This window comes from Elgaria multicarinata, chromosome 6, assembly GCF_023053635.1.
Source record: "Elgaria multicarinata webbii isolate HBS135686 ecotype San Diego chromosome 6, rElgMul1.1.pri, whole genome shotgun sequence".
NCBI lineage: Eukaryota > Metazoa > Chordata > Lepidosauria > Squamata > Anguidae > Elgaria > Elgaria multicarinata.
Genome location: NC_086176.1, coordinates 94508341 through 94580429, shown reverse-complemented (window position 1 = coordinate 94580429; position 72089 = coordinate 94508341).

The window sequence follows — 72089 nt, the reverse complement described above, 5'->3', positions numbered from 1 at the left end:
AGAGTGCACACCCCTAATAAATACAACATAAGTTAATGTAGTACTTAGTTCACTATTAAAAGCTTATGTGAACAGAATCAGACTTAGCACTTAAAAGATACTAATAGTGACGTCAGGAAAATCTCCTCAGGGAGAACTTTCAGAGCTGGAATGCCAGCCTACAGAAAGCTCTCACTTGGTCAAAGGTAGAGCACACAGAAGAGGGCCTCAGAATAATATCCTAATGTATAGGCAGAGTCATGTAGGAATAGGTGATTCTTAAGATACTCAGACCATTTGGGATTTACAGTATAGATCAGAATCTGCACTTTGGATTGAATCTGTCCACTAATTGGAAGACAGTATTAGAGAGATACGACCACTATAGCAGAGGCCAATTAACATCCTGTGCACCAAATTTTGAATCAGTTTTCAAGGATACCCCCATGTATAAAGCAAAACAGTAATCAAGTCAAAATCAACATGATCACACTTCCTCTGTCTTTCTCCTTTGAAATCCTAGAGTAACCAAAAAAAAAGTGTGAGTCTCAAAGGAAAGGAAAGGAACCTCTCATGCAAGCACTTGAGTCATTGCTGACTCCTAGAGGGCCGCCTGCTTTCGCTGACGTTTTCTTGGCAGGCCTTACAGCGGGGTGGTTTGCCATTGCCTTCCCCAGTCGCAGTTACCTTTCCCCCAGCTAGCTGGGTACTCATTTTACCGACCTCGGAAGGATGGAAAGCTGAGTCGTCCTGAGCCGGTTGCCTGAGAACCAGCTTCCGCTGGGATCGAATAAATCCCAGGCCTCAAAACCCTCAAAAGCAGGCCTAAAAACAGACTGAAAAGAATTTGGATTTCTAATGCCATTTTATTGTATTTATTTATTAGTAAGATTTATGTATCACGTAATGTCAAAAAATCTAAGCAGTTCATTTACAAATATTACAAACCGCATTTAAATACAATATTAAAAATATTAAAACTATTTCAGCTTCGCAACACAAATACATTATTAAAATGCAATATTAAAAAATCACTTTAGAAGCTACATTGACAAAAGAGCAACAATACAAAAAGCAGTACAATGGTGCAGGATGTGATCAGCATGTGATTGCCAGAAACAAAGCACATTTTCTCCCCCCCCCCCTAAACTGGGGAGGGTTTTCGAGTGGATGGATGCCCCCACCAAGAAGATGCCCAGCCTTCAAGATATTACAAGGCAACATTATGTTTGTCACAGAATGACCAGCAAGGCTTTCCCTGATTATCTTAAAGGTTGGCTGGGTATATATATATATATATATATATATATATATATATATATATATATAGGAAGGCAGTGTGCAACATATCCTGGTTCCAAGTTGTTTGTTTGTTTATTTTATTACATATTTATACTGCCCAACAGCCTAGGCTCTCTGGGCAGTTTACAACTAAAACCATAAAATACAATTTAAAACTTTAAAATCACATAAAACCAAACTAAGTTACAAATAAGGGAAGGCTTGTTTAAAAAGATAAGCTTTTAGGAGGCGTTTAAAAGATACTACATTTTCTGCCTTCCAAACTGCAAGAGGGAGGGTTTTCCAGAGGGTGGGTGCCACTACAGAAAAGGCCTGCTGTTGAGGTTCTTCACAACAATGTTCTCTTTGTCTCAGAATTACTATTATTATTATTATTATTATTATTATTATTTATTTATTTATTTATATAGCACCATCAATGTACATGGTGCTGTACAGAGTAAAACAGTAAATAGCAAGACTCTGCCGCATAGGCTTACATTCTAATAAAATCATAATGAAACAATAAGGAGGGGAAGAGAATGCAAACAGGCACAGGGTAGGGTAAGCAGTCACAGGGTAGGGTAAAACTAACAGTATAAAGTCAGAACAACATCAAGTTTTAAAAGCTATAGGAAAAAGAAAAGTTTTTAGTTGAGCTTTAAAAGCTGCGATTGAACTTGTAGTTCTCAAATGTTCTGGAAGAGCATTCCAGGCGTAAGGGGCAGCAGAGGAAAATGGACGGAGCCGAGCAAGGGAAGTAGAGGCCCTTGGGCAGGCGAGAAATGACAAGCAGGGCTTCCTCTGAAGATCAAAAATGTTGCCTGGGTGTATATAAGGGGAGGTGGTCTGCTTGGTATCCTGGGGGTCCTCTACACCAAGCAGGATATTCCACTATGAAAGTGGTATGAAAGCAGTATATAAAAGGCAGGAGCCACACTACTGCTTTATAGTGGTACTGAAGTGCACTGACAACTGTTGGGGCCCATTGACACATACCATATACTGCTTTCATACCACTTTCATAGTGGAATATCCTGCTTGGTGTGTAGATGGGCCCCAGGTCCCAAGTTCTGTAGGGTTTTGTAAGATAATAACATGACCTTGTACATGGCTCAGTAGCAAACAGGCAGCCAGTGCAGTTCTTTTAACACTGGTTTTATGTGGGCAGAACGAGGCATCCCAGTGGGCATCCTAGCTGCTGTGTTGTGCACAAGCTGCAGCTTCCAAACCACATACATGGGCAGCCCCACATAAAGTACATTACAGTAGTCTAGGGTTTTCTATGTCAACAACATAACCTTGAACATAGCTCAGTAGCTAATAGGCAGCCAGTGCAGTTCTTTTAATATGACTCTTATGTGAACATAGTTGGGTGTCCCAATGAGCACCCTAGCTGCTGCATGCTGCACTAGCTGCAACTTCCAAACCAGGTAGTGCTACATAGAGTAAATTACAGTAGCTTAATCATGAAGACACCAGTGCATGGATGACCATGGCTAGGCTGTCCCTATCCAGCAACTTCTTGAGCAGGGTTACCACCTCACCTCTAAAGTCCCCCTCCCTTTAAGAGCTATTGTCATGCCAAGTGTCATCTCTTTTGGTTGATTGCTATAGCCTATAATGAAGTGGTTATCCGAAAATGGGACGGAGCTCTGAACGTCGTTCACTCTGCACCACAGGTATCCAACAGTTTTAAAAACATCCCCTAGCCACACCAAAAGTTTGGAGCCCCGTCGGAGCACTGTTGGATTTTTGGTGTGGTGCACACACCCCTAGTACCTATAATAGTGAAGAGAAACAAAAAAACAAGAAATAAAGCTTTGAAATAGTGGTGATGGGATGTGGGTGTGATACAAATATATTGTATTCCTTGGTACAAAATAGTGATGTACAAACAGAAACATGGAAACTAAGAGCTACTTTGGTGTCAAGGTAGATGTCAAGACTCTAGCAAGTGGAGATGAATACGATGAACGGAGGGAAGGCTGCAACAAAAACACTTTTCATCAAGAGTTTTAGCTGATCATTGACAAATCCACTGCCTTGCAGAAGTCAACATGGGATGAAGCACCATTCAATGAGGCTCAAAGATGAGTATCATCAGGAATTGAGTGTAATCTTAGGATTAGTGTTAATAATATGATTAATTGGTCGAGAAGGACAAACAACGATCAACAAGCACTCTCATCCATCATATTCAGGAGTTTACTTCGAGACCTTCGTTTATATTTGAATCATTCCAGCAATGTTGTGCTGTTTCATTTCTGACCTCAAGAATTCATATTTCATTTGCTTGCATTTATGGCATCTTCTTTCAATTGCACTGTTGGGCACTTAAGTAAATATACATGTTATTGTCTATTGGGGTGCACATTTGTGATATGGAATAAGTGAATGTGAAACACTGGAATGAATTTCAGAATAGCTCTTGCTCTTCAAATAGAGTAAGAGTAGTTGGAGAAGGAGGAAGAGAAAGATGTGTATGTGTAATATGTAAAGTGCTTGAACGATTGCTGTTAATGGCTGTAATACAGTTTGGTCACATAGCCCATCTTTCATTAAACATTGGAAAATATTCCAATATATTCATATATTATAAGGTCCTCTTTTGAGTTTATGTTCCATGAATTATATTTTTAAAATGTGTTTTCCTGTTGCACATGTTAAGGAACTGCAAAAACACATAATTATTTTGAAAGGCCATTCAATTTTTTTGTTAAAGCTCTACTAATAACTCTAATTCCTTTCCCCAGTAACATTCTTAGAAACAGATGAGTGCTAGGTTGAAAAATTTGGCCCTACAATTTTGACAATTTGTGTGGTGGAAGACTGATCTTCAGGGGAGAGTAAATGCTAATAATTTTCAGGCAGTAGTCTTATCTTTAAATATGAAATATTTTCATTAAAAATTTCTCTCAAAATATGTAGCGAAATGGTATTATAATTCATATTTTATCTCAAAATACATATCTAAATGCATTTGTTGAGAACTGCACTTCAACAACTCAAGTGCAAAAGAATTGCAAATTGCTCATTCATCTGGAAGGTGTGGATCACAGGTATGGATTTCACAATCGAAGTGAATTCTGTTGGAGAGTTAAGTTCAAATCAGGACACCAGGTCAGTATCCAACTGTGTAATTCATTTAGTGCAAATGACATGGGGTGCTAGTAGAAACTAGGTTTTGAACTATGTGCAAGAGAAGAACCCAACAAAAATTAAGTCTGAACAAGCGTGGCTGCACAAACGGTTGTGCATCGCTCCTGTGCACCTTCCAGCTGCACAAGTGCTTGTGTAATCAGTTGCACAAGTGGAATGGGCAAATGCCTGCACAATGGGAAGAATCAGTGCAGCTCCACCACTGCTATTTTAGTTTGCATAATGACTCAGTTGATCTACAGTTAATTCAGAAGGTGCAGTTTAGATCATGTCATAAAGGAATTCACAATGATTGAATTTCTCAAGCATCCCTCCCTACATTTCAGGGGCATTCTCTATAAAGAAAAAGTTAGAGAAGAACCGTGAAACATAGTTAGGGGTGCCAGAGGAATTCAATATTTGCAAATTTCTCTACAAAAATGGTCTAAACCTACCCTTCCAGACTACTGTATTGATCAGAACTTACCTGTTTACTGGATTTCAATTAGATGGTTGCAATGCAGTCCTTGGCATTTTTAAAGACATCAGATATGCATTAAAAGCTGTATTTTCGGGGGGGGGGGTGCATTTAAATCTGATAATCTAAGGCCTCAGCTATACGACCACGGGATTGCATCTCATTATTTTTTTAACCTGCATTTTCCATGATTCGCTTCTGCTCAAAGAGCGTTAAACTGCAGCAACCCTCCCTCGTCTCAGCCCCTCCACCCACCGCCTCCCCTGCCTGTTCTAAGGCATTTGCTTAAGTTACTCTGACATGGGAAGGAATAGATGCAGGTAGGGAGATGTGTTTACTCAGAAGTAAGTTCCCCCTGTGCATGGAGGGTACATCTCCACTCCCTCCCACCCCCACTTCTGCAAGGCAGACATTTTTAGTGCCCCAACGATACATTACCATGATGCGATTTAAAAGTCACCAAAGGCATGGTAAATCACAAAAGTCGAGGCAAATCGGCACCTACAAATATGCGCATCTTAGGGCATTTAAACCAGTGGAGCAGCAAATCGACAGCTGCATCATGTGATGAGCAACGGGAAAAGGGGCAGCATAGGTGAGTTATAGAGCCTATATAGATGTAGCCCAGATCTAGGACTGATTTCATTTGTCCTGAAGTGATTTCATTTATCTAGAGCTGACTTGAAGTGAAAAAATCAGGAAGGCTCAATGACAGTGAAGTTCTAAAGTTTATTGCATCTTGATTCCACCTAGGACTGCATTTATTTACTTTTAGGTTAGCATGAAAATCTGTAATATTTTTGTAATTTTTTTTTTGTAATTTCCCTAAACATAAGCATTTTTTTTTTTGCAAAAATATACTAAAACATGCATTTTCTCAAACAATTTTGAAGCAGATACAACATACATTTTTATTTATTTATTTATTTATTGAAAGGCGCAGTGCAAACTTTAGAAATGTACAGATTTTAATTGGAAACTGTACGTGTTTAGGTTGAGGAACTACAGATTTGGTAGCCAAACAAAATTCTCAACCACCTGTAAAGGTCAAACATGCTCTACTGACCACAAGCAATATATAAAGCAAAAGTAGGTAATTTTTTGGGGGGTGTCTAGGGGCCAATTTCAACCTCTTCAGACCCCTCTTTGCTGAATTCAGCAAAGACTGCAGCATAAGAATAATAGAATCCTAGAATAGTAGAATTGAGAGGGACCTATAAGGCTACTGAGTCCAACCCCCTGCTCAATGCAGGAATCCACCTTAAGCATACCTAACAGGTGGCTGTCTAGCTGCCTCTTGAAGGCCTCTAGTGGGAGAGAGCCCACTTCCTCCCTAGGCAATTGGTTCCATTGTCGTACTGCTCTAACCATCAGGGAGTTTTTCCTGATGTCCACCTGAGATCTGGCTTCCTGTAACTTGAGCTCATTATTCCATGTCCTGCACTCTGGAATGATCGAGAAGAGATCCTGGCCCTCCTCTGTGTGGCAACCTTTCAAGTACTTGAAGAGTGCTATTATGAGTCCCCTCAGTTTTCTCTTCTCAAGTCTAAACATACCCAGTTCTTTCATGCACTCCTCATAGGGCTTTGTTTCTGGATCATGAGACAATTCAATTAATATTTCTCCCCTTGAGTACCATTTCTTTCCTCTTAATGCTTCTGCTATTAAATGTGATCCCTTAAATATCTTTTGCAAACAAAACAGTTATCCATCAAAATTTGCACTTGTCCAAATTTTGCAATTGTGTTCTCTAAACAAAAAAATTTCTAGAGAAAAGAAAATATGTATATTATGGAAAAGAGTACACAAATACATATTTTAGTGAACATTCAAGTGCATTCTGTTATGAAAAATTGCTTGAAAAAATGTATATTAGGGGAAATTGTATACAAAAATGAAAATTAATTTTGAAAAATCTAAAGTCATGGTCTTTGAAAATAGATTTTCTCAACGTCGGTGGTCCCTTGATGGGCATATCCTGGAACAGGTGAAAAATTTCTCTTACCTGGGGCTGTTATTCCATCATACCCTGTCCTGGAGTGCCCATAGATCGGCCACCCTTAATAAAGCTTCAGTCAGTTCAGCTGCAATAACACGCTTTTTCTTTACTAAAGGGGGAATGTTTATACCGTCTGCCATCAAAGTGTTTAATGCCAAGTCTACAGCCCAGCTTTTATATGCCTCCAACATCTGGATAGGGGGATTAACATCTGAGATAAATAGGCTACAGACAAGGTTTTTGAGGACCCTTCTTCAACTCCCAAAGTGTGTCCCTAATTCTGTACTTTTGTTGGAAAACAGGGAAAGCTCTCTTTCACTTAGGGCTTGGTGGTCTGCCTTAAAATTTTGGATGAAAGTTAGTCTTTTTGGAAGGGGCTCGGGTCTGCTTCCATGTCTGGCTCAGGACAACTATGTGAACAACTGGTCCAAGCTTCTTGCCAGGAAGGCAGCTTCAATCGGTCTCTCCTCTTCCCTCCTCCTTAATTTGGGCTTGAATTTTGCTTTTAAATCTGTTAAACAAAGACTGTGGGATATTAGGGGTGTGCATGGAGCCCCCGCTCCGCTTCACTTCCAGATCCGCGATTTTTGGATCGGGCCGCTTTGCCCCGCCCCCGCCCCGCCCATTTCCGCTCCACTCGGAGCTCCGGATCCGGATCGGAGCTCCGTTTCCCCCCCCCAGGGTTGCATTGAAAGCTAAAAAAGTAAACAACTTTTTTTCAGTTCAAGTTAGAAACCTCATGTTTGGCACCATGACACCTCATGGACGTATACACACGCACACCAAGTTTCAAGGCAATCCCATCATCCCCTGATTTTGGGGGAATTTATGAAAATCGGGCACCCCATTCAGACCCCTTGGGATAGCTCCGTCAATTTGCACGTTAGAAACCTCAAACTCGCCACCATGACAGCTTATCTATGTGTCCACATGGACGCCCAGACTCAAGGCAGTCCCATCATCCCCTGATTTTTGGCGGGGCTCTAACCTCTAACGCACCACCCATAACCCTAAGTCACACACCTTTCGATAGCTCCGTCAATTTGCACGTTAGAAACCTCAAACTTGGCACCATGATAGCTTATCCATGTGTCCACATGGGTGCCAAGTTTCAAGGCAATCCCATCATCCCCTGATTTTTGGGGAATTTTTGAAAATCGGGCACCCCATTCACACCCCTTTCCATAGCTCCGTCAATTTGCACGTTAGAAACCTCAAACTCGCCACCATGAAAGCTTATCCAGGGATACATTCACCTGCCCAGACTCAAGGCAGTCCCATCATCCCCTGATTTTTGGGGAATTTATGAAAATCCAACACCCATTCACACCCCTTTCCAATAGCTCTGTCAATTTGCACGTTAAAAAACCCCTCAAACTCACCACCATGACAGCTTATCCAGGGATACATACGCCGCACGCCGAGACTCAAGGCAGTCCCATCATCCCCTGTTTTTTGGCGGGGCTTAAACCTGCAGACAGCTCAATGGGGCCATTTCAAAGGAAATCCCAACATGCCATGAATTGGGGAGTAGAGATCAACCTATATGAATCTTCTTCCACACTTGAAAAATGGATTTGGAACTTCCAAAACTCCAAGTGAGCGCAGGAAGGACTTCTCCCCTGAGTCAAAGCCAGACACACACAACATCCCTGCAAGGTGGGCAGGGGAGGAGAGAGGGAAGGCAGGCAGGCAGGCAGCAGACATTTCTGGGGGCATAAGGAAGTGAGCCAAGGATAAGCCAGTAATGCATATAAAATGGAATAAATAAATAAATAAATAAATAAATAAATAAACGAAGGAGGGGTGGAATTAAAAGCAGCAGTGTTGCTGAATAAACAGCAAGAAGAACTTTTTTAAGAAGGCTATATCTGTCTTTTACCAGCAATAGGGGGATGTGCCCAGGGGAGGGGGAAGCAGCAGCTGCCAATTTGACTGGTGGTCAACCAGTCTTTTAAGAAGCAAGGCTGTCTGTTCAACTCATGAAAGCCATTGCTCCACCGCTAAGAAGTGGAACTGTCACTTCAACTCATGATAGGCATCACTCCACCACTAAGAGAAGTAGACCGCTCACTTCAACTCATGATAGGCACTGCTCCACCGGGTTACTCTCTTTGGAAGGCTCTGATGGCCTTCCAAGTACAGGAGAGAGTGGGGGCACGTCCACAATGAGATGCCCTAGGGGAGCTCATCCCCTTGCACCACATCTTTTCAGTTGTTCCCCAAAGTTAGGGTGGGTAGCAGTGCTGTGTTTCTATCTCTTATTATTGGCTTAGTATATGATTTCACAGGTTGTGTTTGTGCATTTGGTGGGGCTACTGTTTTAAAAAACACTGGGAAAAGTCCGTTCAGACTAAGAAAGAGAAGTTTCCCAGAATCCCAAGTTACCCGTTTTGCCTATCCCCTCCTCCAACTTTGGGATCATGTGATCATGACCGGGAGTTGACTCTGCCCCATAGCAATCGAAAAGGTAATCTTTTTCCCGCCTTTACCCTACTTTTTAAAAAATTCCGGCGCGCGACCCGCACCACGCAGAGAGGTGAGAGTAGTCTCAAAATGACCCCCATCCACGACTGTCTAAGCACAAGAATTTTCAGAACGATAGCTTCAAAAACAACCCTGTTATCTATGGGCAAAATGTTTCAAGATGGCGATCGGAGCGCTCCGCGGAAAGAGAAGCGCTCCGAAAATGGCCGCTTCTCTTCACCTTGCTTCTAGGGGTCTGGGGTCCGCTTCTACTCCGCCTCTGGGCAAGGCGGAGCAGGCCAATTCGCTCCTGCTTCTGCGCTTCTAATAGGAGCGGAGCACATGCCTATGGGATATAGCCTTCTGCAACTTATGCACTCGCTCTCATGTTTCTTGCTCTCCCAGTGCATTGCACATTCATTACGTTGGGCCTCTTCAGCTGGCTGACTATCTAAAGAACCTGTTGGTGGCTAAATATCGTATTGCTTTCTCCAAGGCCAGATGCAATGTTTATTCTATTTAATTACTTCAGGGCAGATATGCTGGTGTCCCTTATCAGGAACGATGGTGCCCCTGTAGGAACATGGAAGTGGAGATGATGGAGCATATCCTTCTGTCCTGTAGATTTTATAATCAGGCCCGCCATCTTATGATCACCCCATTGTTGAGTAAACTGTCCAGAAGTTCAGACAAATTTTATGTTAAGTTTCTGTTGGAAGATAAGTCCTCAAGAGTAATTTTGGCTGTTGCTAAATTTCTTACAGTGGCAGCCAGGATTAGAGCTCTCTGTGTATTAGACCAAAGTTGATAATAGCTCTAACTGAATGATTTCATGTTTGATTATTGTTTTTTCATGGATCTATGGATCGCAATAAAGAAGTATGGTATGGTATACAAAAATGCATGTATTGGGGAAAGTACACACAATAAATGTGTACATATTTTGTTGTGAACATTAAAAAAAAACCTCTAACTTTAAGACAAAAATGAATTAAGATCAGGGGATTTCTCAAAGTTCAGTACAAACATCCCAAGGCATGTATTCGGCATGAACACCTGAAGTAGGAAGACCTTCATGTCTACAGGTGTATTATTATTATTATTTATTTATTTATATAGCACCATCAGTGTACATGGTGCTGTACAGATTACACAGTAAATAGCAAGACCCTGCTGCATAGGCTTACAATACAGAGACTCTAAAGGAGCTGTCCAAGGTGCTGAATCTTAGCCCCAAAGTAGGTTCAGTACCTTGGATGGCTCTTTTATTGTCCTGGCTGGTTCTGACTGAAACCCAGAATGGATTCACAGCCCTACTGAAATCAAAACCACCAACCTCTGCTTTTTGGTACCCATTCATTTCCCTCAACCTGTTCCGTTCAACCCTTGATTTGCCACACTTAGGGCCTTGCTAGACCAGGGGTTAGCCTGGGCTAACACTCAGGCTTGCCCCTGTGCATCCAGATGATGCACAGGGGTTCCCGGGCTCAGGCAGGGGTCAACCCTGCCTGGGCCTGGGGTATCTGGCTACAGTTGTAGCCCAGTATTTCCTGCAGTCTTGGGCTGAGGCTGAGACTGCAAGCATGTAGCCCATTCTGGTGCTTTTCTCGGCTACTGCAATTACACGCAAGTAGCCAGGAAAAGCGGTGGATGGGGCCCAGCACTCTGCAGGAGTGCTGGGCCCATCAGAGCCGAGGGGAGATGGGTGGAAAAGATCGGAGCCGGGTGGAGGTGGGGGAGAAAGATCGGAGCCCGGGGGTGATGGGGGAAAAGATCGGAGCCAGGGGGGGGAATCAGAGCCAGGGGGGAATCGGAGCCAGGGGGAGCAGGGAAATCTTTTAAAAAAACTTACCTTAAGCGCTGGTGCACTCCTGTGCATCCGTCCCCTTTAAAACTACAAACAAAATGGCGGGCGCGATGGGGCTTTTGTGCAGCCTGTCGCGTATGACATGTGGAAAGGAGTGACAGCCCATGCTACTTCATAATCCACTGGTGAGGGCTGGCCGCTCCTCACCAGTGGATTATGCGGTAGGTCTAGCAAGGCCTCCAGTTTCATTATGAATTACACCTGTTCTAGTTCACTTGTGTTTAAGTATACTGTAATCGGCTGTGCAACATTCACCAATACTTTGCTGTGAGCAGTACACTTCTACCCTACCCATTTCATTGCATTACATCTGAGAGATGATCAGCATAGCTTGTTCTGGAGAGAAAACCTATTAGACACAGAAGATTGCTCTCAGAGGAGTTGCAATATCTCTCTTGCAATGCTTCTTCTCAATGAGGAAAACAGAGATGTGCTTCCTTAATTCATAATTAGCTTAAAAGCATATAAAGTGCAGTTTAGCTAGGTGTGCATCCTCATAATGGCTCCTGGAGTTAAAAACACACACACAACAGACATGAAAGTCACTGGAATATTAAAAACAAAAACAAATGAACAAACCCATACTTTATCTCTCATACACACATATTTTGGAAAACGTTGGCAGCACAAAAATATGAATCCTTGGAAATAGTATTAATTGAACTTACCTGTATTGAAAGAATTATGTGTGTAGTGTAGTCAGCTAACTGTCAATAGCATCTGGGCAGATGTAGATTAGTGTTGTGCTGAAAATTTTTCATTCAATTTGATAGAAAAGAAATTGCTTTCGAACAGAAATTCAAAAGAGAAGAAATTTCAGAGAAGTTCTCATGGTTTTTGGTTCAGGGTTCTTGTGCACTACCCCAGCAAGTGGCAACAGCATCAACTGTGTGGATGCCCTGGCCCTGTTTTGATTCCTTCACAATGCCCCAAATAGTTAGCATCACTTCAGGGCATTGAGGGGAGGGAATGCAGCCACCACAGAGAAGTAACTGTGGAGAAAATTCTGAACCATGTCCTTTTATTTCTAGGAGGTAAGAAAGAAAAATCTCAAGAATTCCATTTCTTTGCCTCATAGGGCAGTTTATCATTTATTTGGAATGTGTGTTGGTGGTGTTTTTGACCTTACCTAAACGCTGTGAGCTGTTTCTATTACACATTTGCAACATTGCTCTACAGTCTCCCTGCATTTCCTGATCTGAAAAGACCCTAAGGGAGGAATAAATTCATGATGTCTTTCCCAGTGCAGGAAGTGCAAGAAACCAAGGAGGATACCGGCTGTCAGAGAGATGATTGTACACTGAAAGACAAGACAATCACACACGCTCCTCAGCGATCTTATAAGTAAGGTAAGCACAAGAACTCTGAACCCAAACCATGAGAATTTCTCCAAAAATTCTTCTCCTTTGACTTTCTTTTTGAAAGCAATTTCTTTTCTATCAAACTGAATGAGAACAGTCAAACTTTTCATAGGAGAAATTTTCAGCATAGCGCCAGGTAGGACTAAACTGTTGTCCGTTCATCCAGTTCAAATGGTGTCTAAAACTTAAAATGCCGCCAGCACAAAATTAGCCCATAATATTTTACAAATCATCCCTTGTCATAGTTTTAAAAAGCGATGCAACTGAGCAGGGCTATAATAACTGATATTACACTGTGCCATTGGATCGTCACAGATAGTCCTATAATTGCAGGCTTGATTTACAAAAGTAAAGCTAACAAACCTGATGTTAAAGGCTAACTTGCTGTCTATTGATTTAAGATGACATGCTTCCATAGTACGCCATGGCTATGGGGGTCCCTGTAGAGCTACATAAAACAGCAAAGCTGTATGACTTCTCATTTTTCCCCTTCCCTAGAGACGAGCTGAATCATTAGCCAATAACAACATCAGAGAAGAGAATATATTAAACCTCTTATTGGTGTCAAACCAACACAATGACATAGAAGTAAAAATGAGCAGAGAAGGGGCCACTGGGGTAAAATAGTGCAGTTTTGTCTGCTGGATTCCAGTGTCTGAAGGAGATGTCTTTTAAGCATGTGTATTTCAGCAGCTACTTTCAAGAAGAGGAAACACTCCAGAGTTTGGATTTCATAACAACTTTGCTTCCTTTGTAACTGATCTTAGTCATTAGTATCTGAAAGCTAAAGAGTGGTGATCGCTGCCTACCAGAAGTAAGTCCACAAGGGGGGTGGGGAGGCTTTTAGGGAGGACACCTCTATATTCTAGATTGCTTGTCATTATTTAAGGACACCTGTTAAACACTCATGGTGAGAAGACACTTTTATTTTCTCACTCTCCTGAAACATTCCTCCACTATGCTACTGTTAAAAACTCAGGTTCGGTGTTGTCTGCCAGCCCCAGATGTGATGACTTCATTGTTATATAGCAGGTGGAGGTTTTGGGAGAGTGTAAAAAGATTTCTGGAGAGTGGCACCCCAATACCTGGACAAGCATCTGTCAGGTATGCTTTAGGGTGGATTCCTGCATCGAGCAGGGGGTTGGACTTGATGGCCTTACAGGCCCCTTCCAACTCTACTGTTGTATGATTCTATGGTTCTACCTGACCGAGCGCCTCTCCTGACATCAACCTACCCATGCACTACACTCAGCATCTAATGTCTTCCTCCAGCAGCCTTTGCTGTGGGAGATTCAGAAGATGGCAACAAGGGAATAATGTCCCCAATGAGGCCAACGTTGCTATCTTTTCAGTGCCAGGTCAAGACTTTTCTCTTTTCCCAGGCATTTGGCATCATATTTTTTGGTTTGGCTGATTGCTCAAGTTGGTTAGTTGTCTCTGTGTATATGGTCTGTTGTGTGTGTTTTATGTTCTATTTTTAAAAAATATTGTGTTTAATGTTTTAATCTTTGTAAACCTCCCAGAGAGCTTCGGCTATGAAGTGGTATAGAAGTGTAAACAACAGCAACAATAGCAACAACAACAAAGATCTTCCCTTTTCCTTTTTCTTCTCTCCTGAAACCTGCATGTATGGTAGGTATACATTCAGTTTGTATTTTGATGTGAACTTATCTAATTCTCATTCTACAACCCAAAACTCAGCTCGCCTTCAAAATTCACACTTCTCCAAATTTTGTGATATAATAATAATAATAATAATAATAATAATAATAATAATAATACCTACAGAAGTGTGTATTAGGTAGGAAACATGCAAGGAAGCAATATATTAAGAAAACTAGAAAAGTATTTATATTAGGCAAAAATGCATACCAAAATGCATGCATTAGGACAAATGTGCACAATTATTTTTTATGATCCCTGTTTGTGTTCTGTAAATAAGTGTTGATGGCATTTATGTCTTCACTTACTCCTCATGCGTACAACATGAGCATGGAGAAGGTGGAAGTGGGAGGCCATCACTGCCCCTGCCCCCTTGTCATAAGCACATTTAGTATGACAAGAAAAGAGTGCCTCCATCCATACAGCTGCACATGTGGAGATGCCCCTTTGCAGACATCATCCCTATTTGAAGAACTGCTCTGTCCAGTTCTAGTTTAAAGATAATGAGCCGTAAGACCTGTTGCCCAACAACAGTTAGCACATGAACACCAGGCTGAACAGCAATCCCCCCAGGTTTTGGAGGGCCAAGGGGCAAGAATGCCCCAAAAGGCCCTCTCCTTCAGTTAATCTACCTTCTCACCACCATTTTCAATGGCTGGTCCTGTCCTCCTCTTCCTTGTAATTACTAGCAAGATCTCTGCCTGCATGCTTGTCAGGCAGAGAACTAATGAGCATACCGACAAACATATATGCACTTTTCAATGATGCAGAAGAGGAGTACCCTTGCTAGGGTGTGGCTGCTCAGCAGATGCCTGTCCATATCTATCCTGGTCCTAACTCTGTCCTCCAACACCTTGCTGCTTCTTCTCCCTGCTTCAAGCACCTGTGGCTGCCTCACCCTGCCTAAGTGTAAGGCTGGCCCAGCATGTGCCAGTTAGGGATGCACAACTGGAAACTGACCTGTTTCCACATTATTCAAGGCTGTGTCCTCCTGTATTCCAAAATTAGAAAAGTATCATGCCTACATTGCAAATAGCTCCCTACACTGCATGAGCAAAGCTGACACAAGTCACTTACCAATGTTGAAAGAAATGAATGAAAAGAGAAAAGCAGGACAGCTGAGTTGCTGGGGAACACGGGTGGGAGGGTGATGTTCCACCATGTCCTGCTTTGTTGTTCCCTGATCGACAGCTGGTTGGCCACTGTGTGAACAGAGTGCTGGACTAGATGGACCCTTGGTCTGATCCAGCAGGGCCCTTCTTATGTTCTTATGAGCTGCAGCAGGGAGGGGGCAAGAAGAGTTGCCTTGGAGCTCAACAAAAGGTAAATAGAGACACTGGCCATAGCTAGACCTAAGGTTTATCCTGGGATCATCCAGGGTTCGCCCCTGCCTGAGCACTGGATCCCCTGTGTGTCACCTAGATGAACAGGTTTGACCCCTGGATGATCCAGGGATAAACCTTAGGTCTAGCTATGGCCCTAGTAATTAAGTTTATCCACTCTAGCCATATAATAGCAAGCAATGGGTGGGTGGGTTGGCAATGGCAATTTTGGGGTGGTTTCTTTTGTATTGGAGATCCAGCCTCCCTACCCCTTCTCTGCAGAGGAGTAAACAGAGTTTTCCCTTCCCTTCCATTGGTACCCTCCAAATGTTTCACACTACAACTCCCAGGATTCCTAATCATTGGCCATGTTGACTGGGGCTGGCAGGAGTTGAAGTCCAAAGTAAAAAAAATCATGTGTGTATTTTGTGTTAATTTTAATTCTAAGTTAATGCTGCTCTCGCATTGAATTTTTTGTTGCCGAGGTGGGTCCCACTTGTGGGACCATACAAAGTGGGTCCCCATAAAATGGAGGCCATAGAATGTCAGAGCTATATATATCTTGTGATGAAATGTAGATTACATCTATACACTACGAGGAGCTGTAGTAGGCTCTGGCACACTTAGACTCCAGCACAAGAAAGAAGGAACATAAGAAAGAAGGAACATAATCCTTTCCCATGTTATAAGGTATGATGCAGAAACAGGTTAATCTTGTAACACATGAAGTGGCTCTCCAATGAGCTATTAAAGAATACTTCACTAAAGAAAACCAGTCTTGGATACCTTATTCCCTTTGTTCCTTTAATAACATGTGCCAGGGTTTTTTGTTTTGTAGTTTAAATTAAGCGCTATATTTAGATAACTCTTTTTTTTCTTTTGTTATAAGTAGGTCTAGTGGGGTATTGGGAGAACTAAACCTACACAAAGTAGGGAACATTATTTAATGAGTCTGCTTTTCTCTCTGACTCGTGGTACCTGCAGGTAACTAGTGCTCCCATTTAGACTACATTGTTACTGAAGTGCCAGCGCGGCAGTTTCCTTCAGATTCAGATTTCAAAGTACGCACTTTAAGGTACTTCAGTGCAAGGCACCTAGTATATTATTGCAAGCCTGGGACAAATCCATCCGGCAGGTCCTTTACTAAATATGTTCTGACTTGGGCATGGATCAAAATACTTCCATTCCTATGAAGAAAAGTGAGAGATAACCTGCACATTTGTGTAATAACACTAAGTGTCCTTCCAGGTAACTTCTAGGAGAGTAGCCAGTACTTTGCGTGAGGTGTATTTATATGTGTGTAAAAGTGGTACTTGGCCTCTGCAGTTGAGCGGTACCCAATTTAGGGTTGTATGAGAAATTTGTTTCAGTTGGTTTTTCACCAGGATTTACACAGTTCATACCTTCTGGACTGAACATGGAATCGGACACAATCTGTGGTCGAGGTCCATACATTTCAAAGCATGCAGTGTGATTCACAGACACCCAACAACATCAACAAAAAACCCATATATTTGACAGCATGTGGGTGCTTGAAAAATGCACACACACACACACACACACACACACACACACACACACATATATATATATATATATATATATATATATATATATATATATATACACTTTTGAAAAATATCCACAAATATACTTCAATCAATGGGAGAAGAATACATACATTAAAAAGATGTGCAGAACTGATGGGTATGTTTGGAGGAAAGAATGGGAAAAGTTTTCATGCAAAAAGAAACAAGCAAAGGTCCAATCTGATCTAGACTCGAGTAAGAATGAGCTTGTGTGTGAAATTTGGAGAACTTTGCCAGGTTTAGGTTCTGCTGGTTTGCACATCCCTTAACCAACTTAACCAACTCCCTTAACCAACTCTGAGCCTCGTGTGGCACAGAGTGGTAAAGCAGCAGTTTCTTCAGCTGAAACTCTCCCCACGGCCTGAGTTCGATCCCAGCGGAAGCTGGTTTCAGGCAGCTGGCTCGGGTCAACTCAGCCTTCCCTCCTCCCATGGTCGGTAAAATGAGTACCCAGTTAGCTGGGGGAAAGGTAATAACAGCCAGGGAAGGCAACGCCAAACCACCCCGCTATAAGGCCTGCCAAGAAAACGTCAGCGAAAGCTGGCATCCCTCTAAGTGTCAGTAATGACTCAGTGCTTGCACAAGAGGTTCCTTTCCTTTCCTAACCAACTAGAGCAGGGATGTTGAAGCTCTTTCAGCCTGGGGCCGAATTCCATTTTAGAGAAGATGACAGCAGTGCCCACTCCAGTCCAGGCTCCTCCACCAAGCCCCCAAATGGTGGCATGGCCTTCTTTTTGTAAAGGGCCCTTTTGCATAAATGGTAGCCATAAAGAGGCCCATTTATGCAAAATTACAGTTGTGAATGGCCTAAATAGGTGGTTTATGCCTATAATTTTACATAAATGGCCCCTTTATGGCTGTCATTTACACAAAAGGGTCCTTTATGAAAAAGGCCAAGCTGCCATTTCTACACAAAATGGTGGGTTGGTGAAGGAGCTGGAGGCCACACGCTGCTCGGTGGGCGCATACGGCCCATATGGCGGCTTGGCATGTGCAATGAGCAGTGTCGGATGGCCAACGGGGGTCCAGTGAGGGGCATGCAACATGAACAGAAGTGAGTCCATTCACCCTCACACCTTCTCAGGCACAAAAACTGTACCTTTAAAAACAAAACAATGGGAGATTCACTTGCCAGTCTCCTTCTTCACTGGAAAGGACACATTTGCATCACTTTTGTAGTTCCCTCTACTTCCTGAACTGAATTAGAATGCAGAAGAAACTACAAATCCCATGCTCCACAGCGGTCATTTTAGAATGCTGGACAGCACCATCGTAAGGCCACACTGGTGGCAGTGTCCTAGAAACAAAGCAGAAGCATATCGAATTCTCTGGTTTGTTTATTCTGTTATGAGGCTGAGTTTCCTGTCCTTTTCTTGTCTTCCTGTCCTTTTTTTGTCTGATGCTAGCCAAGTGGACTAGCATCAACTAGTCCGCTTGGATAGTTAATGTTTCTGTGTGCTTATAATTAAAGCTAATTACTTCAACAAACAGATTACAGGCCTCTTCTGATGACTGGCTGCAGAGAGATCTAAAGCCCTGGGGTTTTTGGGGGGGATGGGTTGCCTTGCTTTACTTTTTACATGATGAAAGAAGTTTCACTGTCTGCTTCTCTTAGGGTCTGGAGAAACTGACATGTCAGTTTATGGAGATGATGATGATGATGATGATGATGATGATGATATTAGATGTTAGTCTTTTCCGGCAATTGTTTACTGCTGGGATCTATGGCATCTTTGCCTGATAACAAGGAATTTCCTTGCAGAAATGAACCCCAACAAAAGCCAGTCCTAAAGTGCAAATGACCTTCTCCTGGTAGAATTATACTGAGTCGGACGATCTAAATCAGAGGTGCTGAGCCTTTCCAGCCAAATTCTGAGGGCCACCCATGATTTTAGAGATGCTCATGAGGGGTGCATTCCGGTGGTGGTTGGGGACAAAGGCAAAAGGGGATGGAGCCAAAATCATCCTCATCATCCTAGCATATTTTAGCTTAAAGCTCTTATTGCCAGTAACTAAGCCTTACGATAGGCACTCCAACATTTTATAACAGGGAGAAGTTGCACAAAAATGGGATTGGGGCCCCAGGTAGGCCAGATTTAGCCCCCTCCCCCAGGACTAAGGTTCTGCACCCCTGATCTAGCCCACTACCATGTAAGTGGGCTAGTAAGTGGCAATTGTACTACAGGGTCCAAGACAGGGTCTGGGATCCCTCTAATGCAACACACCGAGGTCTCAACCTTGAATCTTCTGCACGCAAACCGTGTGCTCTACAATTATGCCATGTATCCTCCATAGAGCACAACACAGTTCTGTCAAACACAGTTCTGCTATATGGCCCTTGGTTCTTCCTATCCAGGCAGAACACAGGTTCTTGCAGAGATGTACACTGAGATAATCTGGAAAGCATATTCAAATGTATAGACAGGCCATGTGGTACAGTCCTCATGTGAATGCACCACTACAAAATGCCACAGGGCAGAAGGGCCACCACTTGTATCAATACATTGGCACAGGAAGCATTTTAGAATTTATGCGGATAATGACCTGGGCATTATTTCAGAATGGTGCAGCTTTTCTTCTTCTATCAAGCATGCATGAGCAATGGCACGTATGGCAATTTTTGTTTTATCTCATTTTTCAGGCATTGTGGAAGCCAAAACATTTCCAACACAGAAGGAGTTTTGCTTTGATTTAGAGATGAATATAATTAAACTTTTTACCTTCAATTTTGACAGAACATCCTGTACATTATGGAGTGGCACCAGACTTGCATGATTTGCACCAAAGATAATATTTGACATCTCTTTATCTTTCTGATGGAAGCTTGTTATCTTCCACACAACACAATCCACAGGAGCAGGCTAAGTTTATTGTGTCTTGATTGACAGATTACCAAAGTGATAGACTTTGACAAACAGAAGAGCAACGTCTTGATTCATTCAGAGAAAAGAGCATTCTCAAATGAAAGCAGCTACACAATGGGAAATTCTTTTCATCTTGCTGCCTAGATAATATTTATGTACAAACCCAAATATGACAGCTACTGCTTCGCACACAGTGTATAAGTAGGGATGTCATCTGGGGATCTCAAAGCACTTTAACGATGATAATAATGAGTGTGATCAGGATTAGCAAGTCAAGCATTTGGATCCTAACTTTGCAGTGGGCAGTGGGACAGCCTGTTACGACATGTGACCAGCTTCTGTAATCCTGCAGAGGTTGTAGGATGTGATCTGGAGATTCCCCACTGGTATACAATTCCTGTGATCTCAGATCCTCCAAACACTGTTGCCCTCGGCAGTCCTTCCAGCAGGCTGTATAGCAGGAGATGAGAGGGGAACTCCAGAGGGCCAGATGTAACCATCAGGTAGGCCAGATTTGGCACATGGGCCTAAGGTTCAACACCCTACTTTATGCCTACACAAGCTGATATACCCAGCATTGTTTGGGCCCCTAAGATATATGTCTGTGAAGTAATCATCTTAAAATAGTAGGCTGGTGCTAGGGCTGTGAGTTAACTTTTAAACTAATTAAATTCGTAACTTTTTTATCTCTCCCACCCTCTCTTTTTATCTCTCTCACAACAACCATGCAAGGTAGGCTGGTGCTAAACCAGTGATGTAACTTAAAACAGATTAAATTTGTTTCTTCTCTCTCTCTTTCTCTCTCTCTCTCTCCCACCCCCCAACACAGGGGGGTATTGGGTGTGCTGCCATGATTTTCCTTGACACCACAGAAAACAAAACTACAACTACCAGCATGCCTTTTGCTGCAGTGCCAACTTGCCCAATGGGAGTTCTGCTACTGAGGCTCATGGGAGTTCTATGAATTGTATCACAAACTTGTTCTGACTCAAGTTCATATCAAAGATCACCAGCTTTGTTTTTTTATTATTATTATTTTTCCTTGAAAATCCATGCGTATTTTTCTAAATGTACACCTCCATTGCGTGCATCTTTGAAATGTACACATTCTTCTGCCATTGATTAAAGCTTATTTGTGCACACTTTTACACTAATTTTTCAAATGTATGCATGCTCTCAAATGCCATTTTTGGGGTCCACAAATCATATTACAAGCCTCAAAATTTACAGACGTCTACCACTGATTGTGTCCTGAGTCCACGTTCAGTACAGATGGTGAGAACAGGTTAAATTCTGATAAAAACCAATTGAAACAAATTTCTCATACATCCCTATTTTCAGACTGGCTTTAGTAGGGGTTTTGTGTGTGTGTGTGTGTGTGTGCGCACGCGCGTGTTGCTGTTCTGTTATGGCCTGTTGATGAAACAAAGTAACCTTGAACTTGCTGGGATTTACATGAAATGAGATTGCAGACAAAGCAGCAACTACAATGGCATTATATAAATCTGTAGCATGGTGGCCAGATTTGTAATCCTATTTGCACACTCTTCTCAAAAAGTATATGGTATATCTGTCAAATGTCCAGAAGAAAATAATAACCAAGATGATCGAAGGGATAAAGCATCTTTACTATGGGGGAGGGGGAGAATGCATTTCAGATGCCCAGAATGAAGACAGTTAATGGCACAATCCTATTCATGTTCAGACAGGGGGGAAAAGGGTTTTACAATTCCCAGCATTCCCAAGAAAGCACTGGAAAAAGAATGTGCTTCAAAAGTGGCCTTCGTAAGAACAATAAAAACAGAAAAAATGAAATGATGAAGTGGGAAGAGGAAAATGAGCAAGCTCAGACACAAGTTTGTTTATTTATTTATTATAGCACTTTTATCCTGCCCTTTAGCCAAAAAAACCAAAAACAACCCCACCTCTCAAGGCGGCTTACAAAAATAATTCTTAAGATAGTCACTGCTGACAGGCATTCAATCTAAAAAAAATGACACAAAAGGAAAGGGGACTGGGAGGGAGGAGGGGGGGAAGCAAATTTAGGCACTAGATGCTTCATTGCAAAGTTCAGAAGGTTATGGACACAATGGAAGGGCTGCCGTTTCCTCCCCCTCTTTCTCTTGTAGCCTCATACAGATCCAGGCATGATGGAGCTTTCTGGCAGCCTGGCTGCTGCTTCCTTTCCCTCTGATGGCTTCAGCAGTGCCCCTTGGTAGCAAAAGGGAAGGGGGCTCTCAGCTGGACCTCGATCCAGGCATGATGGAGAACTTCTTAAGGTTATACAATAGTTTTTCTTATAATGTTACTGTGAAGTGCCCAGAGGACTTCAGCTATTCGGTGGTATAAAAATTTAATAAATAAATAAAGGCCAGCAGGATTAGAAGCAGTTCAGAGAGAGGAGGAGCCAAACGGAGCTGGTCTCTCAGCAAAGCCAGTGGAGTGAGCCTCCTTTTCAACCCTCCCTCTGTTGCAGCCTGATAAAATGGCTGCTGCTGAGTTACAGTAGATCGAGAGAGGGACATAAGGGAGCTGGTCTCTCATGAACGTGATGGCTTGACCTTGTTTCTGTTATCTCCCTCTTATGAATGTATGGGTTTATTTATTTGTTTGTTTAATACATTTATATAACTCATATTATTTCAAAATATCTCTAAGCAGTTTACAACGGAATTTAAATAGCCAAGAGCATCGGCTATTGGGCGGTATAGAAATGCAATAAATAAATAAATAAATAAATAACATTAAAGTACATTGTAATATCATTAAAATATAATTGAAATGTATAATAATTTCTAAAACATTTATATAATATAATGATAAAAAAAACCAAACCAATAGTATTTATTTATTTATTTATTTAAAACATTTGTATCCCGCCCTATATCATTAAGATCTCAGGGGGGCGTACAGATAAAAGCATACAGTATAAAACAATAAATATACACAGCTAAAACCAAATTAAAACATGAACCAAGTTAAAACAATATATAATTTAAAAGCAGTAAAAAACAATTAAAACAGTTAAAACATTTATTTATTTATTTATTTATTTATTTATTTAAAACATTTATATCCCGCCCTATATTATTAAGATCTCAGAGTGGCGTACAGATAAAAACATACAGTATAAAACAATAAATATGCACAGTTAAAAATAAATTAAACCATGAACCGCCCAGAGAGCTCCGGTATAGAAATGTAATAAATAAATAAATAAATAAATAAATAAATAAATATCCAAGTTAAAACAAAATATAATTTAAAAGCAGTTAAAGCAGTTAAAACAGTTAAAACAATGTGCCATCTTAATGAATTTAACAATTAAAGGCTTTGTTTTTAAAAAAGCCCATGTTTTCACTTGGCACTAGAATAAAATCAGCGTCGGTGCCAGTCGGGCCTCCAAGGGGAGGGCATTCCATAGTCAGGGTGCCCCAACAGAGAAAGCCCTCTCCCTTGTCCCATCACAGCGTATGTGTTGGGCTAGTGGGATGCGGAGAAGGGCTTTTCCAACAGATTTCAAGTCTCGGGCAGGCATATATAATATGGTGATGGCCACTAACTTAAATGGTTTTAGAAAGAGATTCAGCAACTTCATGATGTATAGGTCTATCCAGGACCTTTAGCCATGATGGTAAATGGAATTTCCATGTACTTCCTCTGAACACCAGATGCTGGGGACTAACAACAGAGGAAGACCACCACCATCATACCTTGCTTGTGAACGTCCACCAGTATCTGTCTGACCTTTGTTAAAATCAGAATCCTGGGCACAATGACTGATGGTCTGTCTGATCCAGCAAGGCAATTTTTATGTTCTTAGAAGCCACTTCCTTCCTGGGACCAGTCAAGTTGCCCAAATGTTTGCAGTGCAGCATTGTGTGGACTTCAAAAGTCCCCACCACTTGTGTGAGTGTTGATTCCAGGGTTGTTTTGTTGTTTGATGCCCTGGGTGGGCCCATCTCCTCCTTGCCACTATCACTGCTGCCCATTCACCTGCCTTCTCCCTCTGAGCCCAATCCACACAACTGCCTAGAGAAAGGTACCTGCAGCTGAAAACCCAATTAAACGTTGTTTGTATATCACAGTGAAAACATCAAGTCTCAAATAACTGGGTAAAAACACAGCTCCCTGGGAACAATACATTAGCGCTCTAAAGCCTTTATGTCATTAAAACTCAGTGTGTCTATTTGGGAAATATTTTAAATGATTTAAATCCTTTTCTACACACACACACACACACACACACACACACACACACTTTTTTCGGTTTTAATAAACTTGAATGTATGAATTCAGATCCAGTGTAGGAATTCAAGGCATTTGAAAGGAAAGGATTATAAATTTCCTACTCGGTGTACATGGAGCGAAATGGAACACATTCGCAGCACATCTAGTGTTGTGATTGTATTTTAGTTTCCTCCTAAAGAGGCCACCTTCCAGGACAGTGAACAATGCATACAACATTGCTTATTAAAACCTATGGACAACAAAATAACAGAGCAGTGAATTTGAAGACCTTCCTTGGCACATTAAGCCTTGGGGTTCTCTTTTGCAAAGTCGAGCAAGGTGCATTTTCCCCCAACAATGCCTACAGTCAGCAAACTGTAGACTTTAAAGGAATTTTCACAAACATCAAGCCATAATTGTTTTGATTCCCCCCTCCTCTGAAACAATGTTGTTTTTTTCTTACAGTAAGTGCTGAGAACTGAATGACCAAGATTCAAACTCTATATTTAAACACAGAATTAACAGGTATTCTTTGAAGGGAAATATACCTTTCAGCCCACATTTTGACATTTTGAATTTTTGGGGGTGGGGGTGGAGAGACACAACAGAAAACAACAATAAACACAAAGCATGAAAAATCATATGTAAGGCCATTTATTATACTGGCAAGCTGTTAGAAGGTTTAGATTTATTTCCTTTTTCTTTTCTGTAACAGTGTTAAAGAAAAGTTTGGTATGATTGCACATTCATGGCCTTTGTCATTTGATCCCAAAGAGACTAATCTGCAACAAGCTTAGGTCAAAAATAAATTCAAAAGTGATGGTTGCAACAGAGTCATTCTTTCCTTTTCCTTTTTACTGAGTGCTGCATTGGATTAACCATTATGCTGAGCAAACTACAAAATAGGGCCCTAGCCTTGTTGGGAGTACACCAGTATGGAAATTGTACTCAACCTCCTCTCTATTTCATTGACATTTCCTTACAGCTAGGAATCTACAATCTCCTCGCAAGACACCAAAGGCCGTGATTACAGCAGGGCAGGATATAGAATGTTATCCAGCATGAAGATCAGAGTACTGACTATTAGGGGTGTGCAAAGTGGGTCTTCTCTACCTCGAAATTTGATCTGGAGCTCTGTAGAGGTGGTTCTTTGCCTTGATTTCAGAGCTGCTCCCCTCTCTCCCCCTCTCTCTGCCTCATTGAATTACCCATCAAAGAACCATTCAGTATTTGGGTAACTGGTTTTATCAGAAAAGTTTACAGCGCCCTCATTTTTAAAGATAAAGAGATAAAACACAGCACAGTAATAGCTCTTAATGAGGGCTTCAGCCATGCCACATTTGAAACAGATCCATTCATGCACTATATTTTAGGATTTCTTTTTTTAAAAAAAAAACTTTTCCCACTCTAGCCTTCTCCAATCTGGTGCCCTCTGGGTCTATTGGACAGAGAACCCACCCCCACCATGGAACAGGAAGCCCAGCCATTGAAATAAAGAGCCTGCCTGTGCCTGACTTAGGTGTAGAAGCTTTCTTACTCACCATGCCAGCCACCCAGCCCAGCAGCACTTTCACACTGTGGAAATGCAGATAATTGACTTCTATGGGTCTGAACAGAACCATACTCCCTCTCCCCGCCCCCCATGGCCAGAATCAGAGGCCAGTTGGTGTTTCCCATTCCCTCAAACACTGTGATTGGAGGAGAACACAGTCAGGGACAGTGATGTGACTATTCGTAATTGGTTAGCCACAGATGTCAATATCAAAGTTACCCTCACCCCACTCAGCATCAGCCAAATATGGAGATATTCAATTTACACACACACACAAACACACACACTCACACACACACACACACACAGAGAGAGAGAGAGAGAGAGAGAGAAGGATAATTCTGAAGACTTTAGAAGCTCTGATTGGGCACACCTCCACTCTGATATTAATTGATGGGTTTGGAAGAGCCAATCTCTGCTCTGGAAGATTGAATGCTCCACGGATGTTCGCGGTTACCAGATAATTCCAGGGCAGAGTGCACACCCCTATTGACTATACGATGGGTACAGAATAGCCAGGTGCAAAATAGTCATGTTGGTATCATGTGAGCTACAACAATGAGGGCAGGATCTACACTACTGCTTTATAATGGTTTAAAACAGCTTTGACAACTGTTGGGCACCATGATACATTCCATATACCATTTTCAGACCACTTTCGAAGTGTTATATCCTGTTCCATGTAGATCTGGCCAGGTTTCCAATTGATGGCATATGATGGGCTTTCGAATGCAATGACTGAATTGTTTATGGTTATTACTGAAGTTTTCATTATTTTATAGAGTCTTTGTATATTAATAGATAATTGTTGTAGCTGTTTTAAATTCTGTATGTTTAATTCTATTGTAAGCTACTTTGAGCCTTTCTCTTTTTCAGAAAAGTGTCTAAAATTATTATTATTATCATTATTATTATTATTTTAATAAACAACTACAACCACAACCACAAAAACTACTGAAATACATCTGCATGATTCTTAAATCTATAAGAGCCCCCCTGTCCTCTTTTGAATTTTGCCACCCTAATTAGATATGATTTCCATCACAACAAAGTGTGTGCAGCAGGCAGACCGGCTTGTCCTTGTGCATCTCTGGTCATAATAGATTGTTTAGCAAATAGATTGTGACAAAATGACTCTTTCCCCCACATCCATCCACTAAATTATATTGCTTAAATGAAGAAAGCCTTGGAGTATCCTGGGGAAGGTTAATAACAACATAAGAACATAAGTAGAACCATGCTGGATCAGACCGAGGGTCCATCTAGCCCAGCACTCTGTTCACACAGTGTCCAACCAGCTGTTGACCAGGGACCAACAAAGTAGGACAGTGTGCAACAGCGCCCTCCCACCCGTGTTCCCCAGCAACTGGTGCACACAGGCTTACTGCCTCGAATACTGGAGGTAGCACAGGGCCAGTAGCCATAGATATTAGATAGCCTTCTCCTCCAGGAATTTATTCAACCCCCTTTTAAAGCCAGGTTGTTGTTGTTTGTAGGTGGAAGGATTATGGGCTGAATTCAGTTTAGGTACTCAAAACAAATTCCTAGGCTTAGAATTCTTTCATTCTAAGTGTATGTCTTTTGCACCATGCTCTTCTTGGTAAGTCTCAGGGTTCTAGTGGGGAAAGAAAAGAAAACCAAAGTAGATCCCACAAGTCTGAAGTTTGCCCTGCAATATAGGACTGTGCTCATGAGACTGAGCATTTCAGACCAAGCAAATGCAACCTCCAATTGGTAAGATACTCTCTGGTGGTCAGACCACAACATCAGTGGAAATTGAAGCAAAGCTCATCTGACAGAATTCATTAGGATGAGTTCTTCATGGGAGGGAAATGTGAACCAAGAAAGATCAACTAAAAAAAAAATCAGTTAAACCTTTTAAAAATTACAGCATTGTAAAAGGGGGGAAATGTGACGTGGTTCAGCTCTAGCAATTGAGAGACTGCCACTTCTACAGCTGCTGTTCTCATTCCTTTGTGCAAATTAATTTCAACATTTGTGCACAGCTAATGTTGGTGCATTTAAATAGTCCAGAATTCTTTCTCAGTCTAACATTCCCTGGGCCAACATAGCATAACAACAATTCAGATAGCATTGATTCTAAGCCGCTTTCATAATCTTACAATTGCAATATTTAATGTTCCTCTTTTAACATTCTTAAGCAAGTGAGATAACGTATGTTCACTGCTCCGAGAACAAACATACAAGGGGAGAAATATCAAAGGGTGCTGTAGGAGATTGGTTTATTTTTCAGAAAATCACACGATGTTATTCAAGCTTCCTGCTCTTTTAAAGAGTGAAATACATAAAGGCATTAAGACTAAATGATGGCTCCTATTTCCATAATAATGCATCCAATAAAATGCAAACCCCATGCATCTATATTATCTAAAGAAATTTCAAAAAAACATTTGTTTAAAAACAAAGTAATACAGAGTGTACATAAGCCTTCCCCCAATTGGGTGACATGAAATTGCCTCTTATTTAAAATTTCCATTAGAAGCGAGATACCTCTTCCTTTAGAGGTTAGGAAGGTGGTGATCAAGGTGGTGCCATGGCAATGGAATCTCCTCCCCAGGGTTATGTTTTTTCAGTAACCAAGGCCTTAGCTAGACCTACCTCTTATCATGCGACGGAGGAAGGAAGATCCCGCAATGTGATTATCACAAGATCCCTCCTCCATTTACACATGAGACGCAACATCCTCAGGAGGAGAAGCATTGCGCCCGCCATTATTTTATTTTTAAAGTGACTGGAGTACACGAATGCGTGTGCGCAAAAGGTAAGTCTTCTTTAAAAAAAACATTTAAATTCCCGCTCCCCCCACCCTACCCGCGACGGGTGCAACTCCCGGCTCCATGCGAGTAATTGCGTGGAGCTGGGTCAAACTGTGGCAATAGGCCACACGTTCCTTGGTCTCGGGCTCAGCCCAGGACTGCAAATAAACTGGGCCCAAAGTGTAGGGCTCTATCCCGGAGCAAGGGAGGGATCATCCCTCCCTGATCCTGGGATCCCCTCTGTGTCATGTGGACGCACAGGGACAATCCCGGGGTTCGCCCTGGGATAAAACCCTATCTATCTAAGGCCCAAGTCATGATTTTATGTTTCTCCTGGACTTTTAGTGGATAATGATTTTATGTTTCTTGTTGACTGCTGATTTTGTATATTGTCCTAGTTTTTTCAATTATATATTTGTCATTTCAAGTGTTATAAACCAATTGTTATACATGTGTGTCAGGGTTCCTTCTGTGTCCTAACCCCCTGAGCAGCTCCTTAAGGATCTCTGCCTCCTTAAGAGACCTTCTTCTTTTTACCTGCACTTCCCAGTAACATGGGGTTTAGGCTTTAGACACGGGGTGATTGGAACATAAGACACTTGAGGTTTACTACAACAGTTTACTAATACATTAAAATGAGCAAATTTAGGGTGACCATATTTGGGAAACCAAAAAAGAGGACACCTAGTGTGTGTGTGTGGGGAAGCAGCTTTCTGAGTCCTGCAGAAAGTACGTTATTCCCACCTTAAAGAACCCGATTGGAGTGGAGGAGGGGAAAGGATTTCATTCTGCACCATCACCATCCACTCCAATTGGGGCCTTTTCTATAATGTCCACGAATGACCCACTTTCCCCTTTAAGACCTCAATTGGAGCTCGGGGTGGGGGAATGATGTGCCTCAAGAAAGCATGTCATTCCCTCCTGCCATGCTAATGGCAGCCTTAAAGGGGAAGGTGTGTCATTCCAGGACATTATTGAAAATTATAGAAAATCCCCCCTGACACCATGGAAAGAACAAAAACCAGGACAAATCCGGGGAAATCCTGATGAGCAAATTACAATATAGCTGAGTGGTACAAAGAAAATAAAAACTGCAAAAATGATCATTCTTTTACCCTAAGCTGCACCTAGTCTTTTGCCCACTACTTCTTCCTCATGCTCTCATACTTTCCTGCCTCTTTTTTTGGCAGGCGCTCACTTTTATACCCTCTCCTCCAAAACATTAAGTAATTTTCCAACTTTGAAGAAAGGAAACTTAACTGGAGAAATGAAACTATTCTCATCAGGGCTACCCTCTCCCAACTGAAAAAAACTTCAGTCCTCTAAGCCTGACTCACCTTGCTTCTTTAGGCCTCAAACCTAGGGTGACCAACCCCACTGGGAAAATCCGGTTTGAATAAACCTCCAGAGAAATTCTATTGAGTAAACCTCCAGAGAAATCGGGCCAGCTGCTGTCTCTTGCTGTCTCCTGAACTGCCTCAAAAGATGGCCTGGGATGCAGTGTTGGAAAACTAGGAAGTGATCTAAACTCTTGTGAGACTTCCATTGAGATCCACCTATCCAGGATGTCTCATGATATTTGAGACTCCTGGGAAAGGCGGGGCATGCATATGTGCCAAACAGAAAAGACCCAGCTATTGGTAGCAGCTGGGCCAAGGAGCATTGATGATGAGGTGAGGCACAGCAGCAGCGAGTTGCGACAGAGTGGAGGAGGAGGAGGACAAAGAGAAGAATGAAGAAGCAAAGGAAAACTGGTGGTGGCAGAGAAGTGGAGGAGGAGGAGGCCAGAAGAGGAGGCAGCAGCAAAAGAGAAGGCAGCAAAAGAGAAGCTGTGGTGGAGAAGAGGAGATCCGAGGAGAAGCGGTGGCGGAGAGGAGGAGACAATGAGGTGGAAAACTGGCAGCAGGGGAGCAACAGAGGACGAGGACATGGAAATGGCAGGTGAGGAAGAGAGAAGCAGCGGCAGAGAAGCAGCGGTCCATGGGCAAAAAAGGTGAGGAGATGGAGGTGGTGCTCATGGCTCACCTTGCCCCTGCCTGGGCCAGTTAGTGTGCCCCCACTCCATTTTTTTGAGCATGTGGCAATTTGGTTGCCCGGGCCTGCTCTTTGTTCAGCCACGGCACCTGTAGCTGGTCTGGGCCTCCAGCCTTCCTCATTCTCCAGCAGCCACATCGTGCACGAGGCTTGATTCAGCTGTTGCCCAAGCTTGCGCCCAGCACCCGGGCCTCCAACCAGCCATCTTCAGCCACGTGGTGTATGTAGCATGCCCAGTGGACGGGGGAGGAGTCATTCTTTCTGGGAAGCTCCTGAGAAACTCACTGCCTCCCCTCTTTTTTTTAAAAAAAAGGCTCTCCTGCCCAGGAGAGAGCTTATTGTATATTCTGAATGGTCCGGTGCGTGGGGGAAAGCAACGTTATTTCTGGGCGACTCCCGAGAAACTCACTGCCTGACCTCCTCTTGCACTTTATTTAAAAAAGCCTTTTCTGCCCAAGAGAGAGCTTGATTTTTATCCCGATGGCCCTGGTGGGAAAGAACGTCACCTCCCCCCTCCACTGGCTGGATTACAAATAATGGAGATTCAGTGCAATCCACAACCTTTTGTTTCATTTCTTCACACTTTTATTTTAAAATATGTGCTTGGAGGTGGTAGCACTGAGCTTTGCATTCATGGGTTTGTGTGAGGGATTCCCCCATTTTTTTCTTTTCTTTTCTTTTCCTTTAGTATTGAATCATTTTGCTGCAGCAGTTCCTTTAATCTCTGTAGCAGGGCATATTCATAATTTCATTTCCCTTCACCACTGTTATAGAATCATAGAATCACAGAATAGTAGAGTTGGAAGGGGCCTATGAGGCCATCGAGTCCAACCCCCTGCTCATTGCAGGAATCCGTCTTGAAGCATCCCTGGCAGATGATGTCCAGCTGCCTCTTCAATGCCTCCAGTGTAGGAGAGCCCACAACCTCCTTAGGCAATTGGTTCCATTGTTGTACTACTCTAACAGTCAGGACGTTTTTCCTGATGTCCAGCCAGAATCTGGCTTCCTGTACCTTGAGCCCATTATTCCAGGTCCTGCACTCTGGGGGATCGAGAAGAGATCCTGGCCCACCTCTGTGCAACAACCTTTCAAGTTTTTGAAGAGTGCTATCATGTCTCCCCTCAATCTTCTCTTCTCCAGGCTAAACATGCCCAGTTCTTTTAGATCTTAAGGCATTATATTTTATCTCTTTGTGTTATATTTTATCACCTTAATTTCTCTTGAAGCTTTTCTTTTTACTTTAATAGCAACAACTTATCTATCACTTGCACTTTTATGGGTCTTTGCAATATCCTTAATATTATATCTATTAGATTATAAAATTACCAAGTTCCAGAGGGGTAGCCATGTCAGTCTGTTGCAGGAAAAATAACAAAGAGTCTTGTGGCATCTTAAAGACTAATAAATTGATTCTGGCATGCTCTTGCATGGAAATCATAAGACTCTTTGTTAAAGTTACCAAGGATCCATGCGGTAGTATACATGTTCTTGATTTTAATTCGTAATTTATTTAGGATCAGCAATGCCCTTGACTTTATTAGCAAACACAGTTTACATCTCTATGAGCAGAGAAAAAGCTTTGGTCATGTCTTGGGAGGGGAAACGGAGTGCGACAAGTTTTTTTCGCTGGACATTATTTTCTATCCCTCCAAAACCTTGCCTATAGATGGTAGCAGCTGCATGTTCTCCATGAGCAAAATAAAACTTAGAAAAGCTCTATTAATAATGTATCAAGGGTATAAACAACTTGCACAAAATAAAATATAAATCTTCCAGGTGCTATAAAAGATTAAAGGATTGAAATACCAAATCATTTATTATGTTATTTTATGGATAATTAAGTTTGTTTTCATCTACATTTACATACAGTACAATCCTAACTGAAACTTTTGTTGGCTGGAGGGGGTTAAGATGGCAGAGTGCTCCCCACACCCTGCTAGCAGTAAGTGCCCTCCTCTAGTCTGTGCCAGGCTTCCCAATGGATCTTCTGTTAGCTGACCTAGCACTCAGCTGGGAGATCTGGTCCACTGGGGACAATGTGCTGTGAGAGGAGTTTGGCTTGGTGTGGGCAGGGCATGGGCAAAGAACACTAATAACTCATCCACCCCTTCTGTATTCCAAGATCATGCCCATGTTGAAGTCATAGAGTGACACCAAATCAAGGGATGATATAACTCAAGTCCCTGCACCCGTTGTTTGACTGAGCTTCCCTTCCTCAGCAATGGCTTGGGGAATGTATCTGATGGGGCTTTTGATGTGAAACAGGGTGGATGGGTGGGTGGGTTATGTTACTGCCAAGTTGTCATCCCTGGACTTGTTTGTGTATAAACCTAGCATCAGAAGCCAAATTTGGTAGGGTGAAATATTAAATTCTGCCTTGGAGGCCCTGTAAACCTACCGGCACTGCAGTCCATCCTGGCTGAAAAGGATATGGACACAGATAGTAAGTTCGGTGAGATATGATAGGGAGGTCAGAAGCCACCAATATTTATTTCTGATACTTTGAAAGTCTCACTTGTTCTTTATTTCAGTGATTTTTAACATTAACATATTATGTAGAACAGGTTTGTCTTAATTGTGAGGTGTAGAATTAGACATGTGACCAAGGCCGTGCCCCTTGGGGGCTGGCCTTGTCAAAATGGGCCCGCCTTGGGTGCTGGGCATATTGTGGTGAGCAGCACACCTCCTTGAGGGCAGCCATATTGTCCTCCTTTTTGGTTTCTAAAATATGGTGAGCCTACTCAAACTTTCACAATGGGTTAAGGGAAGGGTGCAGACCAAAGAGTCAAATTCAGCCCCCCAGGGGTTCTAATCCTGCCCTCAGGGGTTTCATATAAGGCCCCACCTCCTTTCCCACATCTACTGGTTATTAGATGGTTTTATTGCTTTTGGCAGTTATTTATTTCCCTATTATAAAAGGTTGAAAGGCTTTGTTACCAATAGTAGGAGGTTTAAGCTAACATATGCTGGTATTTTGGCCTTGTCCCCTTTTGTCTTCAGCCGCATCCACCACTGAACTCCCCCACACACACACCCCGGAAAAAAATATATTCCTGAAATGGAATTCAGCCCTTAGGCTGAAAGAGGTCCTGCACCCCTGACTTAAGTAGAGGTTGCTGAACTCGGTGAGTGCTCATCCCACCACTTCAGCCTCCCCCATGAAAAGGGTTTGCCCCTTCTGTATTAATGGTGTGACAGGGGAAATGCATCCTTTCCAAAGATCTTACCCTTGCATTAAGAGAGCCTTTAAGCTCCCCACTGGAGCAGGGGATAGTCAAAATCACGCTCTTTGGAGCTACCAGAAAGTGTGCATTTCCCCTTGCTCTGTTAATGGCAGCCACCATTAACACAGCAGGGGAGGGAGTGCAATCCCAGAAGCCAGGGCAGTCCCATGCCTGAGCACTTGAGAGCACTTGGGCACAGGTTCGCACTCGCTCCCAAATGTATCCAACTGGGACTGTGAGGGGTGGATACAGGAGATGGCTCATGGACCCAGTTGGATGCTCACAGCATCCCTAGACTTAAGAAACAAAATGATCAAAACCTTTCAGTACCGCTTTGTCAGAAAACCTCATCTGAAATGTATCTCATGTTATCACACTTGGTTATACCCAGTCGTTTTACCATATCTTGAAATTTCAAAACAGTGGTTTGTTTTTGAGCTCCTTTGGGGCTGTCCTGCACAATTTGTGACTCACCAAGCTGAATACAACCCACAGCTATGTATGACAGTCCACTAGGAGCTCAAATGTCCTGTCTCCGGGGCTTGAAAGGATGAGTTACATTCAGTTTGGTGGTAGTTCAGCAGTTCTGTAAGGCCCCTTGTAGGGTGTTAACAGAGATATAACTTTCTTTTTATTATCCATTTACACTCCAGGCAAAGATTCCAGGTATCAGGTCCTGATTATCAATGCAAACTCAATAATCAGTAAATGCTAGTGGAAAACAAACTTTCACCAGCTTCACCTGTGCAATCAGGGGGCAGCTTACCAGCCACAAAAAACCAACCCTAGTGACGATGAAAAACAAACAAACCAACTCTGTTGATTGTTCACGCAGGTACCGCTTTAAAGTTTACAGATAACACATAATCGCTTTCATTCATCACAAAATGTTGACTTCTGCTGACTTGTTCTGGAATCTTATCTTGCAAATGTGTAATTTTTAAATAAAGTAATCGCACCCACTTCAAAAGTTTCCTATCTTTCTCTTCCACCCTTTTTTTTAAAAAGTTCCAATAGGCAGAAATCATAACACCATCAATATCTATTGAGAAGTTAACTAAACAAATGTCCTGGGGTGATAAAATGTGCCCATTGTAAGAATCCGTTGTATTGTGTACACTGAGTGACATTCAGATAAGTTGTACATAGAGACAATATGCAAAATACCCCACAAGCAGGATGTATCGAGATATTTAACCTGCTGTTCTTTGCCTGATAAAGGGTCGCTCCTTATCCTTTACACACACCTACTTATCCTTTACACACACCTAATCCAGCTAAATTTAGTTCTGACTATGACCCATTGACAGCAATCAGACTAAAATGAGTTGCCGATTTAAATCGTCTGGTCCCTGCTCTCAGCCAGACACTACCCCTCCCCCAAGGAAAAATACCTTCGTCTCAGTAAGAGGACTTAGTACAAAGATGAGCACCTTTTTAGCTGTCAAGGGAAGCATTGCAGCATGGCGAAAATGTCAGGGGCTGAACAGGGTCAGTGGTGTATAGGGCCACAGCCAAAAACGGGTGGGCCCTCCTTTTCTCTTTTTTGCTCTGGTAGCCCTTTTTTCTCTCTCCACACATGAAACTTGCTGACTTTGATGGAATTAAGTGGTGGAGTGCAGCCATTGTTTAGCACAGTTCAACACACGACCCCCTCCTCAGTTTTATTAGAAAGACCTTTTGTTGCATTGATTTGAGGCCAATTGTGATAGTTGATTAGCGATGGGGTGAAAATCTGCCTGAGCCTGTGAGGGCAGGGGATTATTAGTTCCTGGTGTTTTTTCTATGACCTCTATGGCTGTGTATCCAAGATTTTTTGCCCCAACACTACCAAAGGACAAGGGGGGGACCCTTTGTTCTTTTCCCATACTATGTTAATGGTGGCCACCATTAATGCAGCAGAGGAAAATATACAATTTCCCTGGCCTTTCTGATGGGGGCATTAAAGGCCCTTTTCACAGGGTCTTTATGCTCTCATTGGCGGGGGTGGGGGGTGGGGAAACAGGATTTCCCCAAGGCCACCTTTTGAGTGGAGGGGGGAAATACGTGATTTCCCCTGCCTTGGGAAATTGCATTTCCTCCCTCCATACTCATGCCAATCATGGCCTTAAAGGCCCTCTTACAACCTTGGATTAAGCCTTTAAGGCCATGATTGGCGACGGGGAGCAGGGAGGAGGGAGCAAAGCATGATTTCCAGAGGGCAATGGGTACTTCCTCAGTCAGGCCAGCTCTTTCCCTTATTGTTCATGACTCTTCTGTTTCTACCTCCCCATTCATGAAAATTGCATTGACACTGAACTTTTTTTAAAATAAAAAATTATGGAACATTCCAGGAAAAAATAAATAAAAAGAGGGAAAACATAAGTAGGAATATCAACTTCAGTGCATTACATTAGATGTCAATTTAAACTAAATTAACAAGAACTACAAATATATAATGTAGGGAGAGAGAGAGAGAATCCACCCACACAATTGTCTTTGCAGGCGAAATGGGGGGGGGGATAAAGAGACCATTTCGGAATGACCAAGTGTGTGTGTGTGTGTGTGTATCTTTTATGGTTTTTTATGCTAGATTTTGGGATGGTCATTTTTGTAAACTACCTGGAGAGATTTGGCTATTGGGTGGTATAGAAATGAAATAAATGAAATGAAATGAAAACATTCCAGAGCTGGGGAGCCACCACCGAAAAAGCCCTTCATTAAAATGAGCTTAACATTTTAACGAAGGGCTTTAAACATTTTAACGAACTGGTAGGGTTTTTTTTATTATCAGAAAGACATAGGTTGAAACCCCTAACCAACCACAGATTCACTTTTCATGTGTTGGCTACTCATTCCCTATAACTTCAGTTTCACATTAAAATAGGAAAAACAATGGCAATCTTAAAAGGGAAAACAAAAGAAAAATTGCCACCTTGCCAATATGCTGCCTAGGATGTATGCCTCATTAAATGCAGTGGAATTTATCTCCAAGTAAGCTTTTTTAGGTATGGGTGAGCCGCAAAGGACTTGGATTTTTGGTTACTCGTACTACAAGCTTATTGAACTTATTGGGAAAAATCTTAGACTGAGGCCTTAGCTAGAACAGCGGTTATCCTGGGCTGATACCCGGGATCACCCCTGTGCGTCCAGAAGATGCACATGGGATCTCAGGATCAGGGAGGGATCATCCCTCCCTGGCCCCGGGATGCAGCCCTACACTTTGGGCCTGGTTTTTCCTGCAGTTTCGGGCTGAGCCTGAGGCGGTGAGCATGTGGCCTGTTTCCACAGCTTTTCCTGGTTTTGTGCGATTACTCCTCAGGAGCGCTGCACCCATCAGGGCTAGGGTGGGGGGAGTGGAGAAATTAATTTTAAAAAAACAAAAAAACACCTACCTTTAGTCACTCCAGCGCTCGTGCGCAGCCAGCCCCTTAAAAAAATTGGCAGGTGCAACGCCTCTCTTCTTGAGGCCATCACACCTTACGTGTAAACGAGGGCGAGATCTTACATTATTCACAGCGCTAGGTCTCCCCTCCTCTCCCTCGGATTTTCAGTTAGGTCTAGCAAAGGCCTGAGCTTTTGTAGAGCTTGACACTATATAAAGCATGGCAACCTCAGATCTTCAAATGTATAGGGAGGGCAACAAGGGTAGGCATAGTTGGATATCTGCTAAGGGCCCACACCTCAGCTGGGGCCCATTGCTGGATTTGCTCCTCTTCTTCACTGTGGCAACCTGCTTGTTCACCTGCTTCTCCTTCCTGCCTCTGTAAGATGGTGAGAAGGAGAAGCCATAGATGTCACTGTCTACTTGTGCACTGGTTCTCCACCTGTCAAGCAAGCAAGTGGCAGCAAAGATAAGAAAGAGGATGAGGAGCAATAGCAGCTGGTGACAGTGGTGGTGAGAAGGTAGACTCACTGAGGGAAAGGGCCCATTAGGGTGCCTTTCCCAAGAGCCCTCCAAAACCTGGCTCTGGCATTGCATATGTAGATACCTAATTATGAGAAGGGTATTTTTCTGTGAGTGGGAGAATCCATTACCTTTAGAGCGCATATATGACAGATAAGCTACTTACACCAGTCTTGAGTGAGGACATTGCTTCCTCTTAAAAATAAACTTGCATTTATAGTTTTCTCTGTTTCTCTAAGTTCTTCCATTTGATTATTAGCTACTAAGTGTATTAGTTATAGGACAGGAGGAACTACCTTTGCTTCAGGTCCAGGTGCATGATATGTCTCCTTTGAAGTCCTGTTATTTCAGGACAACATCTAGACTTCAAAGAATGCTACTGCAGGAGGAAGTCATAGATAGGGTTGCAGGGTTGTTAGGAAGGGAATTCTAATAAATGAATGTCCAATAAACTAACAGAGTAGTTAAATACAAGTCTTTTGTGAAAGTGATAACACTCAATTGCTATCAGACGGGTGCAATGAATAAACTTTAACAAGAGATGTGGACGCCCATGTATGTACCCGTTTTGTCAATACCAGTGGCAGAACAATGGCAGCTATCAGAAATGCATTCCTACTGTGACAGGGGATTAAAATAATCAGACATATTTGTCATTCAGCCTAATTGATGTATTTATGAAAATTATGATTGCCTTATGTATATATGTGGGGTACAAATAGACTTTAACACTCCAAACCTAGACACACTTACTAGGGAATAAGTCCTTTGAACACAGTGGGACTTCTGAGTCAGCATGCATTAGATTGCGATATTTTAAAAATAAAAAAGTATGTGTATCTGTGGTGAAACTTCAACAAGAATTGCAGAAATATACAATTTGCTTGTACTTATTTATTTGATGTAAATTTTATTGACAAAGTGAGAGGCGTTTTGCATTATGGGAAAGACTCTTCAGCCACTCCTAAACATCAGCCAAAATGGGCATCCGAAACAGGTAGACTTGAGAACTTATCTTTACACTCCATTTTCATGATCTTCTTCATCTTTTTAGATGAGTTGAAACAATATCTTGCACACATTGCAGTGAGGCTTGTCCTTTTTCATTGGTTTGATGAATTGGGCAAAGCAGACTGCATGGACATGAACTGAAAGATTCAGTTCAGTCCCAAGAACTAACTTTCCTAGTTGTTTAAACAACCTGAATACCAAGTCCCTAGATTTTGTTCCTGACTTCTACAAACCACTACAGAAGATCTTTTAAAGGCCCTGGATCTCTTCGACAACCCAAACCTGAAGTCTGTCCATCAGAGGACTATTTCAATGAATGTATGAAATATGGCAGACATATTTCTGCAATTGTAGAAGTAAATAGAGCCAAGAATGTGTATGTTGATTGACTCTATAAATGGATAAATAATGGTTATTTTATACCAAATAGAGAAACCTTAGAAACTCTAAAAAGAGAGGGAGGAGAAAGAGAATGTGGTACAAGTCCCTTTCTAGCTAAATGTGAACGATGTATATTCATTTCTTCATCTTCTATCCACATTTCCCCTTTAATCTATTCCCTTCATTCCTTACCCTTCATGTACCATTTGAAGCTCTGTGAATTATTCCCTCTTCTGGTTCACATAACATCTTGTGAACATTCCTGATGGTTCAGTTGATGCACAAATCACAAGCAATAAATATGTAAATCGTTCATTTTCATGCTAACACAAAGTCTGTATTAGAATTCTGAAGCCAATGTGACCATAGGTCCTGATGTATGTAAATTCTGTCACCAGCAGACATGGGGGTACTGAGATGTACGTGTTCTCCCTGGAGATGTGACTTTGCCCCCCCCCCCGCCAAAATGGGGGTGAACTCTAGTCCATGAAAGCTTAGGCCATAATAAATTTGTTAGTCTATAACATTTCACAAGACTCTTTGCCATTTTCACATGGGAAAAGTCACCAAAACAATGACAATATGGCTTTCTTCAGACACTGGAAAAGCAGGTGAGGTCTGTGCGTGAGAAGGATGAGTGAGGATGAGTGTGCTCTGACTGTCACATCGTTGTTGCCCTTCAGGTATGGAGGACAGCTCTCGGCTGTGGGGAGGCTCCTCTATCTGTGGGAAATCAGGGTTCTAAAATGTGTGGAAAGTCCCAACAAATTAAGGAGGCTCTCCTTGGAGACAGTCTCTCTCTAAGCATGGAGGGCAATGAGACAGTTGGCAAATGGAGGTGTACTCTCCTTCTTCATGTGTGAGAAAGTATCCAATGGGGCGCTCATGCCCACATCTATTCTTTTCTTCACACAACACTTCAGGAAGTGATGGAGATTACAACTATCGGTGTTGTCTAGAGATGGGGCGGAATTAATTCAGTTCGTATTTTACACTTTCAAACCACTATGTGAACCAAAACTAAGTTATCCTTCAAAATGTGCACTTCTTTGAATTTTGCAATGTGTATGTTAGGGGAATAACATTTTTTTAAAAAATGCATTATATTAGGAAACGTGCTTGCAGGGGGGAAAGTATATTGGGCAAAATGCATACAAAAGACTTGGATAAGAAGAAATGTATGCAAAAATGCTTCCATGCAAATGATTATGAATGCTTATGAATTTTCATGCAAATTGGGTTTTTTTAAAAAAATAATAATCCAAAAGTTTGAGATGATCTGAAGACTGCAACAAAGGGAAACAGAAATTGACAGATTTTTCCATCCCTAGTATTGGCCAATTGCTTAAATGGATTTGAAAAAGAATTCAATAAATTTATAGAGGTTAAGTTAATCGATGAGTATTAGCCATGATTTTCAAGCCTATGCTAGATTGTTGTATAAAGAAATTGTAGATAAGTAGAATTTCAACATTTACAAGCAGCATACTTCTGAATACCAGATTGGGGAATAAATTGGAGCTGTTCATCACCATCATCATTATCGAGTTCTGCTTATAAGCTTCCAAAAACAACTCGCTTGTGAGTATTGGAAAGCCAGACTAGATGGACCTTGGTCTGATCCAGCAAGACAATTCTTATGTTCAAGTCTTGTCCTATTCAGTACCTTACTGTCACCTGCAAGTGCTGTTATTTCTGCCCAATGCACGCTGGCTGGTTCAATGTCACACTCGGCTGGTACTTCCATTTCCGTGCTACTTGTCCTCTTCTATTCTATGCCACAATATTCATAATTATTGTACAGGCCTGTTCCTGCCACACTGCCATGTTCATGCTTCAATTATTACTGCTTTCACAGTTTTTGCTAATAAACCAGGGCTCAATTCAGAGGAAGCCATGTGAGTGCAATGCTCTAATATCAGCTGCCAGTTACAAGTGCTATTTGGCACCATCTACATTCAGAACAAGACTTGGAACATAAGGGAAACAGCATAGGACCAGAAAAGCACAAGGCCAGATGGAACTCTCACAGCATGGTCCATCTTATACAATACTAGAAGCGTCAGCCAAAAAAAATGAGGGAGAGGGAGGAAAGGAATCCCCATAACTGATCCCTTCCAAACTCTTTTCTAAGAGGGATTTTCTGAGTGATCCAATAGAAAACACTGCAGCATGCTAGCCAGTACCTAAAACAGGAAGTTGGCATTTTTTCTGCTTAACTATCCAGTTTTCCCTTTCCAATCCAGGATTCCAGCAGGGAATTTTGAGGTGGGGAAAGGGTATCATAGAATCATAGAAGAGTAGAGTTGGAAGGGGCCTATAAGGCCATTGAGTACAACCCCCTGCTCAATGAAGAAATCCACCTCAAAGCATCCCTGACAGATGGTTGTCCAGCTGCCTCTTGAATGCCTCTAGTGTGGGAGAGCCCACGACCTCCCTAGGTAACTGGTTCCATTGTCGTACTGCTCTAACAGTCAGGAAGTTTTTCCTGATATCCAGGCGGAATCTGGCTTCCTGTAACTTGAGCCCATTATTCTGTGTCCTGCACTCTGTGATGACAGAGAAGATCCTGGTCCTCCTCTGTGTGACAACCTGAGAAGGGCCAGGATCTCTTCTCGATCATCGCAGGGTAGGAGAGCTGCTTTCGACTCCACTGCAATTCTAATGTCCGCATTTGCTGGGATGAAATCATGGCTCCAACCTTGTTGATGATTTTAAGGCATCAGTTTTCAAAATTCAAAATTCAATCCCTTTCAACAATTACATTTCTCGTTAGGGATATTGCAAAAGGCTTCTCCGCTAATTCCAATGTGCAAGCAGAACAGAGATTTAATGCTTCCCAAAGGAAGCCTTGATACAAGCAGAAACACTTGTTTCTGGATCAGGACAGGTTGGCAGAGCTCCCTTACATGACCTTCACTGACCTCCTCACCTGACCCTTTCAATTTGTTTCCAGTTGCTCCTGGAAGCACTAAATCTCCATTGTGGGAATGGTGGGGGCCTCTCACAGAGTGGAATCAGCAGGGGCATAGCACCTCTTTGGAACCTGCCCACTATCCTTGCTTGTATATTTAACAAAGCTGAACATTTCACCCCATACTGCTATGTTTCTCTTGGTTTTATTATATTTTTATAGAGTCAAGTAGGAAAGGATCTAAGAGATCATCTAGTCTCACCCCCTGCTCAATGCAGGTTCTGGTTGTTGTTTTAAATTTACATGGACACCATTCACAAATCTCTTTTTATTAGGTAGTGAAAAAAAGCAATAAATAAATAAATAAATAAATCCCATCCACCCCTAAAAGACTAATCTCAGTAAATATTCACATTGCATTATTGCTATTCAGGGTGTCTTTTATTCCTCTAGCTGTCCCTGCATTTCAGCACCATTTTACGTCTTCATTGTTTTCTACCCTTGATCTCATTCACCTTCATTGCTGTTTAATTGGACGGGTTATGGTGACCCATGCAATTTCGTTCACAGGGATCCATGGCATGTTCACATCACATCTAGCAGTGACTCCTATGACATTATGTTTCCACAGCCAACCAGATTAAATGAAAATGAGTGCAAATAAGGCCAGTGAAAGATGGGAGGAGGAGGAAAATGGCACCAAGAGGCAGCAGTAGCAGCTAAGGAAACAAAGGGGCACTGGATTAGGGAAGAGTAAATCTGTCAGTTTTGTTTTATCCAATATTTGATTATTAATATATATTTTTTTAAAAAAAAATTCTCTTCCAAATATGAAGAATTCTCCCGAATATACAGTTTGGCAATTTTTTTATCAAAAGAACTGAAACAAAATTATCAGCCATCTGCACCAGCCAAATTTATTAGGCTCAGCTATTGCCAACATAAAGAGAACCATGATGTACCTGACCTAAAAAAGAAGTGGGAACCCTCATACAGCAATATCATGGTTGAACAGAAAGGGGTTTAAATTGTGCATAAACAATCAAGGTCCTGGACTTGGATGGACAAATCTCTCAAATTCACTTTTTCCCCGCATTGCAATTTATCTTTTTTTAAAATGTTGAGTTCTTTTTGTCCCAAAGATCGATCATTTTTGTCTGTCTCTTCTGCCAAGACGCTTGTTCATGCACTGGTTATTTCACGGTTGGACTACTGCAACCTTCTTCTCTCTGGCCTTCCTTCTTCTCACATCAGTCCGTTGGTTTCTGTTCACCACTCTGCCGCAAAGATCATCTTCTTGGCTCGCCGCTCTGACCATGTTATTCTACTTCTGAAATCTCTTCATTGGCTTCCAATTCACTTCAGAATCCAATATAAACTTCTCCTGTTGACCTTCAAAGCTTTTCACGGTCTAGCTCCTTCCTATCTCTCCTCTCTCATCTCACACTATTCCCCCGCTCGTGCTCTTCGCTCCTCTGATGCCATGTTTCTCGCCTGCCCAAGGGCCTCTACTTCCCTTGCTCGGCTTCGTCCATTCTCTTCTGCTGCCCCTTACGCCTGGAACGCTCTTCCAGAACATTTGAGAACTACAAGTTCAATCGCAGCTTTTAAAGCTCAGCTAAAAACTTTTCTTTTTCCTAAAGCTTTTAAAACTTGATGTTGTGCGGACTTTATACTGTTACTTTCTACTGTTAGTTTTTCCCTACCCTGTGCCTGCTTACCCTACCCTGTACCTGTTGGCATTCTCTTCCCCTCCTTATTGTTTTACTATGATTTTATTAGATTGTAAGCCTATGCGGCAGGGTCTTGCTATTTACTGTTTTACTCTGTACAGCACCATGTACATTGATGGTGCTATATAAATAAATAAATAAATAATAATAATAATAATAATAATAATAATAATAATAATTTCAAATCTGGCCAATCAAAACCACACTGAAACAAAACTCTCATCCATTCCTACAATGAATAACATCACAACAATGTGAGTATATTTGTAACAACTGGTTGATAAATTATTCCAAGCAAAAGAAGGTTGTTGCAGCTGTCCTGGTGCTATGTAACAGGGGTGATGATGCTCTAAGCCTTAGGAGAGACATTTCAACTTTTTAGAATGGAGGATAAAGCTGCACTAAAGTCAGGGGAAACACCCAAGGAGCCAGTGTGGTATAGTGGTTAGAGTGTTGAACTGGGACTTGGGTGACCTGGTTTCTAGTCCCCAATCAGACATGAAGCTCACTGGGTGACTTAAGGCCAGTCACTGACTCTCAGCCTAACCTACCTCACAGGGTTGTTGTGACGATATAAAGGAGAGGTGGAGTACTCTGTCCTGGACTCCATGGAGGGAAGGTGGGTTAGGAATGTCACAAATAAATAAACTTAACTGATAAAATTAGGATTGGTGGTTGTGGAAAAGGAGGTGGAGCCATTGAAAATTTTTGTGGGTTGGAGACCCCATAAGGGCCAGATTTCAGGAACGTGTAGAAGCATTCAAGTGCCGGTATTCCTGAACATTGCCCATGTTGGCAGGTATCTGGGGATTTGAAGTCCTAAACACCTGGAGATTAACTTCAGCCCACCCTGGTATAGAGAGTAAGACACCTGGACCTTGCTAGCAGAATCCCAAATTTAAAAACCTTGGAGTCCTATAAACTTTTATTTATTTATTTATTTATTTATTTATTTATTTCATTTCTCTACCACCCCATAGTCAAGGCTCCCTGGGCAGTATACAAAGATTAAAACTTTAAAATACAGTATAAACATTTGATCAAGAATTATAACTTCTGCTACCAAATAACACTAGATGAGCAGCCAAAATGGAGGGTGATCTATTGCCTTCATGCCCTTCTTGTGAACTTTGTGGGAAATAGATCTGTTCCATTTGCAGAACTCTTTATGACCCTCACTAAATTCAAAACTAAGTATTTAGGCTCATCCCTAACGTTAACTGAGTTTTGGCATTCTGGCCAATGCCAGTAGCTCTTATATTTACACTTGTTGGGAATGTAGGAAACTGCCTTATACTGAGTCAGATCATTGGTCCATCAAGCCTGTATTGTTGTCACTGACTGACTAGTAACGGTTCTTCAAGGTTTCAGGAAGGAATATTTTCAGCCCCACCTGGAAATGTAGGGGACTGAACCTTGGACATTCTACATACAAAAAATGTGCTCTTCTACTGAGCCACAGTCCCTCTCGTAAGCCATGCTGTTTGGGGTTCTTTTGCAGTTCTGAGATTCAACCATATTTACATGGCTGGGCAAGAAAGATCCTGATGATATGGGTCCCAAAGTGACATTGGCCATGACCTGAGGTAGAAGCTAGCTGGCAGGGCTTGGAAGAGCAGGAAGATAACTGGCAAGTACTGGAGAACCCCAACTGCTGACTTGGCTATCTTTCCCTACTTTCTATCCAGAATCTGCATCACAACCCAATTCAATACTGATCCAACTAGCAGACAAGGAGAAGCACCCCTCCAGGAAACTCAAAGCCATCAGGCAACCCATGGCCAGCCTGTAATGAGGTTAGCACTCCTTCTCCTATTTCCATCCTTGTGAGATAGAGGAAACTCAGGATTATGACTGCATCCTCTGAGATGAAACACAATTCTGAAGCTCCATAGAGAGAAACGGGCCATGTTGAAGAGAGGTTCTTAATAAATTATGCCCGAACTTTGGAAAGTTTTGCTGTTCTTTTGTTGCTGTCATGTATGGTTCCTAATAATTGACTTGACACATAACGTTAATGACAATGTAATGTAGCCAATTCATAATTCATGAAATTTCAAGTCGTTTTTGAAACCCCCTGCCTGAAAATTCTCTTAAATTTGTATCCATCACTGGGGATGGAGGTGTTGGGGGAGAAAGATCTTTTACAGCACCTGGGGTCAGAAATTGATAGTTGGCATCCTAGAAGGAAGGAGGTGGCAAAGCCACTGGTAAGTGTCTCATCAACAGTAGCACACAAGCAAAAAACAAAACAAACAAACAAAACCCCACATGAAGCTGGTGAGTACTAGTACTGGTAGTGAACTAATGCTTGAAGCTCTGGGACACATCAGCTCTGATGCACAGGAGAATAAAGTGAGCACTTGGGAGGTTCTTTGAGCTATTTGCTCAATTCGTTCAGCCTTAGACTAATTAGTCTTTGGGTCTGGTTAAACTTGTCTGGGGCTGCTTTCCAATGGGAATTTACTCAAAGAAGATTTTCAGCATGAATGGTGATGGCAAGCACATTCCACCATCAAGGCTAGATCCTTTAAGACATATGGTGTTAACATTTCTGAGACGACTTCTGCCACAATTCATCTTCAAATGAGAGAATCATGCAGAGACTAAAAGGAATATAAACATTGTCTTACTCTTCTCTCTCTCTCTCTCTCTCTCTCTCTCTCTCTCTCTCTCTCTCTCTCTCTCTCTCTCAATATACCTCATATTGCATTTATGAATAACTGTCGGGATTCCAAGCCCTACCACCAAAATGTGAGGCAACAGACATTCCCTGTGCAATCCACAAAGTCTTTATTCAGTAAAACAATCAAACAAAACACTTCTTTACACCTGTAGCACCTATGAAGGCTGGGAGCTGTCCTCTAAGCCTAATTAGCCAAACAAAGCAAGTCAGTTGCCTATCAAGTAAATGGATGGTTTCCTACTGTGCCTGACAGGCTTTAACTAGACTCTTCCTTCAGGGAGGGTCATCTTGACCCAACTTTTAATGTGCAGCCAGTCTGGCAGACTGTCTTCCACCTCCTCCGCCTACTTAACCCTGCGGCGGGGTGTGGGATCTGTCAATTCTGGTGCTCCCTCTCCTTCCAATAGGCTCCTAAACAGATGCCTTCTTTACTCCTAGAGAGTCTTGGGGAATTTCCTTCCCTGCTCTCTGCCTTGACTGAGCTGTTTCTGTGGGCTTATCTACACCAAGCAGTATATTCCACTATGAAAGTGGTATATAAAAGGTAGGAGCCACACTACTGCTTTATAGTGGTACTGAAGGGCACTGACAACTGTTGGGGCCCATTGACACATACCACGTACCACTTTTATACTGCTTTCATAGTGCTATATCCTGATTGGTGAAGATGTGTCATGGGCCCCAACAGTTGTCAGTTGCTTGGTGTAGATGAGCCCTAGCCCTCCCTCCAAGTCTGACTCAAAATCTGAAACCAAACCAGGGAGCCTGCACCCCATCTTTACAAAAACTAGTTTTATTCAAGCATTTAAAACAAACAAAAAGTATTTCTACAAATGTCACTGAGGTAGTGTAAAACTGTTCAAATAAAAATAATACATGCAAACATAAAAGCAATGAACCCTGTTAAAACAACATTCAAATAGGGACGCATGAGAAAATCAATTTCAAATTCAGCTACGATGTCAAACAAAACTTGTACAGAAGTATGAATTGTGTGTAGAAAGTAAATAGGGATATATATTTTTCACCCTCTCTCATAATACTAGAATTGGGGCCATCCCATGAAGCTTATTGATGGGAAATTCAGGACTGATAAAAGGATGTACTTCTTCACACATTCTATAGTTAAGCAATGGAATTCACTACCACAAGATGTATGATGGCTGCCACTTTGTTATTTATTATTATTATTTATTTATATAGCACCATCAATGTACATGGTGCTGTACAGATAACACAGTAAATAGCAAGACCCTGCCGCATAGGCTTACAATCTAATAAGTTGTAGTAAACAATAAAGAGGGAAGGAGAATGCAAACAGGCACAGGGAAGTGTAAACAGGCACCGGGTAGGGTGAAGGTAACAGTATAGAGTCAGAACAAACTCAATATTTGAAGGCTATAGGGAAAAGAAAAGTTTTTAGCTGAGTTTTAAAAGCAGTGATTGAGTTTGTAGTTCTCAAGTGTTCTGGAAGAGCGTTCCAGGCGTAAGGGGCAGCAGAAGAAAAAGGACGAAGCCGAGTAAGGGAAGTGGAGGTCCTTGGGCAGGCGAGAAGCATGGCATCAGAGGAGCGGAGAGCACGAGCGGGGCGATAGTGTGAGATGAGAGAGGAGAGATAGGCAGGAGCTAGACCGTGAAGAGCTTTGAAGGTCAGCAGGAGAAGTTTATATTGGATTCTGGAGTGAATTGGAAGCCAATGAAGAGATTTCAGAAGTGGAGTGACATGGTCAGAGCGGCGGGCCAAGAAGATGGAGATGGACAAATTCATGGAGAATAAGGCTAATACTAGCCCTGATGGGTAATTGAGAGACAGTATGTGTATGTACACCAATTGCTGAGGAGTATGGGTGAAAGGTGTTGTTGCACTCATGTCCTGTTTGTTGTTTTCCTGTGGGCAGATCGTTGGCCACTGTGTGCAGAGAATGAAGGACTAGATGGAGCCTCAGTTGAATTCAGCATGGATCTTCTTATGTTCTCATGATCACGATTTAACCAATACACACTTCAAACACAGACTCAAATGTAATCTGCAATTGAAGTCCATACATTTATGAGCTTGAAATGTGTCATCCGCGGATGAAAAACCTGTGTCCGACAGCATGTATACTACATTTGAAAGATGTGCGTGGAAGAATGTGTACGTTTGAAAAAAAATGGTCACAAATACACTTTAATGAATTGTGAGAAAAAAAGTATAAATTTCAAAGATGTACACATTTTTTTCATTTATTTTGAATAAATTTTATTTATTTTTAAATTGTAACCAAAAAGTGTTCAGTCCCCTAACAATTGATGCCTGAACAGTTGTTAAATAGAAATAAGAAAAGTTAATTAATACAATTTTAGGGGGGAAATAATACAAGAAGGAGGGGGAGAGAGAAAAAGAAAAAAAGACAGAGAAAGAAATAATAGAAATAACGAACTAATTAAACAATTATACTAATTAATAAATGTGGTGTATGATCTTCATTTGCTGTTACAATGTCCAAATCCTCAAAGCTGAAGCGGGCATATATTGTTCTAAATCCAGTTGAGACCTATGTTGAAAAAATCTCCACCATATAGCATGAAAAGATAACAGTCCTGTTTTTCCTTGGATTAGAAAAAATGGTGAGTTGTTTTTTCTGATATTGCCACAGACCATATATTTCAGTACCATGCTGATAAGTTCAAATTGTCCAATTTTTTCCACTACTGTGTAATTGTCTGACAAGCAGCAGTTAGTAAGAATAATAATAAATCTTTACATTTCAAACTTACATTAGATCCTTTCTATATTGATAATGTGTACAATTTATGTGTACATTTGAAAAAAAAATCTGCATGAAAATACATTTTAAAGAAGAGATCACAATCTCATATGGACATAAAACAGAATGAACTTCGAGGTGGAATCTGTAGAACTTCAATAAGTTTTGATTGTATACTGACCCCCCATAAACAAATCACTATTCACTATTTAAAAGGCTAAATTAAAAAGATGTGGCTTAACTCCTTGCCAAAAAGTCCAGGACAATGGACAATAATGACACAAAATGACTGGAAAAAATGTTATATAAAAAAATATGCTTACAAAAAATCTGATCCAAATTTACCTGTTTCAAATTGTTCCCAAAGTATTTCTGAGTTTTATGCGGTGTAATGTACATGTTCAGTTTGCACAACGTCCAGTGCTTTCACTTTATTCATGTCTTTATCCCTCTCTGCTAGAACTGTGCAGTGACCTCAATATTTGACTTGGACTGAGATTCAGTTGCTTAAGCAAATGGCCAACGTCAGCTTGGTCTGATTTGGAGTCTGTCAACTCCTACTCCTGTATGGAAACTAAATCAAGATTTGGAAAACTGAGCTTCCTGTCTTCCATAATCTATCATGGGATTTATTTATTTATTTATTTATTTTTAAAAGGCTATAACTTTTCTTTTTCCTGGTCAGAATGGTATTATACTTTCAGGGTTAGAAGCCCCATTGCATGTAATTACACCTGCCAAATATCAGGAAAGTATAGGTTTGGGGGATGGAGTTATGCTATGTGACTTTATATGTTGTTGTTGTTGTTGTTTTAAAGGAAACTGTCAATAACTTTCCTATGTCTTGAAAAAATTGAATAAAAATTGCAGATACACATGCTCCTTTGGAGGGAATTAATCCTGCCAAACGTCATAATGATAGCTGCAGGGGTTTTGTGCAACAGCAGACTTGACCTGTTGATGGTCTTCATAAGAGGATGTGCTTATCTCCTTATGTACCTTGTGGACCATTCTTCTGAAATTGGCAGACAACTTAGAGGTGTCCTTAAATTTCATAAGGATAGGTCCAGTGGTTCATGCAGAAGGGACTTGCCCTTTCTCTGCCCAGGGGGATCATGCTCATTTTAGGCCAAGGGAGGGAGAGAGAGGGAGGGAGGGGGAGGGAGGGAGGGAGGCCCTGTTCAGAAGACACCTTAAACCATGGCTTTAACCACAGTGATTAAGCCAGAAAGCTGGGCTGTGTTCAGAAGATACCTTAAACCACAGCTTTTAACCATGGTGGATAAAGCAAAAAGCCTTATTCACTGTGGTTAAAGCCATGGTTTAAGGTGTTTTCTGAATGGGTCCTCTGAGAGAGAGAGGTCCACTGCTTGCTCGGAGTTCACATCCAGATCTATACTAATCAGTGTTGCCCTTTCTGTGAATCTCAGACATTGTTTTTATTCATAATTTAACCCCTCTACATAGTCGTCTGACACTTCTCAAGTTTCATCCCATCAGAAGCAGCTACTAGCCCTGCAAGATGCATCAAATTCTGAAATAAATGAATACGTTATAGGTGTTCATTGATTTTTGGATTAAAGAAAAATCCGTGTAACTTTAAAGGCACTTAACACAACAAACCCTCACCTAATTGTCCTAAGGGATCATTTCTCTGGACTTCCTTTCTTGCTGCTTGGTGATATTACAGTATACAGTATACTACTACTACTACTACTACTGCACACAGTAAGGAAAATTTACAGAGAAAAAAGGGCGAAAAGGACCAAAGATATAAAGACAAGACTACAATTCTAACAGAACTGCGCACATACTGTTCTGAATGTGCCTTTCTATGTTAAACAAAGTCCCCCTAATGGTTACTTATAATATTCTATCTCCCCCACCCCCACTGACCCCTCTTCTTTGCTGAACAATTTTTCGTTTGGATTTTCAATCAGAAAATTGAAAAGACAGAAATCTGACAGCTGTATCCAATTTTTCATTCAGACAGATGTCCATTTCACTACTATTTAGCAACAGAGTATATACTTCCTGAAAAAGCAGGTTGCACTGGGATTAGCTCGATCTGAATGCATTTTGTTCGATGTTTCTTTGAGTGCTGATGGAAAGGTGCTAAATATACCCAGCTGAGGTATGAAAAGAAGCAAAGTAAGCTCAGATCGTGTACTGTAATAAGACCAAGAAAGGCAACTTGTATTATATATTTGTTATTTAATGGCATAGGCATACACAGCACATTTCATTAGGGTGTGCATCCAGGGATTTATTTATTTTTTAAAGGTGAACATTTACTGAATACTCCATGATAAAGGACATTATTCACCAAACAAACTAAATAAACAAAAAAATAGCTACACTTAATTTTTTTTAAAAAAAATAACAACTAAACTTTTCTTTAAAACAGCAAACTTAAAAAATGAGACACAACATACCAATATTATTATTTTTTTGCTGTAGTAATAACCAGGCATATACAAAGATACACACAGTTTTCATGAACTTTATTTTTAACCAGATAATGAGCTAACCTAAATCGACCAAAACAGGTTAAGGTTTCTTCATCTTCCTGCCCTAGAGAATGAAACGTTGCTCCCTAGGTGTTATAGACTTAAATTCCTCAATCACATCATACCTAAGTATGATGGAGTCAAGAGGTGGTCAGCAGGATGGGAGTCGTGCAAGAGTGACGTGTCCCTGGCCCTCTCCTCCCCACCAGTGCCCAGCAATGCCACTGCAACTCCTGGGCCCTCATGAAGTGTGTTTCCAAGCAAGCTTGCTGATGCTTGTCTCAGGTTATGTGGGACAGAAAGGGGAGAAAGAGCAGGAAGGGAAATCTCTTAGTAGCTCCTCTTCTGACATAGCTGGAAAGTCGGCCCATATTTTATACTTACTGTTGTTCCTCGCCTCGATCAAAATGGAGAGGTGGGTAAGAGAATAATAATAATAATAATAATAATAATAATAATAATAATAATAATAATAATAATAATTATTATTATTATTATTATCCTCACCTATCCTCCCGGGGCTTGGTCCCCTCTCCACCACTGTGGCAGGGAAGCCGGAACTGGAGCAACACAGCAGCAACTACTGCTGTGACATTGCTTGCAGCTCAGCTAGGGTCAAGCTTACCACTGCAATAATGGACCTGAACGTGGCACATCTCCCAGCACTTGTTTCTGTCCCCTCGTACCAAAGCAGGAAGGAACCCAAGCCAAACAGGGAGCATCTAAGGACAGTCATAAATGTGTTTCTGTCATAGAATATGCATCTTTCAGATCTATGCATAGAGTGCATGACCAACCATGACCACTTTAGGGATGCCTGAGAAGTTTGTTTTTATTTTTTTAAAATCAGGATTTACCCAGACCATACTTCCCAGCCTTCACACAGGCTCAAATGCAACCTGTGGTCACAGTCCATACATTTCTGATACTGCAATGTGATTCACAGACACCCCTCCTCCAATGTGCTCGACAGCATGCATACCTTTTTTAAAAAAATGCAGGTAAAAATGGATATTTTTGAAAAACTGTGCAAAAGCACCCTTTAATCAATGCGAGAAGAATGTGGACATTTCAAAGATCTGTTCAATTCAGGCATACGTTTGAGAAAATAAGCACAGAAATACTCATGAATTTTCAGATTAAAAAAAAGAAAGGTCACAATCTGATATGGATACAGGATAGAATGAGTTTTGATGTGGAATTCTGAGCACTTTGAGAAGCTGGGGTTTTGCTTGTATGCAAATTCCTAGACCAATTCAAGTATCAATGCCCAATAGACAGCAGTTGTTGTCCAGGTATGGAGAGATAAAGAAATTGCTCCATGAGTCAAAGGATTATGTGATAACAGGTATGTGCAATGGGATTTCAGAGAGGGGGAAACTGATGTTTTCTTTGCACCTGTAGATGATGATATGAATGTTCTCTCCGTTTCTTTCCTTATCCTGAGATGATCTGTGCCAGGATACAACCATGGAAGGGTGATGGTAATGATCAACAGAGATTGAACCACAGTTCAGACTCTGATGGTACTGGTTTCCAACACTCAGAGACGCATCTGCTCATCAGAGGTCTATATGGAAAGATATCCCTCTCCCAGATGTCCATGCTAGCACATAGTTGGTGGGGCCTTTGCTAGGGCTGGAGAAGCTCTGTATCAACTGAGGGGGGAGACGGGGGGAGCAGAAATGAAGGAGTTTCTACTTTTAAGCTTTCAAAGTGATAATGAATATCGAGTGAAATAAGTTTAAATCTCTCTCTCTCTCTTTTTCAAAAAGTGGGGCTTGTGCTGACAAGGAGGTGTATATTTGTCTGGGTTTCTCACCCCACCCCTCTCTAAAAGGCAGCTAAAACAATTTTGATTAACATAGGCTGTGAAGTGTCACAGAGTTAATGGCATCCTGAAAGGCAGGGCATATCAGTTAGATTTAACTCGTCTGTAGAAAGTAGTTCATAAATAAATTCACAGACTCTCCTGACAAAACATTTTCTAGGAACGTGAAATTATAGGTATACACTTGACAGTCAAATTTATACGCAGAGCAGTCAGAAGAATTTTATTAACATAAACAAGTCAAAAGTATCTTAATCCTTGCTCAGAGGACATACGCTCCCTCAGAAGATGAATTCTTGACAAGAAAGTTATCTCACATATAATTTAGGCTTTTGGGGTGTGTGGGGATGTGTCAAATCCTTTTCCCTCCTTTTTTTTTCTTTTTTGAACAATAGCAGCTCTGAGAGAAGTACCACAAAAACACATGGGCTGGCAAAATAAAGTCTCACAATTTAATGGATTCCCCCCGTAAAGGTCAAAAGTGGCCATAATTTTGGATAGACGGCAGACTAAAGGCCTATTGTGAGGAAATGGTTAACACTGCAGACAACACAGGGTCTTCAATTATTTATCACGTTTCATGAAATTTGAAGGACATTAAACGAGGCCAGCTGTACTTGGCTCCCAGGTCAGGTTACTGTCTCACACCCAACTAACACAGAAAGACCATTTTGGTGTGTCTCTGCCAGTAGGCCCTCCACCATGCCTTGTATGCCTGGTGAGAGCTGTCTATAATTGTTTTTCCTGCTTGAATGCTCCAAGGCGACATCAAACAGTCCTGGTGGTACAGAATCAATACCTTAGTGCCAGCAGTAGCAAAGCTATTTCCATGACTATGTTTACTGTTGATCAAGTTACAGGGATTTTTTTTTTCACCACATTCAAAGCCACTAAAAATACCAGAGGTTCACACAGCACTTCTTCACCACTTCCATTACCACCACTGCTATGACTTCCTCTCCTCCTCCTCCACACACCCTGGAGTTGTCAGTATTGTGTGTATATATCATTTATAGTAGAGTACTGTAAGTGAACAAAACTGTGAGCAAGATGAATAGCAGGAAAGGTCAAAGATATAATAATATTACTACAACCTAAAAGTGGTTAATACAATAAGCTATAAATTAGGGTGACTATATTTGGAAAACCAAAAAACAGGACACCCAGTGGAAGGGCAGGAAAGCAGCTTTCTGGGGACTCTGGAAAGTACATCACACACAACCTGCCACACTGCTCTGATAGGAGTATTTTCTTTAATTTTCGGGAATGACATGCTTTCCCCTTTAAGACCCTGATTGGAGCAATGTGGGGGAGAAATGAGGCACCTCCAGAAAAAGTGGTATTCCCCACTCCCCACCATGCTAATGGAGGCCTTAAAGGGGAAAGCATGTCATTTCAGGACATTATAGAAAATTATAGAAAATCCCCCCTGACACCCAGGATAAATTAAAAAAACAAAAAAACAACCAGGACAAATCTGGGGAAATCCTGACAGTTGGGTGTAGTCCCCAATTATTTCAACTGTGGGTGTAGTCCCTAATTATTTATAAGACAATAAAGAAACAACAACAAACAGTTCTGTGCAGTACAGTGTTGTCTATGACAAATTCTCATAGAGCCCAACACTGGCTTCATAGGAATGAAAATTGTCAATATATAGTCCATAACGTGGAGATGATGGAATAGTAGTTCAAATCACTCTTTGTTGGATGCTCAAGGAATCAATAAAGAAGCAAAAATGCACGATGATCTCAAAATGAAGCCAAATGTGTTTCGGCCTGTATGACCTTCCTCAATAGCAGATTAGATCCAGGTGCAATGGATGCAAGTGTTAATATGCAGCCCAGCTATCCAATTTGTACTGGTGCAGCAAATATCAGCAGTGTTCACTGCATGTTCCACATTCAGTATATCCAAGTCTGTGATAGTGAGTGAGCAAGATTAAACACATGCAATGTGTTTAGATAAGAGAAAATGTTATATACTCACACAGCATTAGCCCCACCCGCTCAAGTTGACTACAGGGCAGGGGTGGGCAAAGTGGTGCCCTCAGGCACTAATGCATCCCTAGACACTTTTTGGGTGCCCATCAAGGTGCTCTTACTCTTCCAAATTAATATATTTTCTTACTGGTAGCTGTGATTGCTGTGAAATAGGTTTCTATTGGTACTAGAAACTTAGGCCATAGCTAGATGGGACGATATCCTGGGGATCACCCCTGGATTGTCACTGTGCATTCACATGACACACAGGGGATCCTGAGAGCAGGGAGGGATGATCCCTCCCTTTCCTTGGGATCTCTCCCTACACTTCTAGCCCACTTCTTCTGTGGTCTCGGGATGATCCCGAGACCGGGGAATGTGTGGGCGGGTGTCGCGGTTTGTCCTGGCTCCTTGCGAGTAAGCTCTGTGCCCATCGGGGGTGGAGTGGGGGAAGGGCGAGTTTTTTATTTTTAAAAAAAACCCTCATTTGCACACAAGTGCCCGTGAGCTCCTTCTCCTTTAACAAACAAAAATGGCGGCTGCGATGTTGCGCGCCGCATGTTAACCAGGATGACAATCTCACAATAATAAAATTGTGAGATCGTCACCCTTCTACCCACCTCATCTAGCCATGGCATTAGGCTTCAAAGGAATTGTTTAGTCGGTCAGGACTCAAACCCCACCTCTGCCTTTTGGACAGGTCCTTAGCCATGCTTTGCTTGGCAGCCATTTTCTGGTGGTGCCCAGGACAGTTTCTCAAATGTCCAAATGGGTCCATGGCTGAAAAAGTTTGCCTCCCCTACTACAGGAGTATTAAAGAGAACCCCTAATTTGTTGGCAACTTCTCTTGCCCTGATCATATACACCAGGGCATAGTGGCCACTTGAATGACCTATTAAAGCCTTGTGTGACAGTCTATGCATTGGACCCCAGTCAGAATCCTTCAAGACTTCTAAATTCTACAGAACATACTGCTCCCCAACCCATAAAAAAAGGGGGGAAATGAGATGGGCAAAATCATTTGCAGAGTTCTCTTGCATGTACCACCAGAGCAACTATTTCACAGTAATACCTTGCACCATACCCATCATCCATGATTGGTGCCTTTTTAAGCCTTTATCCTCATATATAGTTATATGGATGAACAAAGACTTATCTTGATTGAATTAGCTTACATGGCCATTTATCTATCTATCTATTTATTTATTACACTTATATACTGCCCCCATAGCCAGGCTCTCTGTGCGGTTTACAGAAATTATAAAATTAAGATAAAAATGAGTATACAAAATTTAAAATTCTAAAGCACAGAACATACACACATAAAGCATTAAAAACTGTTTAAAAACTAAACACGTGGATGCCTGGGCAAAGAGGAAAGTCTTAACCTGGCGCCGGAAAGATAGCAGCGTTGGTGCCAGGCAAGCCTCGTCAGAGAGATCGTTCCATAGCCTGGGGGTCACCACCGAAAAGGCCCTGTCCCTTGTTGCCACACTCCGAGCCTCTCTCGGAGTAGGCACCCGGAGGAGGACCTTAGATGTTGAATGTAGTGACCGGGTATATTCACATCGGGAGAGGCATTCCATCAGATATTGCGGTCCCAAGCCGTGTAAGGCTTTATAGGTCAAAACCAGCACCTTGAATTGGGCTCGGAAACATACAGGCAGCCAGTGCAAGCAGATTATATGGTCGAATCTAATGAGGGATTAAAAAAAACACCACATTTACCAGCAGTAGATATTAAGGATTTTGTACTAGTTGACAGATTAGTTGGCAATTCTCTCAAAAAAAATGGATATAGCCCAGTAAAATAACATATAAGGTTTTAGAAAGGGGATATCAAATTATATACTCTGGTATCTATATTGATTGAGTGATTGCAATATTCAAAATATTCCAATTATTAACTACTTTATAATCCATATAGGCAACCAAACGACATCTTTGCCAACATTTCTCTGTATAATTGCTCATTTGAATAGTGTTAGATACAAAAACATTAATTTTGAGGAAAAATGTCTCCAAAAGAAAATACATTTTATCATTGCCTTTTCATCTACTATTGCTTGGTGCTTCCTTCCTCCTATATGCTTTAAACTATAAATAGCAGAAACCAAATGATACATTCGTCACATTTAAAAACAAAAAACAATCCTATGACCTTCAAGCAACATAGGGCTTAATACTTTTTTCCACATTTTTAAAGGGGAATGTAAATGTTTTTTTTAAAAAAAATCCTGAATGGTAAGTCTTAAAAAGGTAGGGTTTAAACCCTGGCCCTTTCTACACCCAAGGATTATCCAAGGAAAATGGAGGGATCGTCCCTGCCTGCTCCTGTGATCCCCTGTGTGTCATTTGGATGCACAGGGATGATCCCAGGGGGGGAAAGGAAGGAGTGAAATGGCCTTGGATTGTATTCAAAGCAGAGCTGGGTAACCTGCAGCCTGAAGGCCTCATGTGGCCCTCAGCTGAATTTCATGTAAGTGGTGATAAGCATCCAGAAGGACAGGAGGAGCATGAGAGTGGGGGAGAAATGGGGGGAAAGTCAAAATAGATGGAGTGATACCCTCACCAAGTAATCAGTGCAAATCTCTGGCAACTGTGATCTATCCTTTGCCCAACAGCCTGCTGGGTAGGGAGGAAGAGGAACAGAGAAAGAGAGAATGAACAGTCTGGTGGAAAGCAAACAGTTTGGTGGAGAGTGACAGAGAAAGAGACCTACTTATATACTGTGTTCATCGTCTAAGTCAGTGGTTCCCAATTGGTGGTCCACGTAACCCACCCAGAGGGTCCGTGTCACCATTCACATATTAGCTCTGCAAGGTCTGAATTTTAATAAAAGAAAATATGCTCAATGTTGATCCAGATTTGAGATTAAAAGTAGGAAATATTAAACCGGATGTGGAAGGGATTGTTTGGGACAAAAAGAGGCATGATTTCTCCCATCATATTTAAGTTTGGTAGCTGCTAGGCATGTCATAATTTGTTCAGTTGTAAACTAGATATTAGTAAAATTAAATTCATCTTTATATTCCTAACTAAATCATTGTCATTTTTGTGTGGTAATATCACAAATATCACAAATTTTATAGTCTGTTTTTTAGTATACCTAAAATCTTTTTCTTATTAAGGGCTACCTCATATTTTTTCCAAAAAATTGCTTCGCACAGGTACCTACCATAGAGATAACAAAATTTTCAAAAGTAGGGGGGTCCATGGCTTGGCATTTGAAAAACAAGGGGTTCGCAGTACTTAGCTAATTGGGAACCACTGGTCTAAGGCCCTTTTCTTGGGCCTTAGACGATGGGAGCAGGCCTTTTGGATGGTAACCCCACCTCCCCAAGTGTGGAACTGTCTCCCCAGTGAGGCCTGTCTGGTACTCATACAGTTATCTTTACGATGCCAATTTAAGGACTTCCTCTACTCAGGCATTTGACAACATACAATAAGGCTTTTAATCGGATCCTGGGATTGAGATATGTGTGTGTGTGTGTGTGTGTGTGCGTGTCTGTGTGTTGTCTGTGTATATTTATTTATTTATTTATTTATTACGTTTTTATACCGCCCAATAGCCGAAGCTCTCTGGGCGGTTCACAAAAATTAAAACCACAAAAAATATGTTTGCATATATACGGTTTTATTTTGTGTATAATATTGTATTTTTAAGTTTTGTTGGGGGTTTAATCTTTGCAAACTTCCCAGTCAACTTTGGGTATTTAATGGTATACACACGTAAGAAAGGAATGAACAAATAAGAGAAGGGTTATCAGAAAGAGAGAGAGAGAGTTGGCAGAAAGACTGGAGCCTAATCTAAACCAAGAAGGATATTGCACTATGAAAGCAGTATGAAAGCAGTATATAAAAGGCAGGAGCCACACCCAGCAGGATATAGGATATAGCACTATGAAAGTGGCATATGGTATGTGTCAATTGGCCCCAACAGTTGTCAGTGCACATCAATACTGCTATAAAGCAGTAGTGTGGCTCCTGCCTTTTATATTCCACTTTCATAGTGCAAAATCCTGCTTGGTGTAGATTAAGCCTGGGTGTGAAAGATAGAGCCCTACTCAGGACTCATGTCTACCCCTAGCATTCAGCTTCTGCCAGTTTATACCCAAGGGAATACAGACCCAAAAAACAAGTTACACAACCACACACAAGATAAAAAGTGGGTCTATAAAAGCAGGGGGGACTTCCCCACAGCTGAATTTAATATTTTCTTCACTTTTTTTTCCTAAAAAAAATCACATATATTATTTGAACTCACTCAGTATTTCTGGCATTGTTGTGTCATTAAATGTGACATTTTCCACAGTTGGGGAAAAAAGTCAGGCTCTAATAATATACTTCCTGCATTTCCTTTGTTGAATAGAAATAATGATTGATTGAATGCCAGGATCTCAAAAGAAATGGGTTTCAAATATAAATTCTTGAACTTTCTGCTATTCACACTTTAGAAATGTTTGGAAAGAAAGTAAGGACTTATGCCCACATTAATTCCGGCAAGGCTTCAACCTGTTTTTCCCCTCCAGGGCTGTATAACACTATTGCAAAGTTTCAGATGTCTTACAACTATTGTTGAAATCACATTTTGTTCCTCCCATTACCCACCTGCAGCACATACTGGAGCAGTTGTGGAGACGATGAAGACATTTTCCTTGATAGTTTCTTCCTGGCTATGGATTGCTGTGTTAGTGTGATGGGGAACAACACATCCTTCTTCTTTGTATCCAGTTTCCATAATTCCTGGAAGATGTATCTCACGGTAGTTCACACATGCCAGTTGGGCAGAACAATCCTAACAGATCAAGCTTGCTAAAGGAGGTTAGGATCAGGTAGATGTGCTCCTCCACCAGCTTCCAAAGAGCCAAACCAGTGTGGAAGCCTGCACTGTTAGGATAGTGGACAAATCCATAATGGAATCAAACGAATTAAGATTTCTATGAATCCAATCCCAGATTTTGCAGCAGGCTGGCTTTTTCCGAGGTGCACAATTTTTGTGGACTTCTGGAATAGATTTTTTAAAACTTTTCAGAATGTTAGGCAAATTTCATCATAGAAATATACTTCTTCTTCTTCTTCTTCTTCTTCTTCTTCTTCTTCTTACTATTATTATTATTATTATTATTATTATTATTATTATTATTATTATTCTCTGTTTGAAAATGTGTGTTTCCCCCATAGGCTAAACCATGGAAGTTGTCTGTTGGCACAAGATCATTTTGCCCTGTCTCTCTGCATTAGACTGATGGTTATGTGCCACTGAATATTGGTTGCTGGGAAGCAATAACAGAAGTCAATCATTGGCATCATGCCCTGTTTGTGGGTTTCCTAGAGGCATCTAGTTGACTACTATGATAAATGGGATACTGAGCTAGGTAGACCTTTGGTCTATTCCAGTAGGAATCATCTTATGTTCCTGGGATGGATAATTCTTACTTGTTCCCATTCCAAAAGAAAGCCTTGGAGATATGAGTGAATTGTGCCTCTGATGTAAATTCTGAAAAGAAGTGTGCTTCAATTACTGGATGTTGGGGAAGAGCAACTCTCTTCATGTGTTAACCATGTCAAAGACTAAAGTGTGAATAAGATGGAGCAGGCCTGCAGAGAAAGTTGCAAATGCCACTTTCGGTTTGGACAAGCATGCCATCAAAAACAGGACTCTTTATAATGCCTGTGTATTTACCTCCGTTCATTAATCATATCCCAACTCACAGCTGTGCTGATACCATTATATGAATGGCAGAGGTTCCGAATGAAATTAGATTGTGTTCTTCTTTCCCCTCTGCTTTGTCATAAATCATTCCTGAAATGTGCAATTAGCAGCTACTTGTACACATTAATTATCTGTGTGAAAAGCAGATACCTTAACCACCTGCACAACTGATTAGCTGCCTCCCTGTGGCCCACCCATTTTGCCTTCGGTCTCTGACTGCAGTGCTACCAACCAACCACCTCTCTTAGTGCATTTTCATCTAATATGCACGCATTAGCACCGTTCCCTTTTCTCATATATAACTCCTGCCAGTTTGAACAAACCGGTTATTTTCCAAAGGGAAAAAAAAATCTACGATGCCTTGTATATATTCTTATGGGACACAATGATGAATTTTAAAGGGAGGTATCTATATCCATAAGCATAAGACTGTTATCAGCCAGAGGTTTGAGGACCCTCACCTAATTTGCCCTAGCAAGGTGTCATTTAAAAGCATAAAAGGAATTATTATTATTATTATTATTATTATTATTATTATTATTATTATCTGTTTGAAAATGTGTGTTTCCCCCATAGGCTAAACCATGGAAGTTGTCTGTTGGCACAAGATAATTTTGCATTGTCTCTCTGCATTAGACTGAGGGTTATGTGCCACTGAATATTGGTTGCTGGGAAGCAATAACAGAAGTCAATTATTGGCATCATGCCCTGTTTGTGGGTTTCCTAGAGGCATCTAGTTGACCACTATGATAAATGGGATACTGAGCTAGGTAGACCTTTGGTCTGTTCCAGTAGGAATCATCTTATGTTCCTGGGATGGATAATTCTTACTTGTTCCCATTCCAAAAGAAAGCCTTGGAGATATGAGTGAATTGTGCCTCTGATGTAAACTCTGAAAAGAAGTGTGCTTCAATTACTGGATGTTGGGGAAGAGCAACTCTCTTCATGTGTTAGCCATGTCAAAGACTAAAGTGTGAATAAGGTGGAGCAGGCCTGCAGAGATGGCCTTGTCCCACTTCCTGACATCTGTTGGCATGTCTACACCAAGCAGGATATTGCACTATGAAAGTGGTATATGGTATGTGTTAATGGGCCCCAACAGCTGTCAGTGCACATATACCACTTTCATAGTGCAATATCCTGCTTGGTGTAGATTAGGCCTATGTGTTCGGCAAAGGTCTGGAGGAGCAGCCAGATGAGGATCCCTGATCACATGAAGGAGCCTGCATGAATACAGCTGACTTCCCTTTCAGACCTCCACCAAATGTGTGGAGGTCCGGGGTGGGGCCTGGCAGGCATGCCCATGTGTTAACCCTCCATGTGAAGGTCTAACACTTGAAAAGGATTATTGTGCTTGAAGTCAGCTTTCACAATAAGCAAACAAACTTCCCATCAAATTGGACTTTCATATCTGAGGGAAGAGTGATATCTCCAAACTTTTAGATACTATCACCCCCCCCCCCAAAAAAAAACCCAAAATGATGAACCCATTCAGCTTTTCCAGATGCTTGCTCTCTTTCTCTCTCACACACACACTCTCCAGCTGCCTTTCTACTTGTGGAAAGACATTTGTGTTCCGCTAAGGTAAATAGCACATTTATCATGATAGCGAAGTATAATTCCAGTAGCTCCAGACATGAAGAAAGCTATTCTCTTGAAAGAAGGCATTTTCTTTCTAGCGGTAAAGATAGTTCACGTAGAAAAACTGTGCCACAGTAAACACTGCTTTCTCTTGGATTATGTATTGTGTGAAAAGACAGGAATAAATACAACCATTATGTTTACAGAATAGTATATTACTGTTAAAGATTGCAAAATCCTTGCAGAATCCAATGGTACCACAGTTAAGTAATATTTTCTTTTCTATTATGTCCACTCTTCAAAAAAAGTATCATTCACCAAACTTGATTCGATAGACACCTAATATATTACTCATAGGAAAAGGAAGAAAAAGAAAAGAAATTCTTCTCTAAATGAAATCTTTAACAAATATCATAGGACCTAATATCTAATAATAATAATAATAATAATAATAATAATAATAATATCACTGCCACCCAGGATGTTTTTCCTAGCCATTCTGCAGCAGCCTACTTCTTTCTATCTAATGCTTTTAAGATTGTATGAGCTTATTTTTATTATATTATTTGAATATGTTTTTATATTGTTGTGTGTTGCCTTGACTCCATTTTTCTCCTAACGGTGACTAATAGTGTCTATAATCTCCATAATAATAAATCATATTCTACAACTTTATTGCACTTATAAGACACCTAACCTGATCATTCCCTGTAATGGCAAGCTCAGGTGGTCAAGAGCCTAACTGTTTGGAAGTGAAAAGGGGCCATAAGGTAGAAGATTCTACTCGGGGGGGGGGGGGACGACTCCCTTGGTATGTTGTAAATTAAAAACAATAAATGTTTTCAAACACCCGAATGACCCTGTGAACTTTGAAGACATAAGCTTCCAGGACTTTTGGAATGCTGAGGCCACGGATATAAGATTTTTTTAGAATAGATAATCTGGTTGACTGGGGAAGGAATTGCCAGGGGCATGTCTACACAAAGGGTTTGTCCCGGGGTGGCTTCGCAGTAGCGGCACATCATCTACATGACGCAGCTGCCATTGCGAAGCCATTCAGGGGCAAACCCTGGAAACTCCACTCCAAACAAATCGGGCACTTACCCTGACTTTTTTGGGCAGCAGAGCCCATGGCGCCCTCTGATTAGTTGCCATGGGCGGCCCCATGCCTGTAAAGGGAAAAAGGGGAAAGAAACGGGGGGAGGAGAGGAACGGGGCTGTTCCTTCCCCCCTTTTAATTTTATTATCTGTATCTCCGCAGCTGCACAGATCCAGATAATAAAAATAAAAAGAAATGGGGGAAGGAATGGGCAGCCAGAGGGAGGAGAGGAGAGGTGGTTCACACAGAGTCCCTGCCCCCTCTCCTCATGTCTTCCTTCTGGCTGCCCATTCCTCCCCCCCCATTTATTTTTATTTTTATTATCTGGATCTGTGCAGCTGCGGGCGGAGATAGAGATATTTTTTAAAAAAGGGGGGGAGGAAGGGCCCCATTCCTCTCCTCCCCCCAATTTTTTTTAAAAAAAAACTTTTAAAAACTGGGAAAGTTCGCACTTGCGTTCCTTGCTGTGCAGATGTCAGGAAGGAACGCAAGTGCGGGTGCAAGGCGCCTCACGGGGCCAAAGCGCCGCTGTAAAGATGGGGGCCTGGTTTGCACTGTGGTCCAATGACCTTTGGTTCTGGAGGGACACTCTACTGCTCCGTCATAACTAGGATAAACTCCTAGATTTCTCCACTGTTTTCTCTGGACAGTTGTCATTTCTGCAAGCTCTAAACAATGCTACCAGGCTCTTGTTCCAAAACACTTTGGACTAAGGGATTTATAGATTTTGTGAAAAACATTCTGTTTGCATTTCACAGATTGTGAGATGCCTTTCATCCCATCATCCACTCATTGATACAACTGGATTTTTTCCCCAATTTCCCAAATTCCAGAAATTTGCATGTGCAAACATGTGAATCCCCCCATGCACAAATCTCCCCCCACCCCGAATGTACATTTTCACGCTTTAGCTCATAGGGGAAATGTGCATTTTTGGTTGGTGTGAGAGTGCAGTTTTTAATGTATTTTTCTACGATTGGGGCAGCATCTACACTAGTGCTTTAAAATGTTTTATAACAGTTGTGACAACTGTTGGACCCCAGGACACATGCCATATACAGTTTTCAAACTGCTTTCAAAGTGTCATATCCTGCTTAGTGTGAATTTGTGTAAAATTCCAGAAAGGTTTGTTTTTTTAAATGGCCCTCAATTCAATGGAATCCATGAAATGGGAAAAGCAGGTTGGATTCATAGAAATCTGAACTCATTTGATTCTGTTGTAGATTTCTTCAACATCCCTACTTTGAACATATGGAAAGATTTTGTTTCAAGAGACCATTGTAGGTGATCATTTTGGAAGCAAACTGGGAATACCCCCAAATAAGCTTGTGGTTTCTTCATACTTGGGAGTTTCTATGGGTATGGAGAGAGAGATTAGTTTATAAATATAAATTATAAATTAGTTTAAAGGAAACCATAAATGCCCCCCAAAAGGTCTGTGATCAACGATGTATCTCATTGGAGCTAGATTTCTTGAGAGTGTGCAGGAGAAAGAGAAAAAAATGGTGACTTTCAGAGGGTAGTAGTAGTAGTAGTAGTAGTAGTAGTAGTACTTACCTACAATTAAAGGAAGCCTTCTCCCCCTACCACCACATTCCTTTTTTACTTTAAAAAGTTGAGCTACAACAATGTGGCAGCTGCAATTGGCAGCCTGGTTGCTGAATGCTTTCAAAATTCCCAGGAATGATCCTATATGATGACTGGGGTGGGTGGGGGTTTAACCCCATGTGCCCTCTTCATGTTGGAATTGTAAATAAGCACTACTAATATCCTATACACAGTGAATTTCAGTCCCCAGCCCAAAGTCCATGCTTCTCCAGTGTTTGGGGAGGTTTTCATACCCCCAACCGCCAAGCAGTGAAAAAAGTTATCTTGAATTTCTCAGCCCAGCTCTTGTACCATATAGATCAGGGGTAAGCAACAAGTTCCAAGGCACCAATGTTCCCCCAGACACATTTCTTGGGACCTGCCAAGGTCAGGGAAATGCACCATTTTGGGAGCAAAGGTGGACGGCTGCTGAACAGTCGGCGGGTTGAGCCTCAAAAGGAGCTTGCGTGTCCTGACAAGCAGGGGAGGATGGCGGTGGCAACAGGGTGAGTATCCAACAAGTCAGACACAGGTGAGTTCACCCATTCCTACCCCTCCTACTTAAAAAAATAAATAACACATGTTCTTACCAGCAGCTGGGATTACTGTGAAATGCATTTCTGTTGGTGCTAAAAAACAGTGAGCTGAAAACAGTTTAGTGTGTTGGGACTCAGCCCCCACCTCTTCTACTCAGTCTTTTGGGCAGGTTACTTGTCTTTTGCCATGCCTCCCATGGCATACCTTTTGTGGTTGTGTCCAGGAGAGTTTCTCAAATTACCAAATGTGCCCACAGCCCAGAAAGGTTGCTTACCCCGATATAAATAAATAGCCTCCCCGTGATTCTGCAGGCATCCACTGGAGAAGTGGAGTGTTTCACAATCTTGGCCAAATCTTCATTTGTAGTCTAGCAACTGTCATGTTCCCAACTGACCGATGATGACTCTGAGACCACAAAGTCCACCAGCCCTGTACATCATTCTGACACTGGCATTCCTAGCTCCTCTGACGAAGATATACCACATCCTCCAATACTGGTGGACACTGAGTATTGGACAATTGGACTATCACTGGACAACACCCCTGAGAGCCATACATCCCCCATATAAACTACAGAGGAAACTGAACATCCACCTAGCCCTAGAACACACTGGTGCCAGAAGATAGAGGTACAGATGCCCACCTAGAGGTGAAACATACGACTGAAGAACCACCGCAACTGTATTCTTTATTAGAAGGACTTTTCACAAAAGCCTGTGATGAGCTTCAGATGAGCTCTGGGGTGGAGCTCTGGAAGCTCTGGCTATATCAGCCCTCAGTTTGGAGTTTAAGAGCTGTTGGAAGCAACACCTAATTTCAGTTTCCAGTGCCTTGTACTCTTGTTTCCTTGGCCCTGCCTTGTGATTGGACCTCTGTGTTACTGGACCTCTAAATTCCTGCTTAGTCATGTTTTGGGGACTCTGTTTCTGTTTGATCGCTCTAACATGTTTTGACCTTGCCTGCACCTTGGACCCCTCTTCTGGAACCACCTATTTGCCTGGTTAAAATGTCCCTTTGACCTTTGCCTATTTATTGACCTGCTTTTGCCTGTTTATTGACCCCTCAATTACCTTAATGTTCAGTTTGATCCAGTCATGAAAATGACAGAAACAAGTTCACTGCTTCCATTTTTGCCGCCATTTCATAAAAAACACATTCTGTATTTATTTATTTATTTAAATAAACTTTTGGCCACAATCCAACAGCGAGTGAGATGTGCTTTGGCTGATAGGAATCAATGGGTGTAGTCATGTTGAATCCTCTATTGGATTGTGCCCCTTGAGTATAAGAAAAAGCATTAATGCACATCCTTCATTTCAACTGATCTAAGGCCACAAACTGTACTATAATCCCTGCGATTACATTTCTTAAATATATACTGAGGGAATTTTATAACTAGCAGTATGTATCTTCAAAATAGCCCAGTACCTGAAATCTGCCAATTTTCTCCATCATGTTTTAATCTTTTCTGTAAAAAGCTTCTGTTTCAGAAACGGGTGCAATCAATGAAACATACATATTTAAAATTAATTCATTCTGTGCTAACTGTGGTCCACCTTAATTTTAAATTTTCCACAGACTTCAAATGGGCCCAGGAGTATAGTGAATATAATGAAACAAGAAAGGAAAGCTTGTCTTTTTAACTTGACTGGACGAGAGGCCTGGAGAGAATTCTGCAGACTCAGAAACACTTGCAAATGTAGTTTTGTTGCAATAAATTGAACCAATTACTTAGAGTAACTTTTGTTCAGTTTCCCTGGCAAGGATTCTATGGATATTGGTTTGAACTGATTTGCCTAAATCAACCTTTATTTTATGTATTTCAGCTCAATATTTACCTAGTAAAAAAAAGCACTGTATGTAACTGTGTGGTCCACTTTGGGTTGGCATAATGAAGGTATTGCCCTAATATGGAGTTTGGAATTTTTGTTATAGCCAGGGCTAACTTTGCTTTTAGCATTCAATAGTTACTGAAGCCATGTGGCCGCTGGTATTCAGAAAGCTACTTTCCTAGCATAGTTGAACCTTGCCACCATAGATAACCAGTTGTCTCTATTATGGTTTTACCTTCCCTTCCTCCAAAAGTATCTGATAGCAGGTCAGCCAGGACCTTTTGTAGGTGCCTATGTGAGGCCTATGTAGGGTGGCCATATTTTGGAAACCAAAAAGGACAACATGGCTGCCCACCAACATGTCCAGCCCCCAAAGGGGTGTGCTTACCAACATGTCCAGTCCCCAAAGGAGCATGCCCACCAACATGCCCAGCCCCCAAGGGGGCAGGCCCACCCAAACATGGCCTTGGTCACAGGTCTGATTTCACAGCACACAATTAAGACAAACCTGTTCTAAATAACATCTTAATGTTAAAATCACTGGAATAAAGAACAAGTGAGACATTCAATGTATCTGAAATTAACGTTACTCATTCCTACTTTTGTAGCTTTTGCTGTACTTTGAAGCTTTTGCTATACTCTGTGTGATACAGTCTCCCCTTCCCTCAAATAACTTTTCTGACTGCAAGTCCTTTACTGGATGACCATAGTCTCACCTTTCTGAACATTTAACACTCTTTCCCTATCACCTTTCTCATATCCATACTCACATATTCAGCATACTGCTGCCACTGCAAATGAAGCAGTTGACAAGTACAGAAAAATCTAGTACAACAAACAAGCAACCAAGCATATTAGCCATGGAACAAAATGGACTAAAGACTAGCACCTCTTAGCTTGTTTCAACTTCAACCAGACATAACAGTCAAAAACAACCAAGAAAAACACACCTTATTGACATAGCAATACCTAATGACAACAGTGTTGCAGAAAAGGAAGAGGACAAGAGAGAAAACTATACACCAATGGCTATGGAAGTTTAAAAAACTATGGCAACAGGAAAAAGTTGCAATTATTCCGTTAGTCACATCAGTCACCAGCATCACACCATTTTTATTTTATTTTTTACAGAAAACCTTCAGAAATTAGGCCTACCAAAATACATGCATGTCAACATCCAGAAAGCAGTCATACTTAAAACATGCTCAATACTCAGGAAATTTCTGAATCAGTAAAAGACAGCATGACTTGTAAAAGCCCATCATGTTCATCTAGAAAAACCACCACAAGCAAGAAAAGAGAGATAGATGATGATGATGATGGCAACCCTGTTAATTTTTTAAAAGATTTTTAAGAAGGATGAACAATTATCAGCCATTGTTACAAAATATATGTCGTGCCAATTATATCAAACAAATTGGAGAGGAAGGTCTATGCGTCAAAATGCATTATTTAATAGGAATATCACCTCCAAATCACCCCCCCAACTCACAGAAAACTATAGCCCTCCCCACACACACACACTGCAAACATCCACATGCATCCATTCATTGTCAAACAACCAGGCATCAGATTTTCAGATATCAATACATTTATACACTGCCAGCACACGTGTGCGCGCACACACGCACACACACACACACACTCTCAAGATCACCCACTTCAAAACACACATGCACACATCTATTCACTCAAATACCTCATGCACCCATACACTCTTTCTCTCACACACACACCTCAGTCTTACCTCCTACTTGCTTCTCCTCCTCCTCCTCCTCCTCCTCCTCTTGCTGCTTGCTTCTTCTTGCTGCTTGCTTCTTCCTTCTTCTTCTTCTTCTCCTCCTCCTCTTCCTCCTCTTCCTCAGCGGATGATCACACCAGCACAGGAGAAGGCTAGATCGGCGCTGGGGGTGGGGACTGGAGGATGCATTCCCGGAAGTCCGGCAACACATCTTCCAGCCCCTTTTCCCGGTAATTTAGGGCCCAGTCCCAGTTGCCCTGGAGATCCCCATTTTTCTGGAGGTCTCCAGGGTTTTCCGGGTCATCTGATCACCCTAGGCCTCCCTCCTTCACTGCAGCCTAGAACATGGCAGCAGCATTCTAGGTACAGGGAACCCTGGGCAATAGTTCTCCAGAGCACTGGGTGCATAATGTGGATTTAGTAGCCATAGGGAACTAAATATCCCAGGCTCCTGAGCACATAAGAAGCTGCTGTTCCAGTCTTCCCCAGGCCAGGAAAGGAGGGTTTGCATAGAAGTCCTCCAGAGAGACCTTGCTCCCACCACCAGTACTGCCCAGCTATGACGTAAATTGAGGAACAAAAATGGAGCGACAGGACAGAATTCCCTGCAGTTCATGGGGGATGGGAGTCATGAGAGAATGGAGGGAAGGATAATTTGTATTGAAGACGAGACGTATTAAGGGTGCAATTCAAAATATGGCTGCAAATAAGCTATTTTTCCACATTTTTTGTGAAAATACTAGCTTGGTTTTCCAAATCTAATTCCAGAGAGGAGTATTCTCGTCTCTCTTTGTATTTTACCTTGTGCCTCTCCAGCTCTCTAGTTAGTACCAGCTCTCTAATACTTAGGTCTTAAAATTACAAATTAGCATTCTAGGGCTTTCTCTTTTCAGGTATCCATGGCAACGGTGGTGCAGCTTGTTCATTAGAAAGAAGTTCTGTTTAATTGATCTCCTAATGTATTGCTTAATAGTAACTGTTAAGCAGTCTTTTGTTTCCAGGTCATATTTAAGGTTCACTTATTTGCATAAAAGCATTTCATTAGCTGAAACCAATCATTATTAGTAATTTTCTTTTTTTCCTTTTTTTAGTTTTAAAATAACTAAACCCTTATTGAGGTTTGCTGAATAGCAAATATTTATGTCTTGTTGAATGGGTTTTCTCTGCGAGCCTGGGTGCTTTGTTGCTCCAAACAGCAAGAAAATTACAGAGCTTCAAAATGTTAATCAGAGAAGACAAAAAGAAGGTGTCTTTTTCTCCAATTGAAATGTAAATGTACAGTGCCGATAACCATAGGCCACAGGCAATATTTGATGACAAAGTTGCAATGGATAAATACCCTTTAAAATTCATCGTAATGTGCTGCCTGACTTGTATTCATTTGGAACAATTTCCTACCGGGCACATAATGAAATTTCAGTATTAGGGCTCTCAGAAATGAAAACATTTCTCCCTGTTTTAATTCTGTCCAAAAGTATGCCTGCTTTTAACAGCAAGCTTTGTCAGAATACAGACTCATTTACGGCTTCTATGAGTTTTGCATATTTGGCTGACAGTCTTATACAGAAGCTAGAATATGAAGTTTGATTTGGATTTGTGAAGACCGGGTTAAAATCTGCTTTCAGCTTAGCCTATACAAGGCCAAGTCAAAATGGTCCCCCTGCTCTATTTCACAGCTCATTTTGCAGGTGACAAATTGCTGGGGGTGGGAGACATTTAAGCCAATTTTTCAGAAGCTGACGTTCAGGGTTGGGTCCTGACATTATTTCTCCCTAGAAGTAGTGCTGTGTAATGATGTAGCATCTCTCTCCCATGGGGGAAAATAGTGATGCCCCTCCACCCCCAAATTTACCAGGTTTCCCCCCCTCCCGCCTTTTGCCACCAACCCCAGTGCATGTATTTTGGGCTGAAGCATCTCTAGAGAGAAACTTTCAATTCAGGCCTAGTTTAGGATAGTGGCCTAGCTTTGGTAAAGGCCTTAGCTAGACCTAAGGTTTATCCCGGGATCGTCCCGGGGTCATCCCTGCCTGCTCCCGGGATCCCTTGTGTGTCATTTACATGAACAGGGATGACCCCGGGACGATCCCGGGATAAACCTTAGGACTAGCTAAGGCCATAGTCACTCATAAATTGAAACTCTCAATAATTACTAGTAGGGATGCAACAACCTGTGATGTTATCCCTCACTGATATTGTTTGAGCCCAGATCACTTCACTCCTGTTTTTAATTGCAATCTGTTTTTGTTTTCATTCAATTGGAAGAAGTGTACATTTCAGTTACCACATTTTTTGAAAGTCTGCTCCAAAATCTATACTTTTCCCCATAGACTAAGCATGAAAATGCCTTTATCTATTTTTCTGGCAGCAGGGGAGGGGGGAGAAGATGCCCTTTTCTTAAAAATATGCATTTTTTTAAAGTACACAAATATTTTCCAAAACTGATTTTCCCATTGGCATTGGCATTTGGGATTGCAAATGGGGCAAAT